The sequence below is a fragment of the Neltuma alba genome, unplaced genomic scaffold (assembly GCF_004799145.2).
Source record: "Neltuma alba isolate B1F8T4 unplaced genomic scaffold, ASM479914v2 tig00011711_pilon, whole genome shotgun sequence".
Lineage (NCBI taxonomy): Eukaryota > Viridiplantae > Streptophyta > Magnoliopsida > Fabales > Fabaceae > Neltuma > Neltuma alba.
Window position 1 is genome coordinate 318 of NW_021636346.1, and position 66,256 is coordinate 66,573.

The 66,256-nt window shown below is 36.3% G+C and overlaps 3 protein-coding genes across 6 annotated transcripts; all 3 read right to left on the reverse strand.

Annotated features, from left to right (window-relative positions):
* Positions 1-3,932: 3,932 nt before the first annotated feature.
* LOC114717191 (probable phosphoinositide phosphatase SAC9) lies at positions 3,933-24,669 on the reverse strand. The gene is given in 19 exon segments (XM_028902288.1): positions 3,933-4,115; positions 4,118-4,346; positions 6,738-6,817; positions 6,820-6,924; positions 6,927-6,963; positions 7,074-7,385; positions 7,387-7,464; positions 7,466-7,534; positions 7,622-7,813; positions 9,787-10,611; positions 11,790-12,218; positions 12,621-12,860; positions 13,309-13,479; positions 13,629-13,736; positions 14,461-15,677; positions 21,148-21,280; positions 22,980-23,578; positions 23,920-24,153; positions 24,399-24,669. Coding segments are annotated over 18 exon segments (4,890 nt in total). The 5' UTR covers positions 23,939-24,153; positions 24,399-24,669; the 3' UTR covers positions 3,933-4,068.
* A 2,413-nt stretch (positions 24,670-27,082) lies between these two features.
* On the reverse strand, positions 27,083-39,939 carry LOC114717194 (DNA polymerase I A, chloroplastic/mitochondrial). Of its 4 annotated transcripts, none has more exons than XM_028902294.1 (13): positions 39,663-39,939; positions 38,677-38,959; positions 38,098-38,490; positions 37,554-37,745; positions 36,637-37,328; positions 35,403-35,844; positions 35,025-35,120; positions 33,245-33,337; positions 32,969-33,163; positions 29,142-29,234; positions 28,856-29,068; positions 28,298-28,387; positions 27,083-27,745 (listed from the first exon to the last, which is right to left on the reverse strand). In XM_028902294.1, the coding sequence occupies exons 1-13, from the start codon at positions 39,806-39,808 to the stop codon at positions 27,584-27,586; spliced, it is 3,090 nt and encodes a 1,029-aa protein (XP_028758127.1). In that variant the 5' UTR covers positions 39,809-39,939; the 3' UTR covers positions 27,083-27,583. The 4 variants fall into 4 exon arrangements, with proteins under 4 accessions (XP_028758127.1, XP_028758126.1, XP_028758125.1 ...); XM_028902293.1 differs by having other exon boundaries at positions 38,098-38,496; XM_028902292.1 differs by having other exon boundaries at positions 38,098-38,956.
* Positions 39,940-54,827: 14,888 nt separating this feature from the next.
* Positions 54,828-60,726, reverse strand: LOC114717193 (probable serine/threonine-protein kinase PBL23). Its single transcript, XM_028902290.1, has 5 exons — positions 60,603-60,726; positions 59,228-59,409; positions 58,946-59,135; positions 56,233-56,648; positions 54,828-55,145 (listed from the first exon to the last, which is right to left on the reverse strand). The coding sequence occupies exons 1-5, from the start codon at positions 60,724-60,726 to the stop codon at positions 54,828-54,830; spliced, it is 1,230 nt and encodes a 409-aa protein (XP_028758123.1).
* Positions 60,727-66,256: the final 5,530 nt, after the last annotated feature.

Consider the following 66,256-nt stretch of genomic DNA (forward strand, 5'->3'; position numbering starts at 1 on the left):
TCACGTTGATTTACAAGTCTCTCATCATCACGCCACCACCTTGTGTAGGTCTTCCCTCCATGAGGCTATTCGGTCAAATGAGATGGTCACATTGGAGTGCTTTCATAGGATTCTCTGGAAGACAGAATATCAGTACGAGCGATGTGGCCCGAGACCCTTGCGAGGACAGAAGGGCAATATCAGCCGTTCATGATAGTTCCCACAGGTTTTCAATCTCCGCATGGAGATATGAATTTACCCCTCTTTCTAGTTTATTGCGTGTGATTAATCCTCCTATGTATACTATTCCTCCTCCGATCCTAAATATAAGACCCTTATACAACACTAGTATAAATGTTATATTTAGGACCGAAGAATACTAATTAAGGATTCATTGGATGTCATGCCACGTCCAATGAAAGTTGTAATGTTACTACCTCCACTACTAAATATAAGAACTAATTAGAGATTTAATTTAACCATAAATATAAGATTTTAATTTACTTTATCTATTATATTTTATTTATTTATTTTCTAAAACAATCTTTATAGAAATTACACATGTTAAATGTTTTCATTCTAATACACATTGTTAATAAAGCATTTTGACTGTTTGAGTTCATCATTAGTGCTATTATTTGAAATCTATTCCCTACCTCTATTGATTTTTAGAAACTTTGTATTACTTCTTTCGATTCTTTTTATAAGAGCATAAAATTTGAATCGTCTTGATTCTCTTTATAAGATCCCATCTGAAATTTAATGCGTTTGTACCATTTTTGCCTCTAATTAATTTTGCATATTGTATTAATTAAAAAGTTGACAAGTTGTGATACTACATTCTCTTTCATATTTTCTCTCCCTTACTTGCCCCTTGTAAATAAGAGTATACTTAGAAAAAAATTTTATTCCTTATATATTTTATTACTTTTAACTAATTTTAAATAGTTTTTTTAAACTACGTAATTTAATTACGAGGCTCTTAAAAAAAAGACAAGGAGTATAGTTTTCTTTGCATGCCAATAGCAAGAAGTCTCTTGCCACCAAATGCAGCTTGGCAACACTAATAATTGCCTTGTTTTGATATGAACTATCGTAGGCCCTATTGATTTTATAATCTTTTTGACATTATGTAGAAACCAAGTTAGGCCATCATAAGTCCCGCTAGTAACAAAAGCATATGTTAGGAAAAACAATTCATTGTTTTTGTCTTACGAAAAGCTACCAATAATTATGTTTTTTTTTTTGTTTTTTTTTTTAATGAAAACAACATTTTTCCTATAAAACTACTCAGATGACATCTATCCATGTAGAGTCAGGCTCAGTAACATTGTAAAAGACCTTCAATAGAACATTTATAAGCAATGAATAGCCTCTCAAAATTGTTACTAGATGAATTTTCTCATCTCACTACCGTGTTGGGATCAGTTTGCATTAATTTCTCACATTTGAAAAATTACCATATAACAATCTTATGAACTACCATGTATTTCCCTCAAAGTTCTTGTTCTCCCAATGTATGTTTAAATGTAATTCAGGAACATAATATAATTTCTGATCAAGTTTCTCATTTTGCAGAAAACTCGAAGAAATGGGTCCTTAAGAGTTTTTTTCCCCCAATTGTATTAGAAATGGGTCCCTTGGGTTCTTTGATTGATTATTGATTCAGATTTATGAATGAATGATTTAAAATATATTCATATTTGTAATAACTAATGAATGTGGTTGGCTCACTGGTTGCCTCTACTTCTAATTATTTCCCATGAGCTTGAATTACATTGCTATATAAGGGTGAATGATCTTATGTCCAGGACAAATGGGCAGATAATTGGACTTTACCATAAGTCTATGATCTGCTTTCAAGTTTAAACAATCAAAAGGGAGGAAAAACATCCACGCATAATTTAGTGTTAAATATAAACCAAATAGAGGCCGGCAAGTCCTTCTGGTCAGTCAAAGAGTATTAAGCAAAACCCTGTTTTAATGACATATAGGAGTAGAAACAGGTAAGACTAAACACACTTCACTGGCCAGGCCTACTGACCTAAACCTGGCCTATGACCTACGAAAAGCTTTTTATTCGACCTAAGCTTAACCTGACCTAAAGCCTGTTAAGAGGCCTATATTTAAACAAATTTCAAAATTATCTAAAATACAAACATAAAACATGAAAGAATCAAATCAATTTGTTCTTGTTACAATTATAACAAATTATCAAACCCGCAAAACCTATTAGTGCTTGTTGATTGACCTTAGTTGTATTAAGAAACTGAATTAGATGATATCGTTTCACTCTCAAATAGAGTTGACATTAATTAGAAGTGTAGAACTCAATAAATAATCCAAATGACTTATCACAAATATATGTTAGAGAGATCAAGACCAACAAACTCATCAAAAGTAACCTTGTTATTTTTCATCTGACACAAGATTGCTTGAGAAATGAATACCCAAAATAAAGGAACAACACATCTTGAATGATTTAGAATATGCATATTATGAAAACATGTAGAAGGAAATGGTATTTAGCAAATAAACCACACACTATTCTGAAATGACTAAGAATCCTTCACATTCAACTTGGTTATTCAGTTACAAACCACACATATATATATTAAGCAAATAAATAAGACCCATACTTCACTTTCTACAAATTCCTACTACAATACAATATAATGCATTTCCTAAAAATGCAGGCACACAGTTCTAGCCGTATCACATTAGACTCAAATAGATCAGTTTGACGACGTGACTCGTGCACTCATGCAGGTCCAAATAGGCAGAAATGGAGAAAAAATCAACTCAATTGATGTGAATGCTATGATCCAACGTCATGCCAAAACTAAATGAATTAATAGCACACCCTCAGTATACACCTAAAAATCAATAAGCAATCAATAAGACTTAAAGGGGGAAAAAACTAAAACAAATATATTTGATGAAGTATCATGGCATCATCTATCTTGTTCATTCGTATGTAACGTATGAATTATTTATAAATCCCAAGACCCTCAGAACAATGTTATACTCCTTGGGATAGGCAGAGCACGACTATATGTGTGTGTGTGTGTATGAACATGAGCCACATACCTGATAATAGAGGTTGGAGATAGAGCGTCGTGGCGTCAGCAACTGAGCAAAGAACAGAAGAATCAAAGAGGTAGAGCACAGTCACGAAAAACAGACAGCAAAGAATGAAATGGAAGAAGCAATAGGCAGAGTATGAGTGATAAACGGACAAATCAAAAAATGGAAGAAGCCAACCCGAAGACTGTGCGTGCACGATTCTGCGAAGTGTATGTGCCGTGTGCGATGCGATTTTGCGAAGTGTGTGAGCAACGTGTGAAACTAAGAATGGAAGAAGCCAAGAGGAGGAGCAGCGGCGCCCAGGTTAAACTTCAATACTTTAGATAGGTTATGTCAAATCTATAATTGTAACACAAAAAAAAAAAAACAAAATATGCCCAGGCTGCCTCACAGGCTTACGCCTGTCAGCGAGCCTGGACCAGACTTGATAACATAAACAAGCTTGAACCTGCTCTTGTATTTAAATAGGCCAAAACATAGGCCTTGATAGGTTGCCTGGCCTATTTCTAGACACTCCAATTATAAATGTAAAGATCACAACCTAGCAGATGCTCTCAAAATTATAAACATCTCATGATCAGTGAAGGCAAAAAGAGTCTGAGGAAACATGCTACTGAAAGACTCTACTGAGACAAAGATGGGCTGTCAAGAATGTAGAGGAGGTAGGATGAACAGTTGGTTAGATCTAGTATGGATCGTACAGTGGCTCTCCTAGGTTTCCTCATCTGGGGAAGAGGATCAAGTTGGCCCTTGCGAACGGCTATTGGTCCCACTGACATAAAACAGACCGGGGCTAAGGTATCTGTACTTAGGACCTCTGTCCAAATTCTCACCTCACCTAACCACCAAAAATGCGAGAGATAACATTGACAACGCATAAAGCAATTAATTTTTCCAACACGACATTTCATAAGTAAATATAACTACATTCATTAATACAACAAATTGTGAATATGGCTGCACGAGCAATTAATTTCGAGCAAAAACTACGCTGCATAGGAATCAAACTGCCGAGAGGCTAGCCCATTTCCCGAGCTCATATGGATCCCATAGTAATATAATTTAATTCTATTGGCCAGAGATAGTCCTGCTGCCAATGGAGAACTAGTACCAAAATCATCTTGTTCGGAGGGGTCATCTGTAAAAGCGGCAACATCTCCAACAAGTTTGAATAAAATTCTGCGAGTTTGTATGTGACTAGGGAAATCGAAGTACATTGGTGTTCCAGCCCTGGCCTCTGGTAACCGGTACTCAGCGATGGTTACCATACCATGGTAATCCTGCAATCAATCTCACCATCAGATCTTCAAAAAGTGGCAAAACCCATACATTTGCTACTGAAATAGATAGTGGTACATAGTATCAAATAAAGGGAATAATTCAATTAGTGCAACCTCTCAGGCTCTCAAGTTTTTTTTAAATACTTTAAAAAAAAAAAAAAACTTGCACTGATGTATAAACGTCATACCCACTTCTTCACAACATAACCCTGAAACCCTTGCTAACAGGAAAAACAGCCAAATGGTCCAATGCACACCACGAAGTGAGAAAACATTACAGATACATAATACTAACTGTAGGTCATGCTCAAAACGCATCTAGTAGCATATCTTAGAAAAGGTCATAAAAACTAAGAATCCCGAGAAAATAAGCAATTTTGCATCCTTTATGATTAATAAATATAACTGTTGGGGCCCAGGGGAAGACAGAGAAAACATCATTCGTCACTTGACAGACAAAGATGCCTCTTGATAGCCAAGTAAAACTCTATTGAATCCCATTTGGCATGGATCAAAGACGCTATTGAGCTAATGCTAAGTTGTTACCTAGAAGTAACACACATATATGTTGAATGACCTAGGGCTGCTCCATTAGCACCCAAGTGTAATGCGTAATGAGTAAGGGTTCCTACATTTATTTGGACGAAAGTCGGTAAGGAAATTAGCCTAGGAGCAGGCTTGGTAGCTGAAAAATTGGGCCTTCAATGAGTATATCAATGGAGGCAGTGGAAGGATTTATGTGAGGAAAAATTAACATAATGTGCCTTCAAGAAATTAAGTGGGTTGGATTAAAGGCTATGGAGCTTGACTATGCAAGTTAAACTTTGGTACATAGGGGAAATCAAAACAAAGAATGAAGTTGGTATTATTGTTGAGAAGAATTGGAAGAAGAATATGGTGAAAACAAAAAGAATTGAGGATAAGATCTCATTCTTAAGAATGATTGTTGTGAGTGATACTATTAATATCACAAGTACCTATGCGCCTCAAGCAGGGACAGAAGCAAGGACAAGATTTGGAAGAACTGGTTCAAGGAATTCCACATGGAATAAAAATTTTCATTGGCCGGGAACTTCATGGTCATATTGCCAAAGATGCAGGGCCATATGCAAGAACTCACATAATTTTAAGATTGTTGACCCTTGTTTTAAAAAGCAGGAGGAGCATTTACTCACACACAATAGTAGATCCTCAAGGTCGTAAATTGACTTCTTTTCAGCAAGAGAATGAAACTTAGGTTCCATGAATTAAATTTAGGTTTCAAAAGATTTTGTTGAAAATAAGTTGCAAATATAGATTCAGACAATGCAAATATGGGAGTGTTAATTGCAAATCAAGCATTTAAGTCTCCAAGATTACTCTCAGTAATTTGCAACTAACATGTCCATATTTCCAACTGAATAAATATTTGTAGTTTACCTATCAACAACTATTTTGAGACCTAACTGTCATTAAATTGATCTTTTGGGACGTAAGTATCATTCTCCTCGTAAGAATTTCCTATAGAAGACTCTATAAAGTTTGATAAGGCATTCCTTGAAGAATTGGACTCTATAGCGTAGGGTCTTGGGCCTTGATCTGCTTGTTAAGAGTAAAAAAAACTTTCAAGAGAGAACTACTAGAGGAAGGTGATTGAGAGGGTCACGACTCAGAAGTGCTGACAGCATGGGGGATGAGATGGCTTAGAGGGTTAGGCAGGTTTTTATAGCAATTTTAGGCGAATAAAAATGTCTTGGACCTAAAAATAGGAAATCTTGGTGGTGTAACAGAATCCAGCTCAGCATGATAAAACAAAACATGTTGAAATAGATAGGCACTTCGTCAAGGAAGAGATTGAAAGCGAAGTAGCATGCCTGACCTATTTTGATGAATGCATAAACAAGCTGGACATGATCAATATCTATGATCCAACTCGAAGGCAAGTGTGGAAATTCATCATTCATTTTATAGCTGTTATTTTAGCATTTATTAGTTATTATTAGACATTATTAGGTTTTATGATCTTTATTCTCTTGTCCCTCACTGGGTGTATATATTCCGATGTGACCTGTCATTCTGAATAAGAAACAGTTTTTTTCTTTTTTTGACATTCTCCACAACAACATGGCAAGTACATGCAATCTTTCACATAGCTTCAGTCAACATACCCAAGTACAGCATGCTCCAGAGTAGATACAGAAGAGCAAGAGCAGTAGTCACAAATAAATCATTTTTTAATACAAAATAAATCATTATATACCACGTGAAGAAGGTTCTAAGAATTATGATCAGGGGAAGAAATAAAATGAACAAAATCAGAAGTTTTGAAAAACACAGCACTTGATAGGACTTCTGTGGATATACAGAGACCAGCGGAACACATAAAGCAGTATAAGTTAATCTACTAAGTACCTGGAGAACAGATACTTGTATATGCAACACAGCTGGGGAGATGTATCTATCATCCACAAGGGCCAGAAATTTTGGCCATGAAAATTTGAAGTGGGTGAATGAGTAACCCGTGGCTTTATTACATTATAAGCATCAAGGCGAAATCCAGCAAGCAAGGGCGAAACAGGGGACAGATACAGCTCTAAACTAGATCATTGTGCAATAACCTCTCAGCCTCAACTGGAACCTAAACAAAAGTTTCATCACTGAAATATTTGAGATGAATGAAATATTGGAACAAACTCTAAAAACAAACTGGTTTCCACAACGGGTTAAGGACAAATTAATATGGCATACCTTGAATCTATTTAATTGTGGAGATCTCTCTAACCATGTCCTCAGGTTCAACTGATCAGTGCTTTGCTGTGACTGAATATCAAATTCCTTCCTAACAGGGCTTCCAACTACTAAAATCGTCTTGGCATGAAGGCAAGGTTCACTTCCATCAAATCCTCCAAAAGAGGCTCGTCGAGTTACTTTGGCAAAGGGGTTCTCCTCTAGAGCCAACAGATTAATTTCATTTTCAAGATTACATGAACTTGAGCCGGGTTGCTGAAGGCTGAATGTTATCCAAATTATTCGACAACGAACTGACTTTTTGAAAGCAAAAAGTTATATGTCTAGGCACTTTATGTTCTCTTCCTGACTTTTCTATCCCACTAAATGCTGCGGAATTCTTGATCAGAGAGGTGGACATCCCATTTCCCCATAAACGATCTTTCCTCCTTGTGTATTTTATTACTTGCCCAGATTTGCACCTGCACCAACATAATGCTTCCAGATTTTACTTATTAATTCAATAAACAATTAAAAAAAATACTAGAACACATGGATAATGGACTTACAATTGGAGGATCAACCAAGGAGTAGCCACATGGACTGACAATTAATATAACCCCATTAACATCAGAAAGGTCACCAAGAACAATCGCAAATTCAACAGACGAGGCACTAGGTGGTGCTTTCCAATATTGAGAACCAAAATCAAATGGCGCAAGCAATGACAATGAAGGTGCAGAATCTATTGCTGTTTCAACCTGCTATTGTAGAGTTAGTAAATAATATAAAGAAACTAAAGAAATCATATAATGTAAAGACTGCAAAAAGGAGAGAAGGGGTTCCTCTTTGCCCCACTAATGAAACTAAGAGCTCACGCTATTCAAGCCATTACGGAGATGGAAAAAACTTGTGGGAGAACTAATATACCTATCTCACACACGAGTAGATATAAACTGTGTCAATGTAGTAGCTCATTTCATGAGTAAGCCATAGGAAGAATATATGGAAGCAGTTTTCAATTCTCAAGATCTTTTGATGGCACCTAAAAAGAGCTTGTTCTTTTGAAAAAAGTGGATCCAGAGATATTGAAGTATATGCTAATGCAGATTAGGCTTGCTTTGTAATAGACTAAAGGCCCATTCCAAGATACTGTACCTTTGTGTGGGGTACTTTAGTCACACAGAGGAGCAGGAAACAATTTGCAATGGTTTATAGTAGTGTAGAAGCTGAATATAGAGCTTTAACACTAGGCATATGTGAAAGAATGTGGATTAAGAGGCTATTGACAGATCTGAAAATTAATGTTGGGTCAGAAATGAAGATTGCTATAACAAAATGGCTACTGATGGGATTGCCAAAATCCCATACATTACGATCATGCAAAGCACATGGAGATAGATTGGATAGAGCCTGGTAGATCTGGCATATGAGCATGCAAGCAGACAAGTGGTAGGTTTGCTTACTAAAGCTATCACAAGGTTATGGAGACTTGTTAGTATGGGATATTAAATATCACACTGACTAGTACAAGACACTAAATAGGCTATTTGAGTAAGTTGGTTTTCCCACCTATATAATTACCTATCAATTGCTATTAGTGCTAGATTATTTGTTGTTTCTGGTTGAGCAGAGGGCCACCTATAGAGGGTTCTGATTAGGCACGAGCCAAGTGTCATAAAGTGCAACTGCTAGGACGTCAACTTTCCATAGGTTGCTAATAAATAAAGACTTGGTAGTATGGGATGCTAAGTCCCCACAATGAGTAATATGGGATGCTCAAGGAATTTAGCGTTCCGTAAAAGGCTATCCACAAAAGATTCTAACAAGAAGGAGACCAGGTGAAGTGTTATGAACTATAGCTGCTAGCATGTTAGCTTTTGTGGGTGGCCAACTGATGGGGGCTTGGTAGCATGGGGTATTAACTCTCACATTGGGTAGTACGAGAAGCGTAAGTGGGTTGGTTCTTCCACCTTAGGTACATATCACACGGTTTAGATTTGAAGAGTTCAGTAGCAAGCTGGAAATCAAAATGCTGGACATCAATTCATCAGCTTGAGTGGAAGCATGGGGGATGTTACTGTATAATGCTGATTAGAATTTGTTATCTTTTATCTTTATTAGGTGTTGTTTAAGCCAATTTTTTAGGAGTTTATCCCTTAGCATTTATATTTTATTTCCTCTGATTTTCCTCATAAACTTCAGCAATTTGAATAGCAGGCCTGTCGCTATCTACCCTACATATTTTTTCAGTCATCTTGCTGGAATATGTGAAATTATTCCCCATGGTTGCTCAACCTGTAACAAGTTAAACTCCTTCAATCCTTAAGTATTCATCAGCTACTAATTAGAATATCATCTATCAATTGGAACCAAGACCAAAAAATTCTGAAAACTAGTGAGTTTAAGGTACCGCGTGGCACCTTAAACCTTAAGTTCTCAAATTAATCTTCCTTCCCCTATGACAAAGTGACAATTCTCAGTTGCCTTGCAATACTGAATAAATCTTTTACATGATTAGTGTTTGATTGGTCTAATCACTGCTGAGACTAGTAATATGTCTTGCATCTCCACATATTTTAGTTAAAAACAGAAGCATGTAGTAAAACAATGTGTATGAAGACACTGAAAAAGCAAAAGTGCAGAGGACAAAATCAGAATTAGCATCCAATTAAGAAAAACAACAGAAGAAAAGAAAGAAAAGAAAATGGAAGAAAGAACAAAAACGAGATACCGGGTGTAAAAAGCTAGCAAATGGAAATTCAGCAAGGGATTCATGTCCATCGAGCAACTGCTTTATGGCCTCACCACAAAACTGGTTGTCCATGGACTGATTTTTTCCCAAAAGACAATCTGAAGGTGATGATCCAATAATTTGCTTCAAAGCATTGTAAGCTGCCTTTTCCACACGAGCACCTCTTCGCAAGCTAATCAAAACCCTAACATAGTCCAACATCAGTGCATCAAGCACAATACCCTGGCAGCATCGTTTACAAATTGTACCATCAAGTGTTAATACACGATTGAGAGGGACGTCAACTTGGCAGCCATAGTTTGATCCGCCCTGGCTGGATGCGTTATTAAAATTTATGATCTCTGGTGAATTATGCCCAGCAAGCAGGAGTGCCCCTCTCCCAGCGCAGCAAACTCTGCAAACCATTCTTTCACATTGAGAACACAGGAACGTCGGTTCTGAATGTCCACCAGATGACATAACATCGGTTTTTTTACATTCAGTGCGCACCTCACACTTGCCACCTAAACAGGATTCCCCAATTCTGGTAATATTCCAAAAATCTATAGCATGATCATCAATACTTTCCAGACCAATAGAAGCAATTAGCTTATCTTCGAGTGAAGCTTCTCCAAGTAGCGCAAGAGTGTTTGCAGCTCTAGATAATCTTCCCATGTATGCTTCATCAAGTAGTGTATTTGGATTTATTGTTGCAGGATCCAACCCAACAGACAGTAGGGCTCTATCCCTTTCAGCAGCAGAAATGTTCAGCTGCATGCGTTCAATTTCAAGTTTCATGGCTTCTATGAAGTTTAGTTTTCTCCCCTACAAAAATTAAACAGGCAATGAATTGCATCTCCTTTAAATGCTGTCTGCTAAATTATTGATTCAAGGTGAATATTTGTCACACTTGTCAGATAGATGTTCTCTATTTTTATTAAAAATGAGAATCATAAGTAAAGAGACAAAGTACGGAATGATGAAAGAGAAACAAAAGAGAGGAAGATGAACCTCATCCAAGCAATTAAGCTCATTATTCCTCAGCACATTAATAGCGATGGACAGATCTCAAAAGACAACACTAACCTATTCCTTATTTATGGTAAGACGTACTCCCCCTAGTCTTAAATGTAGAAATTAGATAGCTAATCCATGTAGATTAAGAAAACAAGTTAAATTAGTTATTTGTAAAAAATGTGCGTTAATTTCTATGAGATACCCTTCCTTTTAATCATTTATACTAGAAACTTTCATCCACCAAAGTGTTCAATCAAGAGGGCAATTTGGACAAAAAATAATAAATATGGGAGACTTCGGGCAAAAACAAACTCCTTAATTAACTCTTACATATAAAATTGGAAGGAGTAGCATGGCACCAACGAAATTACGAGCATGGGTTCCAACACCCAATACACCAATTGACTACATAAATGCACATCATCATAAAGTTTTGGCCTCCTAGCCTTCTAAATCAAATCAATTTTGAAGTTCCCCAAAGTCCAAACTCAAAGGGGACACCCAACATTAAAAAAAAAAAAACGAGGGAAAAAAAAAAAACTAAACTAACAACTTATTCCACACAGGCATGCTGCTGTAAAATTGTGCGTGTGGTTTCCATTAAATATATTGTGAAAGGAAGTTAATAACCTATATAACAAATTATAAATATTTTCTTTTAGCTTCCCTATAGAGAAAGTGTCCGCTTTAATTAGTGCGCAGAGAAATTGGGGTTCCAAAGGATGTACTTATAACTGAAGTAAAAAAAGCTAAAGAATGATGTAACGGTCCAATTTAAGTAGCATGGGGAAAAAAACTGACAGAAATATATATATATTGATGACTCACACACATGAAACAAGCAGCCAAACTAGTTAAGAAAGCCGAAACCAGTAATAGAGAAAACAAGCAGAAAAAGAAGAGCAAAATTTAGATTGTTATTCTGTATGGGTAAAACAATAAAATTAACAATTGTTCCAATCAATGTTAAGGGTATAACAACATACCAAACTCGGTCCTGTAAGAGATTTCAGGCAACTTAGATATTGCTCAGCACCGGGATCTGAACTTGCATCTTTAACTGCAGAGATGTTGTTATCACTTTTCACACTCTGATATTCAACAACTGCTTGATCCAAGAAATCAAGTGCATCGCTTTCATTATGGACAACATTTTCAGTACCAGGTTGAGCTAGTGGGTGTGCAAGTGGGTCCTCCCCAGTCAGAAGGTCAATGAAAGGATCTGCAGAAGTGCTTCTTTGCACAGGTTGTGACAACTTTTTCGGGGATGAAGAATTATATGGATTCCTATCTGAGCCTGATAAAAAGGGATTGCTCTCCTTTTGAAACTTCTTGACATGCTCAACTAATCTTCTACCAGGGCCTTCATCAGTAAGCATGCCCCTCCAAGGAAGTGTAACTCCAAGGATCTCAATCTATAGCCAGAGTAAATCAGTAAAAAGATGAATAAAAGTGTAAAAAACAAAATTTATAATCCTCCCTGAATAATAAGACTACAGAAATAATATATTACTAAGACAATTGAGATAGGCTTAAGGTACAAATTTGTCTCAAAACTGCTACGATTTTAATCTTCCACAGCATATTTGCACCCAATAAACTTTCAGGCAGACAATGCTTCTTAGTGTAAACTTCAAATTTGCACCTAAACCCATTGAGATATGCCCAAAGATGTGCAGATGCAATTAGAGCATTCCACCATGGATTTGATAATCAATATACTTGGATGAATTTTGTATGAACAACATTCAAGGTCGCATTTTTTTATATCCATCCAGAAATTTATATCGTGTGAGAAATAGTTCTGATGTCTCTACCTCACCAAGAGTCAAGTTACTCCTTCCTGAAACAGCAGGATAAAAGGTAAGCGCCACTACACGAGTTAGGAAGTCTAGCTCTCCTTCAACTTCCTCAAAATCATACAGTGACAAGGACAACATTTCTTGAGCACTTAAGCGAGAACCTGCCCCAGTTATAGCCATATCTTCTGCACTAATTGCCCCAGGTAGGGGTATTACTATATTTGTCCCATTTGCACACTGTGGAATAGAAGCACCCTGCCCATAGATGCCAGATGAGACCAGAAATCAGAATTCAAGTTAGTTCAATAACAGACACAAGAAATTACCTGCAACCATATACATAACAAGCTAGTAGTCCAATAAGAAACAGGCCACGAGTTGCAAAACTTAGTATAGCTAAAACATCTCAATCTCAAACTTTTGCACAGTCAATTGAAGTTTTTCTCTTGATGACATTATAAAATTTGAAGCTACTCTAGGTTCCCACTAATGTTCAAACAGATCTTGAATTATAAGCTTTCTATTTTATATTTAAGAAGATAAAAATTTACATAAATTATGTAGAGTCTACAATCATATAGATCACTAAAATGAATGTGAATGCCCTCATCTGCTTCAATAAGCTAGCCATCTCATCCTGCAGTAATATCAAACTCATCAATGAATTCCAAAAGTGATGATGTAAAGAAGGAAAAACAGAGACCTCGAGGACTAGGTTAAGCCCATCCAAATAACGCCCTGTCCTTACATCAAGAGTTGATGGAAATGTTGAATCATCTGCACCATGGGATATTGTAAGAAGAAGCTGACAAACATGGCAAGGCTCACCAAGATAGATAAAAACTTCAACAACATCAGCAGGCTGTGTGCAAATCTGAGAAACATAAAAGGAGAGATTCTAAGTGAATGAAATTGAGAAAGCTTATATGAAAATTATGGAAGAATTGAAATATAAGAGAACAGCTACAGCCACAATTTATGCATCAAGTTCCCTTCAGAAGAAAAAGAAATAATTAAGCATACCCAGACCAGATCTTTGCTCTTGAAGCTCAAAAGACTAGCTTCACCTCCAGAACTGGGAAATAAGTTTGCAACAGGCTTGAGAAGGAAACCAGATGGTCGAGAGGGTACCTGTGACGATTAGATATCTTCGTTATTTGATGACTATTCTTTATTGAAAGCATAGGAGTTAAAAATGTCAACAACAGAAAGTTTTATTGTGCAAACAGTATTGTAATTTCCACAGTCAGTGGTAGTGGAATATGAATATGAGGGTAATAGATAAGAGATCCCTAAAGGCCACCCGGGGGGGGGGGGGGTTCAGTTTGGATTAAGATCAAGGAAATTTGGATAATTCCAAACGCCATTCTCCTATGCATCATTGCATCATCATTCACAAAAATAAAGAGATTTTACACATATGGTTGCTACACTGTAAATTTAAAGATCACTATCCTACAAGCACAACTTTGCAAGAATTTATCTCTAAATTGTCGTCTCAAATTGTTAAATACAGCAATAGATCTCGTCTGTACCTGTTTTGCCGTGTTTACATAACTATATAACAGAATCAATTACGAAGTAATTCAAATCAATATCTTAAAATCTACCAACTTTGGGCATCGTTATTCCACCCTTCATATTATTATGCACTTCATGTTTCCTAAGAATAATAGTTTGTCACCCTTGTTTCCTAAGACTAATACTTTTTTTTGTAGCCAAGTTGCTTCTATAGGACTTGCGGTGCTTGGTTCTCCATCACCAAATTACTTTTATTTTTCCCTTCAGATGAAGGCTATTTCAAACTGCAAGCATATTTCAGAACCTACTGGAGCTTTCATTGCAAGTAACATACATGCAAAGGTTGAAGTGAAATTGATGGAAGATGCTTGAAAAGCCTCGTTCCAAGAAACATTTCTAATTGCTTTTGACGAGAACTATCCACAACAGCATTCTTATATCTTCTCTGCAAAGTGATTTTCATATTCTGTGCTGCAGAAAACTGTTTAAACTTTCCTGTATCTTCATTAAATATGCTAAGAATTTGGCTGTGCATTGCTTTAGACCCAGTATAAATAGTTGCGTGAATATCCCCAGCAAGCAGGAAAAGATCAGCTAATTGAGACACTGGAGACAGAATTGTTGATCTCTTGAAATCCTCAAACGTCATGTCAAATCTCTTCCAAGGCTTATCAGGGCATGGATGCATCCATGTCGTGGTTCTAGTATTATGGTCAATATAATATGTCTTTCCAGTAACAGCATCAGAACGCTTTTCCCAGCCAGGAGGCAGAGGAGAAGTATATCCACCATAATTATTCATTGACTGATAACCAAATGCCAGATCACTATCTAGTAAGATTCCAAGTCGTCTACATTGCTCCATAAAGACTTGGAGACAACCAAAAAAACTAGCAGCATTGGTCCTATCCAAGGAATCAGCACAGTTAAAACGAATTACCCCATTTTGATGTGTTCTCAAACAGAATGCCCCATCAAAATTGTCATTGCAGATGACTTCACCTCTGCAATCGTCAATTCGTTGTCGAGAAGGCAAATAATCCCCTTCAGAAATTCCAATAGATACAGTAGGTGCTTTCAAAAGTTTCCATAACCCTTCAATTGTCAGCTGTTCACCTTTTAATTTTATACTAGCATGCCAGTCATAATTTATCAAATGAACCCGTGTATAAGGAAGTTTTCCAGTTGATCTAACATAGTTTACAGACTCCTCGAAATGCTGAACCAAAATGGATTCTGACTTTCCTTCCCCATAGCGAAGCAAGTTAATGCATACAATGGGAACCAAAGCCTTTCGCCTGGGATTCTCACTAGCAGCTATATGTAGGTTCCGAGTATCATATCTCTTGCTCAATCTTTGATAGTACTGCACCGTTCCTCGGTAAGGATCACAATTTGAAACATAAATTTCAGCTTCTGCAGCGGTCAGTTTTAGCTCTGCACCCCACCAGATAGGAATTGTTCCTCTTCGCCAGACATATGTGTTAAAAGGTACACTCTGACCTGCCCGTTTAGGAACCCATACAAGCTGCTCACATTCCACCTCATTTCCTGTACACAAGAAAATTAAACGTATAGCACTTCCAGGCAGCGCATGAAATTATTGGAGTAACGTCAGATGAAGCATAACAAAAAATGAAAGCAGTAGTATTTTAAGTTCCATACTTCCACTACAGAATAAATTTAGGTGAAGACTGAAGTAAGTGATCAATGGATGTTTCCATATTTTATAATTGTCAGACAAGAAATCAGCACAGAAACAAGCTAAAGATTCAAAATTATATACATATCAATGTAGTTAATACTATAATATTTAATATTTAGTGTATATCTACTCCCACGATCCTAAGCAGATTAGGAGATCAGATTTAAATTTAAATTACTCCTAGATTAATTGCGTGATCCTCTGTAATCTCCGTCTATCTCAGTCTATCTCTTTTCCTTATATATATCCGATGTACAGTGCACTCTGAATAACAGATCAATATTACTCTGTATACCACGTCTTCATGGTATTAGAGCCGGCCGACGTCCATCCATCGTCGAGTCCGGCAGGTTCCTCTCATTCCTCCTCTACATCGGAGGACGTACAAGCTGGGTCGAACCCCAGGCAACGTCCGACCACGATGGACCCCCCTGGTGGATCGCCTACGCACAACTCTATCTCGACCAGTAATTCCTCAGCGTCTACGGTCAGTTTCGATGCCTCCTCCATTACCCTTGTGTCGGAAAAACTCACCGGCAGCAATTATAGAGAGTGGGCTCAAGCAATGCGGTTGGCTATTGGAGGCCGCGGAAGGCTCGGGTTGATCACAGGAGAGTCGACCGCACCCAGTGATCCCAAGTCCTCGGAGATGCAGCGATGGCTCACGGATAATTCACTCGTTTGCTCCTGGTTGATTAATGCAATGTCACCTACACTTAAACGGAGTTTTATGTACTTGCCGACTGCCAAAGAGATATGGGATGCTGTTCGTGAATCCTACTCTGATGGTGAGGACCTCGCGCAGCTCTATGATCTCAAGACTAGAATCTGGAACATCAAACAAGGGTCTCGCAGCGTCACCGATTACTGGTTGGAGCTTGTCGGATTATGGCAAGAATTGGATATGATCACCGAGGAAGAATGGACGTCATCCGCTGACGCTGCACGACACAAAAACACTGTTGAGAAAGAACGTGTGTTTCAGTTTCTCGCCGGCTTGAATCCTGACTTTGATGACCTTCGCAGCCGTATTCTCAGCCGTGCATCACTACCTAGCACTCGTGAGGCGTTCTCTGAAGTCCTCCGTGAAGCATCACGTCGTAATGTTATGCTAACCCCAACATCTATCTCTGACTCCTCTGCTCTTATCAGTAAAGGGGCGCCCTCGTCATCCTCCACGAAAGGTATAGTCACTTGTGATCACTGTAAAAAAACGGGTCACACTCGTGAACGTTGTTGGGACATCCATGGCAAACCAGCTGATTGGAAACCTCGAAAGGGTAAGCCTCGGGGCTATCAGGTATCACCAGAAACCTCCCAATCTTCTGATTCTCTTCCAGCCTTGTCAAATGAGCAAATGCATCAACTACTTATTGCTCTTAAAGGTCTCCCAGCACGGCAACCTTCCCCTGCTGCTTCGGCCTCCGTAGCTCATACAGGTACTCCTCCTTTCGCTTTTCACACCTCCTTCACATCCAACAAATGGATAGTTGACACTGGTGCTACTGACCATATGACCTCGGATGCTCGCATGTTTGTTACCTATTTTCCCTGTGCTGGTAATGATAATATCACCACTGCTAACGGTACTGGTTCTCCCATTGCTGGAAAAGGCTCGGTTACTATTTCAGATTCCCTACATCTCAATTCTGTCTTACATGTCCCTCATCTGGCTTGTAACCTTCTTTCTGTTAGCAAGATAACTAAACATGCCAATTGTGGTGCTTATTTTTTTCCCACTTACTGTATTTTTCAGGATCTCTCATCGGGGAAGATGATTGGCATAGCTAGGGAGCATGATGGACTCTATTATCTAGACGTCTCTACTGTGACTGCCTTGTGTTCACGAATCAATGGTCTTGTCTCTACTTCTGACAATAATGATATTTTATTATGGCATAAACGGATGGGTCATCCTAGTTTCTCTTATTTACAACGTTTGTTTCCTCATTTTTCCATTAATAAAAATTTCCATTTACATTGTGATTCTTGTACATTTGCAAAACACCACCGTACACCCTTCCCACCATCCCAATACAAACCCACTCGTCCATTTTCTATAATTCACAGTGATGTTTGGGGTCCGTCTCGCATTTCAAACCGTACCCACTCAAAATGGTTTGTAACCTTTATTGACGATCATACACGAATGACTTGGGTCTACTTACTAAAAGAAAAATCTGCTGTTCCTACTGTCTTTATGGAATTTTTTCAACTTGTCCAAAATCAGTTTAATACCACGATTCAGGTTTTATACACAGATAATGGCACTGAGTTTTTTAATCATCAGCTTGACTCTTTTCTAAAAAGCAATGGCATTGTCCACAATAGCTCTTGTCCTCATAGTCCACAACAAAACGGTGTTGCCGAAAGAAAAAATCGACATCTGCTTGAGGTTGCCCGCGCACTCCTGTTCACAAGTAATGTACCTAAATTTTTTTGGGGGGATGCTGTTCTAACGGCCACTCATTTAATCAATCGAATGCCAAGTCGTGTTCTCTCTTTTGTCTCTCCCTTAGATAAACTACGCGAAACTCACCCCGTCACTCATCTTGATCACCACCTTCCGCTTCGTGTTTTTGGTTGTTCTGTCTTTGTTCATCTTCATCACCCTTCTTCTAAACTTGACCCACGTGCTGTTAAGTGTCTTTTCTTGGGATACTCATCAAGTCAGAAAGGCTATAAGTGCTATGATCCTACTTCTAAACGTCTCTTTATTAGTCGTGATGTCTCCTTTTATGAGCATGAACCGTACTTTCCCACTTCTTCAATTCAGGGGGAGAGTTGGAATGAATTTCAGTGTGTAGAAAGCATACCTGAGCCCATACCCCCAATGCAACCTACAGAGTCTGTGACGTCCGTGACACCTATTCCTATCCCTCCAAACATTGCACAAGTGCCAAAGACAGGGGGAGATAAGACCAGTGAAAAATATAGCAAGGTGTACACACGGAGAGATAAAGAAACTATAGAGTCCAACATGCCCAGAGCTCTGCCAGAATCTGACCAAATGAAAGATCCTGGAACCACTGAGGAGGACCTACCTATTGCTCTGAGGAAGAAGGCTCGTTCGTGTACTAAGCATCCTATCCAAAAGTATGTATCTTATACCACTCTATCTCTTGATTATCGTGCTTTTACCACTAATCTTGATGAAATCAGAATACCCAACAATGTACATGAGGCACTTGATCATCCTGAGTGGAAGAAGGCAGTACTAGAAGAGATAACGGCATTAGAAAAGAATGAAACATGGGAAGTGGTTAATCTACCAGAAGGGAAGAAAGCAGTGGGTTGTAAGTGGGTCTTTACCCCGAAATACAATGCAGATGGAACACTCAATAAGTTTAAGGCACGACTGGTAGCTAGGGGCTTCACTCAGATCTATGGGCTAGACTACACTGAGACTTTTGCTCCAGTGGCAAAATTAAATACAATCCGAGTTCTGTTATCTATTGCAGCCAACTTGGATTGGCCATTACAACAACTAGATATTAAGAATGCGTTTCTTAATGGAGAATTGAAAGAAGAAGTCTATATGACACTTCCTCCAGGATTTGACAAGGGGAAGCAAAATCAAGTCTGCAAGCTAAAAAAATCTCTGTATGGCTTAAAACAGTCCCCCAGGGCTTGGTTCGACAGATTCTCTAAAGTACTGAAGGTTGAGGGCTATAGACAAAGTCTGTCAGATCACACAATGTTTGTCAAGAAGAATGGAGCACTGAAGGCAATTCTTATTGTCTATGTAGATGACATTATTCTCACAGGTGATGATGTAACCGAGATAAACAGAATAAAGACAGCTTTAGACCGAGAATTTGAGGTCAAAGATCTAGGAAAACTGAGGTATTTCCTTGGAATGGAAGTTGCACGTTCAAAGAAGGGAATTTATGTCTCACAACGAAAGTATATTCTCGATTTACTACGGGAAACAGGTATGCTGGGATGCAGGCCAATAAAAATGCCAATGAGTGTCAAGAAGGGAAGCATCAACAGGTGTAATAAGAAAGCAACTACCAAAGAAGAGGCTGAGAAAGAAAAGAAGCAACGAAAAGATGAGGAACCTGTGGATATTGGGAGGTACCAGAGACTAGTAGGGAAGTTAATCTACTTGTCTCATACCAGACCTGATATTGCCTTTGCAGTAAGTGTAGCAAGTCAACATATGCACTCACCCAGAAAGAAACACATGGATGCAGCCTATAGAATTTTGAAATACTTGAAAGGAACACCAGGTAGAGGACTCTTCTTTAAGAAATGTGAATCCAGAACAGTGGAAATTTACACAGATGCAGATTGGGCAGGTGCTCCTGAGGACAGTAGATCCACATCTGGCTATTGTACCTTTGTGTGGGGCAATCTAGTAACATGGCAGAGTAAAAAGCAGAATGTTGTGTCTAAAAGTAGTGCAGAATCAGAATTAAGGGCACTAGCTCAAGGTATCATGGAGGGTCTCTGGTTGGAAAGAGTAGCAGAGGAGGCTCAAGTTCAGATCAACAAGCCAATGAAACTATTTTGTGACAACAAAGCAGCCATAAACATGGCTCTAAATCCAGTACAACATAGCAGAACTAAGCATGTTGAGGTTGACCGACACTTCATCAGAGAAAAAGTGGAAGATGGAATTGTATGTTTGTCCTATGTGACCTCAAAGCAACAACTTGCAGACATTCTCACAAAGGGGCTTCCTGAAGAATTGTTCGAGAACTTTATAGGCAAGTTGGACATGATTAGCATCTATGATCCAACTTGAGGGGGAGTGTAGTTAATACTATAATATTTAATATTTAATATTTAGTGTATATCTACTCCCACGATCCTAGGCAGATTAGGAGATCAGATTTAAATTTAAATTACTCCTAGATTAATTGTGTGATCCTCTGTAATCTCCGTCTATCTCAGTCTATCTCTTTTCCTTATATATATCCGATGTACAGTGCACTCTGAATAACAGATCAATATTACTCTGTATACCGCGTCTTCAATATCAATGAGTTGCAAATCCAAAACAGCGAAGCCCTTAAATAATTAGTTATGAAAGGTAAACCTGGTTTAGTATTATTCTTCCATATAAACTCTATTGAAGCAAATCCTTGCCAACAAAAAATAAAATATAAGGAGATCAAGAGAATTAAAACCCAAGACAGAAATGATTGAAAAAGCCTAATATTCAAAGCTCAAGTAGACACAGCCTACACAGGCAAAAGTTATGTTAAAATAATATATCCTTAGAGATAGCCTGACTACAATGCAGTATTTGTTTAACTCAATCAAATGGAGAACTCAAGTCCAAGAGGAATATACATGTTTCTTCACCTGTACTAAAACATGAATTCAGCCCTCTTGCCAAGTAACGAGTACCAGGATGCAGTCTGCTTCGACGAGCTATCAATGCAACAATACCTTCGAGTTGACCAGAGCTTCCAAAACTCCGGCATTCCGCAAACCCCTACACATGAAGACCAAGTGAGAAGATAGTACCTCGATTACCTTTTTTTTTTTTTAACAGTATCTCAACTGCTTTATATGTGTTAACTGCAGGCGTATTATTACTATCACCAAAATAACCAACGGCCTGCATTAGCTTTAAATAGATTTACAACAGAGCTTGCAGGGCTTTTTATTTGTGTTAGATAAGGGAAGAAATAACAAACAATAAATATATAGTCATATCACACACAAAATATCTTTGCACTCCTGCTTCATTTGTCGTGTTGGAAACGGGAATGTGGAAGTGGAAATGGAAATGGAATTCTCAAAATTGCTCAGTTGGTGCATTGGAATCTGATCCTGTACGGAACCCAATTCCATCAAAATCAAAATAGATTATAACTCATTTCCATCCTAGGACCTACGGAAGCCAAAGCATATCCATATTTTACCCCCCAATAATCCTATCCACCATCCACTGCAACCCTGTCCACCGCATCCCCACCACTAGCCTCCCTATCGCTGCAACTACTCCCACCTCCAATTAAGTTGTCACCTCCATCACGCTGCCCTTTCAATAGTGAAGATGGTGAGAGCCTTTCTTTAGTGAGAGTCCTTCAACACTGGCAGTCTCTGTCATATGTGTCGCTCTTCATCACAGTCCCTTCCCCACTGTATGTGTCAAAGGTGAAAAGAAGAGCTTCAGCTATCACAGGGAATGGTAGATCTAGAGCTTCTTTTCCAAGGGTATAGTATTTTAATATTAAAAATACACACATCAAATACAAATTATGTGAGGATTCTATGCATATACCAAAAACATTTTTGAGATCCGCTTCCATTCTTTTTCCTATTCTATTTCCACTTCCTTTTCCTATTCCACTTCCTTCAAAAATTCTTCCAGCAAACCAAAGAGGGTATTAATATATGGAAAAATACATGAAACAGACTTTTAACTCCTCCTACTGAGAGGCACAGATCAGACTCTTGACCTTTTAGTTGTATAGGCTTTGATACCACTTGGACGAAAGACTTCCTATTTCTAGTATATTAAGTACATTCTTAGATAGGAACAAGATACCTACTGTGATAGAAGAAACAAGGGGGAAAATCATGCAAAAGGCAACCAAACAAACAGAGACAGCAATCCTAATATCTAGGAACAAACTAGTTAATTTGAAAAGCAGATAAAAAATGGAATTCAAATATATTAACCGATGAATAGTTTATTTGAAAGATCTCAACAGTTTCAACAAACTGAAATGAGCTAAACCTTCTAGTTGGTACAAAGCTAAATTCACGCATTGCTACTGTGAAACCTTATACCTAAAACATATATTCTTTGCATCCATTAGTTCCTTCAGATTAGTAATCATCAATAACAAACTTTCTGTTAGCATATTTGTTAAACAATTGTCGTTACTTGTAACAGAGATCTTATAAAATAGCAGCACTAGTTTCTCCCTCAAATGCTTATCCCCCTTCAGTTACTACTGTCTTTGTTTAACAGCAACTTCTCAGTTATACACATCATTCAAATACGCCTCATCAGCATGAATATGAACTATAACCCTGGACGTGCACATTACTGCTGCATTAGCACAAAGACTGTATGACAGCTACAAGTAGAGGAAGTAAACAGAAAGGCGAGAAAGGAAGTATAATATATCACTGTAGGCAGCTGAGCACCCATGAAAATACCAAGCATGAATCAAAACCTGCAGGAGAGTGACACAATGCTGTGGCAGTCCAATGTTCCTAAAAGGTGTTGAAAACCACCCATTCCAAACAAATTCATCATCAGGCTTGTACAGCGGAAAGCGACTTGGAAAAGGCCGAGTTATATCTCTTGAGTCACAAAAGTAATGCTTCCCATCAATCTCAAGCTCAGTTAATTCTTGGATGTTTTTCACCTCTCCTTTACCTTGGGGTTGAGAATTTTGAAGTGATATTTTGATCCATTGGCTTTCAGAAACAGTATACACGCAACCTCCACCAGGCAAATTTGGGATGCTCGCAGTTAATCTTGTAGCAACCAGAAGCAATCCAAAGTTTCCCAAGGCAGCATAACCTAGGATCGCCCTGGCATAGATTCTACTTCTACATAACCAACGTGATCCATTCGTGATAAAATCCAAAGCTGCATTCTCAGATTTGAAGACATCAAGCCCCGACTTCCCATTGTAGCACAGGGCACCAGTTGTTGGATCCACATATATAACTTGTGTGTCAGGTCTAGTGGACAGGCTGACAATGATATACACTTCATCAGTATCCAATGTAACAACTATAACTGATGTGTCCCTTAAACCACCAGCTGTAACAATTACAAGGAGGAAAAAGCGTGCATAAGATTTTAGACGAAATGAGAAATGCATTTAAAACAGAATAAAAGGGTCCAACTGCATAGTTAGATATGCACTGTGCCTCTTCTTAGAAAAGCTCATCTTATGATCCCAATTAGCTAAAAGGAAATAGCTAAGCTAAAAAGAGATCTAGGGAATTGACTGGCTAATGATTTTCACATTCGGTACAATGCGATCGGCAAGAAAGAAGGATGTTGGCTAGAGATCGTTAGAACGATATTACATTAGCCGTTGATAGAAAATGCAGAAGCGAGTAGAGACGTAATAAAATGCAAAAGATGAAGAAGCTCACCTACAGCCAATGATTCCATCGCCTCGAAATCAACACCACCGCTCAGCTTCAATGCAGATGTCACGTAAGAGAAACTGCAATTATGGCTATACCGCCTGCCGTAAATTGTATCGATCAAGAGTACAGCACTAAACCAGAGAGACCGTATTGATCCATTGACGATACCCTCTTCTGTTAAACAATGTCGTAAGTCGTAGCCCGAAAAAATTAAAGACCATCCGCAGATGAAGTTCACTACAAAAGGAAATTTTGCGCAGGTTGGAGCAATAAATAAAGAGCAACGTCCACTGAAGACGATATTTTTTAAAATAATAAAAATTTATTGAAGAACTTAACCGAAATGACTATCGATAAAATCAGCGTTATGATTAGTGATAATTCAATTAGCATCTCAAAACTAGCACAAGAAGAAGAATGAAGCATAGACCGCAAGGGAGGGAGAGGCCTGAAGGACCAGATAATAAAAGTGAGCAACCTACCTTTTTAATTGCCAATGAAGAACGGTGGTGATACATGTGAGGGAGACGAAAGCAAGAAACTTCCAGGCTTCCAGCAGCGGCCACTTGACGATGGCGAGCTTAGCTAAGGCTTTGAACTCTATAGCACTCGAAGAAGCTCAAACCATCAAACAGAGATAAGAGAAGAGCAGATCAGATCAAATAGAATTGCTCCGCTTGATTCTGCACTAGAGTCTGATCTCCTCCCCATGACGTGAATAATTCGTGTCTTTTTTTTTTTTTTTTTAACCTTCTCCTTCGTGTTTGGTTTGAACGGAAGGGAAGAAGCAAACGGGAAATGAGGAGGGGAGGGACGGAGATTTTTTTTTTGGGGGGCTTGGCGAGAAATTTTTTATGCTTTGGCACACGCAAAAAAAAAAAGTTATACAAAAGAAAGTCATTTTATTATTTTTGCTTTTTTTTAATTCAAATAAAATATTTCAAAAAAACTATACTTGTACATTTGTCATATATTTGAAATATTATTATTTAATTACAAACTCACATGAAAAAAAAAATAGGACACGGTTATGTGTTATTGGAAAATTTGAGATCATGAATATAAGAAATTTGATCTGAATATTTTTCAAAATAATGTTTACCATATTTAGTACTCCTCCGGTCCTTATTATAAGACCCAATTTGACTTTTTATTGGTCCTAATTATAAGACCCAATCCATTTTGTCTCTTATATTTATGCATTTTTTCCAAGATAATCCTTCTAATAATGATAGTTTTAGCCAATATACTTAATTAGCAAGGATATTTTAGGAATGACAACACTTATTTATTATAAATAACCAACTTAACTTACTTCCTTAATCTCCTCAAATAAGTCAATTGGGTCTTATAATTAGGACCGGAGGAGTATATTAATTTAAAAAATAAAAACACAGCTGGACTTCCTAAAGAAGCCAGAAGATTAAAAAAAAAAAAGAGATGATCCGGATTATGGAAGGGGGTGAGACGAGTCCGGGCGCTTTCATAGAGGTAGAGGAAGCTATAGTGGACGCTTGAAGGGAGTGAAAGGGAGCAGGATATCTAAAAATCCTACGAGGAAGAAGGAGGTGAGCAAGGCAAGGATAGGAGTAGATCACAGAGGACATGAAGAGTTTGGATGGTACAAGAGGGACTGGTAATGTCGCTGAAAAAATGGTTTGCAAGGTTCAACACTCGATGATCAGGATGCATTGGCAACCACGAAAGGCGTCATAACTTGGACTCAATATTATTTGGGAGAGACGGAATTCTATTATGCAGCGCTGCTATCCATACTATACATGCAGCTGCTCTTGCCATTTTTAGACACTACTGATTTTGGGATCAGGTTCTCATTTCACCGAATCCTCATAAGAATCACCAACAACAACATATTCATACAAGTGTATTGCATGGTTTTCCCAGATAAGGCTACTTGATGTTCATTTCAGGAATCAGACCTGGGTGTTGGCTTGGCGATCTACGTATTCGAAAGCCGGATCTTGCAAGTACATTCATGTCAAATACACACGCCTGATCCATTTTGACGGGGAGTATCCTTCTTTTTACTTTAAGGTCCCGTTTGGTTTGGTAAGAAACATTGAAAATTAGATATTAGAATTGAAAAAATCTATTAAAAGAATATTTAGCAGAAGAGATTACTTATTACATGAGATTAGCAAACTCTATATGTGGAATTGGAGAATATCACTCTCTCTATGATATTCCCCATCCCATCCCTATGGTTCCATTTGATACGAAATTGAAAATGAGAGATTGGGATTGGGATTGGGATTAAAAAAATAATTGAAATAGTATTTAGCATGAGTAATTGTTTATTATATGGGATTAGCCAAACCCATTTATGTGGGATTAGCCACTCCTCCTGTGATATTCTCCAATTCCATGTACATGGGTTTGACTAATCCCATATAACAAACAATTTCTTATATTAAACACTCTTTTCATAAATTTTTTCAATTGCAATCTTAATATCAATCTTTCATTTTTAATGCTTCCTACCAAACGCAGCCTAATCCCATATAATAAATAATTGCTTATGTTAAATACTATTTTAATAATTTTTTTAAATTATAATCTCAATCTCTATCATTTATTTTCCATGTTTTATCAAACAAAGCCCAAGAGACTTCCCATGCGTCAGTATTTTCGAAAGGTTCTCATATGGACTCATCAATCTGGATTATTTTTGCGCAAAAAAATAAATCCGGATTATGAAATCAAGGTGGAGATCAACTGGTGCTAGTTATGCAGAATCAGCGAGACTTGAGATCATTTTGCACTCTCGCTGGGCCAATAACACTGTTTCATGAGGACGCCTTACATCTCTCCATTCTCTTTTCTGCTCTTTTGGCTGCCAAGAATGTCGTTATTTATGATGGGTTAACATCGGACTTGGTTACCTCTATTTCCTCTACATTGTGAACTTCGATTCTGTTATTAAAATTAAAAACCATAACAACTTGTTTTGTTCTATAATTGATCTTGTTACACGTCATATTTTTTCTCAAAAATTGCTTTTATTATTTTCTATTATTCAAAAAAGATTTTTCGGGCAAACTTGGAAATAGATCATTTTGTACATGGAGAGAAAATAGAGCCTCAAGATTTTTTTGGGGGAAACTTTAAAAGTTGTCTCGTGTGCTTATATAATTACCCTTTTACATTTAATATAATTGATCATTTTATAACAACAACAAAAAAAAAACTAAGACTAAACATGGCCATCAGCAGGATTGATATGGTCACCGTATTTGATTTATATACATGTATAATACAATCTACATCGAACCGATAATCATATAAGTACATGAAGCAAATCACATGGAACCTAAAAACCAAACCAATGAAAGTAGCCAAGGCGGAGACAGCAGTTGGTTTGAGCCATTTGCTTCTTGCTATGGGCGTTCATGCACTGCTTTAAGATTCCCAGCCTTCAAATTGGAACCGCCACCCACAACATCCAAAACCTTAGTCTCACGACCAAAAAGAGATTGAAGCGAAAGCATCTTTGATTGCATTCACAAAGCCAATTATGAAGCCAAGGTTACGTAAAATGAGAGGAAACATTCCCCAGATCCAGTAAGGGCAGCGGCACGATGGGCCAAAGTAAGCCCCTCCAAAACCAATGCATGGCCTTCCTACCGTAAAAGCTCAGACCAAGTATCTATTTTGCTGAGTACCAGTTTTGCGCACACTTAGCATCAACAGCGAGATCGACTTGAAGAATATTCTTGCCATCGAACGGTTTGGACATGCACTCAACAACTATAGCCTTTGCAATCTCAGCAGATTCTGTTGGCCCTTCAAGTATGACTTCATCATGAACCTGCACCGTGCACCCACATAAAATACACACACACACACACATAAATAGCAGATAACAGGAAATATACGAACTCAGCAATTTGCAACATGAAATAGCCTCAACATGAGATAACAGCAATTGAAAACGGTCATAGAATTCGCAGCAACGAGTGACGGGATAATCATGTCAAAATCCCATGGACTCCATCTACCATCCTTGATAAGAAGTTGAATGCTCATCAAACTAGAGTACTAACAGTCTAATAATGATAAAGTCCGGGTTAATGTGGACAAAGAAAAATGTTTAGAAGAAAACCCTTTCAGAAAACTGGTTTTAAAAAAAAAAAAAAAACGGAGTTCATGAAGTTTCCATAAAACAAAAAATTATAGCCAAGCACAACAAAATAAGTGTGACATAAAGCTTTGAAATTTGAGCAAGTTTCTTAGCTTTGTCATCACATAACGAACCTTCTATCCCATATAAGTCTGTGTGCCGTAGGAAAATACTAGTTCGACAGAAACAAAACAATATTACATAGATCTTAAAAGGAAATATTCACGACATGAAGTTGACCTGTAGAAGTAACTTCCATCCAAGCTCTTTCAACCGTGTGTTTCTGGATATTTGTAACATGGCGCACATGGCAACATCAGCTGCACTGCCCTGTGGCAATTTCAAAAATCAGAAAACCATGAAGAAAAGGTCCCCAAGGATGGGGTCACGAACTTATCTTAGGGTACGGACCACTAATGGGGCATGAAACAACAAGAAGTTTGAGAATCAGATGTTACTACAACTAAGATCAGCTTGGACAACCATTTTTGGAGGTCATTATTGGTGCAGCTCACTGAGAGACACAGTCCCTCTTATAACTGTTTTTCACCTGTATTCCCTCTCCACATCTCCTTTATTTTTCTTTATTGTTTTTATTCTGATCATGATTTGCTACAATCAAGTGAAATAGCGGCAGGTGTGCTGCCTCAGCCCCTCACTAATTTTTGAGAGGTTGCCTTGCTCATGGCAGACAAATAAATTCAAAACATTGCATATCCACAATGAGGCAAACATTATACTTCAGATACAGTGACAAAAGAGGGCGAATGCATTATTATATTAGATAGAATGAAGGACCTGCACAGGTGTATTTATAGCAGCCCGCTCAATATGACTTTTTTGAGATGATGTAGCTTTAGCCATCAAAGGGAACCGCCGGGCTCGCCCTAGCAGTGTGTATACACAATGATGCTCACAGGCTTCTTTTTTACGCTGCTCTTGCCATGCCAAAACTTCTTTTCTATCATTGTACCAGAGCTTAACTGTCTCCCTAGCTTCTTTTACAGAAACCTGAGAATACACATCCATTAAATTGTCTGGACAATCAAATAGTATTTTTCACCTGCAGCAGAATTTGAGATACCTTCCAATCCCTGGCTAGCCCCACAGGAGTTTTTCCATAGGCAATTGAAAAGTTAAGCATTTTGGCTTTCCTTCTTTCAGAACCAAATGCATCCTGAAATGACAAGAATATCAAAATCAATATGAATTATCCAATAGAAATCATACTGCATGTTGAACTTAACAAATATGATGGGAACACTGCACACCTATCTTGATTTTAAATTATCGGTTCAGTTCATGTATTCTCCAATTTTATTACTATAAGAAAAACCACCTGGATAAATTTATTGTACAGAAAGGCATAACACGAAATTAAACCACTATACACAAGCCTGCCGTCTCTAGTTGAGTAATAGAGGGTAAATCGACTTAATTTTGACAAGATCATCAACAGATTCTATCCAAAAATATTATAAATAAAACAGAGTAAAAACAGGTTTTTTTTTTTTGGGATAAATAGGCAAAATGATATTAAAACATTAGAAGTTTATTACAATACAGAAATAGTGAGGGAGCAAGGACTAAAATTAGAAAACCTATTAAAAAGAGAAGGTTGAGCTAAATGAATGGAAACATCACAAAAAAAGGACAGCATAGAGAAAATATCCTTCCAGACAATATGCTTTGAGTGCAAGGTGCAATCTAGTTGGACAATTTGCTTTTAGGCGCAAATAATTTCAAGATTGTCTCTCCTTGGCGATGCCAAGCTTTCATTATGCCAATGCGCAGCTGCATGGAAACAAGAGATCAAAAAGATGTGGGGGTACTTCCTACATCATATGAATTGCTGCATGGGACGAGCATGGAAGCATATTACAGCATGACACAACAGATGTCCACTTTTCTGGTCCTTTGATAATATGACACCCCGGCCATTCAATGATAGCCAATCGGCATAGAGTTTAGTCCTATTGGAAGTCATTTTCTTGATTTGTCCTTCTTGTCTAGAAATACAACATTCTGTAGTAGGCATTGAAACATGGAAAGCACACATTGAGCTAGGTTTGCGCATGAAGCCCTTGAAGATTAGGGCATTTAACGCATTGCTCTTCAACATTTATGCACCTTCAAGGTTTTGATGTTAACATATCCAAACTAGGCATGAGTGAAATATATACCTTAGTTTAAAGGAGAGTGTGGAATTCATGATTTTTCCCTAATTATTTTCATTTTAAGCATCTCCCCTAAAGATCATCCATCAGTGCATAACCTTCCCCTATCCTCTAGTCTCTTGTCAAGCATCAAGAGGTCAATTTTCTCTTTCTTGCTCCTGGGCCTATAAATAGTTATGGCCAATGGTTGCAAGCACCAACCCAATATCACAGTGCACTGACAAAACTTAGGCAACAAATTGATCTCTATGAAATTCATCAGTGATCTCATCACCAAGAGAGACTATATTACAAGCAATTTGTTGATTGAAAGTTGATTCAAGCGGAGCAAACACTAACCCAATATCATAGTTCACTAATGAAACTTTGGCAACAAATCAATCTCTATGAAGTCTGCAAGTGGTCTTGTCACCAAGACAAGATATATTACAAGCAACTTCTTGATAGAGAAAGGTGTTATGAGTTTTTGCTTGGTTTAAATGACCCATTTGAGGACATGCAAGGTCATATCGTGAGTATGAAGCTGTTATGGAAATTGAGAAAGAAGAGGGAAGAGAGAGAAAGAGGAAAAGAGGACAAAGAGATCGAGAGAGACAGAGGATTCAAAGTGTATTTATTCAATAGCAAAACAACACAGGTACAAATGATCTAGGGAACTCTTATTTATAGGTTAGTCCCCTTAGATTATAACAGCTAGTTCTGTACGGAAACAAACAATCTGAAAAATAACTGTAATTACCATAACTAACTATCTAACTACTTATATTTTGACCATAACAGAAGCCCCTTCACTAACTAGAAGAAGAATCCAATATGATCATACGTGAGGAAAAGTAGGAAGATGCTTACTTAAAGTGCAGCTGCAGCTCTCCATGATGCATCTGCGCTATCTATCAGTGGGAACTAGGGCAAAGTGAGGGAAAGATGTCTAAAAAAAGTGGTGTGACCATTGCAACAAAAATGGACACACCAGGAACACCTGCTGGAAATTACATGGCAAGCCCCCAAACTCAAAGCAAAGGACAAAAGGCAAAAAGAAAGGCTTGATGGTTAATGCTATAGAATCTGAGACTGATTCCTTAAGTGCTGACCATTTATTACATCGGCACACGCAAGTATAGCCCTTACTGATGTACTTTGAAGTACGGTTAAACCCAAAGATACTTGGGTGGTGGATTCTGTTAAAGAACAATTTTCTGAGCATGAAACTGTTGAAATAGCAAATGGGCAGTATGCAAGAGTCATGGGCTCCCGCATTGTGATTATGTCCGCAAAAATTTGCTTTAAAGGATGTTTTATATGTCCTAGAAATTTAATGCAATCTATTATCTGTAAATCGAGTGGCATCTCAATTAAATTGTCTTGTTATTTTAGACAAATGTGGTTGTGAATTTCAAGACTTAACCGTGGCCTAAGCAAGTTCCCAATTCTTATCCTTATCATATTATAATCACACTCATCCTTTTGCTCTTATTCATAGTGATGTATGGGGTCCTCCAAAATTTGAAACTAACTCTAAGGCCAGATGGTCTGTCACCTTCATTGATGATCATTTTGAGTTTTCCTACTGTGAGAGAAACATGAAGTGTACGCCATTTTCAAAAGATTCTACACCTTTGTTCAAGACCAGCTCCAAACTTCAATAGAAATTCTTCAAAGTGAATTACTTAAACTCACCTTTTAAAATGTTCCCATAAGAACAGAGAATACACCATCAAACTTCTTGTGTTAGGTCACCTCAGCAAAACGGTGTCACCAAAGGAAGAATGGTCACCTTCTTCAAGTAGCTAGAGCTATCATGATCGGTAGTCATGTGCCCAACAAATTTTGGGAATGCTACACTCACCTCTACCCATGTAAAAAATCACATGCCCTCCCCAACTTTGAAGTTCCTTGCCCCATTTCAAAAATTCTGTGAAGCATATCCTAATTTCCCCTCACAAACCTCTATTCCAGAGGGATTTTGCGTGTGCAGCTTTGGGTGAAAATGGGAGTCTAGGGCCATTAAAACCATTTTTCTGGGTTATTCCTCAAACCAGAAGGGGTACAAGTGTCTTTGTCCAGCCACAAAGAAAGTATATGTCACTAAGAATGTTAAATTAGTGGAAGATCAACCTTATTATCCCTAACCACCCATTCTAGACAGCAGGCAAATGGACCCTAAATGTCACTAGATGCCACTGTTACTACTACCTCTCTTCCATCCAACTCCAATTCCTGAACATGAGTCTGAAAATCAGCTTGAATCTCATGCCACAGCCACTGAAAAAAGCCCAGCAGTCTCTAAAATTCTGGAAACCGCTCATTTAGATCTGAATTTCAAGACATGAACCCATGCTTTATAATATAATTATTTCCTAAATTTTTCTTCACTGCATGGATGTATTCTCTTATCTCTATCTTCAAGAGTTTGATTTTTAGGTTAACAAAGGGTTACGTATCATGTCATCACTTAATTCTCTGAAAATAATTATTTGCAAGAAAAATGTATCCCTTAATTCAAGAGCTTCACAGTTCTAATAATTGAGGAAACCATGGTCATCCTGAAGAAAGAGCAGACGAGCTGTCCTCCTTTACTAACTTCCAAAACAAAGGTGGTTTTTAAACCTGACCGGTCAAATCAGTTACCAGAGACAGCAAATAATGGCATTACTTGCATATCTCTGAGCAAAGGGTCTTACCATCTATTCACACTGCCCGTTTCCTGTATTAATCAGCTGATAAGTACTAGTACCTTTAGCAGAGGAACTGGGGGTTTATCTTCACCAGGCAGAGGATGCCACTCCAGAACCACTTCCTTTTTTTCAATTGCTTCTCGAATATGTGGATACATATTCATTGCAGTCCTTGAATGGAAATCTCCACCAGCTTTAAAGGCATCCAGCATACTCTTACAGCTGGCAAGGTGCGCAAGAATTCTTAGCTCCAGCTGTAACACAATAAACATCTCAATCAACAGAACAACTTTATTGCAATCAACGCAAATAAATCAATAGCATAAACTGCTAACCTGTCCATAATCAGCAACTATAAGAGAATTACCAGGTGCAGCTATAAAAGCTTGACGAATCTTGTACCGATCCTTTTCCAACGCAGGTTGATTCTATTTTATTAAAAGCACACATATATTAGATGAGCTCTAAAGATTTTGAATAACAATTATAAATCTAGTCAATGTGATACCTACACGTGAAAGTCCGACTGAAAACCCCAAAACAAATGAAACCACCTAACAGTATCCATCAACTCTATCGAATTAATAGCTAATGAAACAAAAGACCAAGTAGACATCCGACGTCCAGAAAAGAGAGAAGATGCTTCCAATGGAAACTTCAAATACTTAACAAGCAAAACAGAATTTCAGCCCTGCCCCTGTATGCCCAACAGGATCCCATGTCATCCATAATAAAGCTGCTGTTAATACAAAGAACAAAAAAAAATTGAAAAAAAGAGAGAAGAAAGGTTCATTCACTTTAGTTAAGGAAAATCATAACCATATAAATTTCCTCACCAAAATGTAATGATGAATTAAAGTTTGGATACGTTTTTATTTGAATAAAGATAAAGATAAGCAAAGAAGATAAAGCATTCTATGATGCATCATAACAAAATGAGAGACAAAGTTAAAAGGACATAATCTTAAAAATAACAACAACAACAACAACAATAATAAGTTAGTGCCATAAAATATTGTTGCAGCCATTCATAAGAAAGATAGAAAATGGGTTGCTATGCAACTACTATTACAGATAGAGTTGTGTAGTAAGTAAAACCCACATACTAGCATCAAGTAGTACAGTATATTGTGAAATAATACTGCAATGCAAGGAATAAAAAACTGGACCAGATACTAAACCAGTTAACACAGTGGTTTGAGGGTTAAACAGTCATATCGGGATCAACTCAGAGTCAAACCAGTTATATTAAAATGTTAGAATTTATTTAAAATGAGTTAAAATATTCATATTTTAATTATAATAAATAATTTTTAATTTTTAAATAATTACTTATGTTATAAAGTATTTATACATATGAATTTTTTTTTCTTTCTTTTATTTTCCTCTTTCTACCGCCAGTGACTCAATAAATTATCTCCTCTTTGTATTTTTTTTTTTTTTTAACTCCCTTTGTTCCTTCTTTCCTCATTTTTGTTCTCTCTCCCACGTGATCATTAGCACTCTACCTTTTGACCTTTCCTCCTCTCCCTAATACACATGCATCACATGGCATACACAACTTCTTTCCTCTTTCATCTTCCCCCCTTGAACATGTAGAGTGCAGACTCTCTTTCCTCCTTCAGTATGCATCAATCCATCACAGCTTCTTTCCTCCTTGAACACACATCAGTCACTCATTACACTTCTTCCTCCTTGACTTCGACGAGCAGAGGCAGAGCACGAGTAGTTTCCACTTTCCATGGCTCCTCCGGGAAACAGTGAGCAAGAAAGAAGCTTTTTTTTTTAAAAAAAAAAAAAGAAACCGGCCAACTTGCACGAACCAGTGGGTTACTCGGTTTTTCCTCGTTCATCCCGGTTTATTCCGAGCTGATCGGAGGCCGGTTTCTGGTCTAAGCCGAACTGTCCAGTCCCTTTTTTTGTGCACTGCTACAATGTGTGATCCAACTTCTAATTTAGGAACAACATGCCCATATACCAAAAACGGAGGCCAATGGTAGAGTTTATATTGTACAGTACTCGAGCTTTTTCAAGTAAACCAAAATTTAACATTCAAAAGTAACCTAATCATAATCATAAAGATGACTTTAATCATGTCTTTTAATTTAAAAGAACCTGTAAATTAGGCCTTCTAGCTGACAAGCGTCCTGTCTCCGTGTTGATATTTAAGGAACAATGAATGCGCCCATTCCTTCCCGAAACATTACTACCCTGCCACAGACCAAAACCAAGAAAACTAGAAAAATATTAACAATCCTAGAATAAAATAAAGAAAATTGCATTAGTGGACGAGTAAATAGATAGCAAGCTACCCTCCCCCACCTGTCACTCATGCTCAAATAATGTTGAAACTTAAAAAGTTTCCAACCAAAACTTCATTAAAAATATGCCTCAGCCAAAGTAGTCAAAGATTATCAGGGGAACGCAACAATGAATGATTAGCATAAACAAAAGGGAGGAAAATCTAACAGAAATACAAATAGAATAAATTACCTGCAAGGGAAGGATAAAGTTAGATATCAAAGAGTCGATTGAACAGACTTCGCATAAAGCAGCAATTGCATGGCAAGCTTCTCTACCTTCATCCTCAGTTGCAAAGGCAGAAAAAGCAGTTCCATAAGCTGTAGTGTCCTTTTCCACATAGGTAACTTCATCCTTAGAAGAATTTTCATATTCATCATCACAACCCAGGTTACAGGCCTCATCTAGAAAGTCATATTCAGCTGAAGCATTTCCAGCAAGAGCCTTTAAAGCATCACCACTGACAGATGGCCAACCAGATTCTGTGTACATCTCAGTTTCCAGTTGACAACCAATGCTATGCAGCTTAATGTCGCGAAATTTTGAGGGAGCCTTCTGGCCTTCTTTGATGACTTTATCAACATTGGGAACTTTGAAAGTCCGCTCTATTGGAAGTGCCACACTAGGGTCTTTACTGGAATAAGCATTCAGAAAATGAAAATGAAAGCCTCATATTTATCACTGTAGCTGAACTACATTTTTGTGAATAGTGGAAAATAGTAAGTTTAATTAGAAATGAGAAAGAAAAGCACTTCTTTTTTCCCATGATCTCATGTACAACAATATGTACATATATTAAAGGGTCTAAGTTCATAAACATATGACCCATGTTGTTTGTTTGTGATTGGCCCAAAACCCGAACCAACAGCAGCTTGTGTTTGGATTCTGGAATACATCAAGCCTCAGACTAACCCAGTTGAGTTGCACTATGATTAACATTGAAAATATCAATACCTACTTTAAAACTGAGTTTCTACTATGTACTAATCTTACGGCCCTGCAAACTAATGCAATGAGTACCATTTCGGATGAACAAGTCCAGACTCTAAATCATAATTCACAGAGATTTGGTGTCCGGTTAATCTATTAAGTCAAATTAATTCCAGTGAAGAAATATATTCTACACTTGAAAGCATTTAGAATCCAAATTAAAATTTTCAAGAAAACGATTACTGTAGCAAACAATTGTAATAATAATAAAAAAGCCTATTTGCAATAACAGAGGCTTTCAAACTAGAGACGAACTTAGCTTAGATATTTGTATGCATCTAATAAATAGTGGACCTCGTATTTTATGACAATAGCATCATAATAGAGACATGTCTTCTGTATATTGAATATAGGTTATATGTAAACAAATTTAAGTCTTCATTTTACAAAATAAGGAAGAATCAAAAGAAGCAGAGAAGAATAAATAGATGCGCACCTGTTCACCATGCCACCAAATAGCAGCTGGCGCAACTGAGCATCACTTCCCACATTCATATACTTTGCATCAGGACAATACCTAGACGCCCATTTCCGGAACCTGTTAACAGCTACCTCTTGCTCTGCCTTGGCCACTTTCTCTATCTCAGCAAGATATGCACGGTCAACTAGCATCCCTTCAGATTCCATTTGGACTAGAAGTTCACCAAATGGCCGCCAATATTCTTCATAGAAATCATACATGGTTTTTGCAGACACCAGTCCCATCATCTGTATTCCATCAACTTTCCACAGCATTTTTGAGAGATGGCTCTTAAGGCTTTCATAAAGCTTCAAAGTGCTCCTAGCATCTAAGGCAGAATAACATATCCAAGGTATTCGTTCATCTCTTTGTAGCTCTTCAACAGGAGGAATAGTAATCATTTTACCCTCAGATCCATCTTTTTTCACCTTTTTCCGCCCAAATATAGTTTTCATCGACACTTTACCAATCAAATCCTTTTCATGGTTCAAATGAGCCCCACACATAACCCTTTTATCACTTGTAAGTGCTTCAAGAGAATAACCACCATCCAAGCGTCTTGATGAATTCCATAATCGTGCCATGTGCATTGTATCAGCATGAAAACCAGAAACTTTAAGCCCATAGTTCTCTATAACATGATTATCAAAGCTATAGTTATGCCAGACCTGGAGAAGATACGGGTGGCTTTGTTATTTCAAATTAATTTTCCAACTCACATGAAAGACTGCGAGTAATGCGCTACCATTAGCTCAAGAGTTATTTTTTCAGGTGTATCTCTTTTAATATCCTCCCCCCAATCTAGAATATTTACCATTAATTTCATATAAGCAGCTAAACATTAAAATTTAACAAGAACAAACAAAAATAGGATGCTAAGCAGGAAAATTCACCTTTTTGATGGATTGGTCTTTGAAAAACGGTTCAAATTCAAATAACATCTCTTTGCCTCCACCATCAAGAACATCCACCCAAATACAGGATTTCCCATTTCCAAAATCAGCTTCTGGACCAGAATAAACACTGAAACATACTATCTCCCCATGATCAACAGGTGTTTCCTCTTTGACATCAATCTTGGCCACCTTTAAAGATGTTTTCACCAGCACATATTATATGTCCACAATTTGCAAAACAAAAATAGTCAAAAGATGTATGAAAAATCACTTTTGACGCCATGGAATCACGCTTAGAAATGGCAATAGGCACAAAGGCCTCTTATTGCCTCATCTCAGAACATTTGACCATAATGTTAATAAAAGCATAGAAGAAGAAAAGAATTTTAAGAAAGAAAGATTTTATATTATACACAAGCTGAAATGGTCAAACGGGTCAAATTCAAGCCCAAAGTAAAAGAAAATAAATAACAAAGCTATAGAAAATGTTGTACCAATGAAAACCACAACATAAATTAGCATGCTTAGAAAGACTTTATACCTCAGTATCACATGCATGAACAAGATGCCTGTACTTTTTTGTAAGCATTCCAACAACTCCCTTAGCTAGAGAAATATTATCAACGACCAATATATCATTATAAATGCCACAGAGCCTGGCGCGAAGCTTTGAATCACCAGTAACATATTTTGTTTTGGACATTAATGCAATGTCAGCATGCTTGGTAGATGCCTCCAAATTGTGATTCTCATTTATATCAGAAGTTTCATCTTTATTGATTACCAAATGGCATTCAATTGACTCGCCTGCCCTTTTAGAGTCCATCAGTACCTTTGTATTTTTCGATTTAGAATGGCTGGCCACAGGGGATGAGATAGGTACCTCATGGTCCTTCAGTAAAAGAGGACGGGGCCCTCCGTCCTTAGAAAGAACCTGCTCCTGGCCATTGGAAATACATATTTTAGATGCATAAGTGCTGCCATTATTGCACCCAAACTTATTTTGCATTTTAGTTACAGTCAAATTATCTCTAGCTCGCACCCAGCCTCTTCTATCACCAAACAGTTCACCTTTAGCAGCAATATTGGATGTTGCACAGTCATGAGCAAAAATACTTACAGTCTGAACTTTTGCTTCAGAATAATGTGAAGAATTGAGCTCTTCTTCATCTGTCACTTCCTTCAACATGCCAGTCGATGCAGTCGAAAACTTCATGAATGAACCATGAATTGGAGTCTTATACAGATGACGGTTATATTCCATATCATTGTGTTTATTCATCCCAATAACTATTCTTGATAGAAATTGTAAGGAACCTTCTCTAAATTGAAGAGAATTACAAGACACAGTGCTATTCAGCCAGCCATTGTTGACTACCTGAACGGAGAGGATTTTTCTTCTGCTGTTCATATCATGCAAAGAAAATAAAAGTCGCAACCACTTAGACACAATAATGAATTTAAATATCAATTTAACCCACAGAAGAAGAAGCAAGACGTTTATAATCACCTTAGGCCAAACAAGATTTTAAGCTAGCCAGAAAAAGTCCTCGAGATGACACCATTGACTTATTACATATGCTACTACACTAACTTCTCAAAATTCAAAGCCCCCTCCCCACCCCCACAAACAACAACAAATGCGTTACAAAAATTTTGAATGCACAAAGAGGTCATTGAATAATATAAACAAATAGGCCAAACGAACTGACCATTTGGTTAGTATGGGCTTTCGCCAAAACATTCGTCTAAAACTTTGGATTATCTAACGAATTTCGAAAATGTGCACCGAAAAACAAAACGTCAACGTTCAGCTCCGACAATGTGCTACCAACTACCTTTTTTGGGAAACATCTAGGAAAAGTGCATTACCAACAAAACAATGACAACTGCACTTATAAATAGATAGAGTGAATTCACCAAAAAAAAAAAATTGACCATTACATTTACCATGACAAGGCCATGTTTCCCTGAAAACACTTATGCCCTCCCTAAAACGTAAGGATATTGAATTAAATTTCAAAAATCTGCAGTGAAAAACAGTAACCCATGCGCCAAGAGGTAAAAACTTGCAGAGAACGTAAAAAAAGAACAGCAGAAGTGAACCTGCCATAGTGAGCTTCGGAGGGAGCCATGAGAGGCCAAGAAGAAGAAGCGACGCGAAAGGAACGACAAGAGCGCGAAGTCCAGAAAGAGGAGGGGCAAAAGGGCCGCAAAGTGGTGGTGGTGGGCTTCTGGGTCGAAAACCCCATGGCAATCAACTCCACCACTCTCCCCAGCTTTCTTCCACAGTCGCTTATGCAAGAAGCCGTTATGAAGGTGGGCGTTTTTGTGGCACAGTAAGCAGACAGAGGCTATAGAGGGCCTTGTTTAAGCTCCGTGACCCCGGGGGGGGGGGGGTGGTTTTCTGGAGGGGAAACGAGAGAGTAACGAAGACGAGTGGCGGGGGACCGGGATTAGGCTAAAATCCAAGTTCAGACTCTACCCTGCAAGTGCAAAGTCCCATGCAGCGCGTCCTCCAGATAAAAACGACGTCGTTATGGCTTCTCACTTCCAATACCGCCAGGTTGAGGTCATTCTAACTCGGTCTAACTTTTTTTTGTCAAAAACTCAGTCGAGTATTTGGATGGAAACTAAATCATGGTTTCAGAAATAATTTTACAGTTTACGAGATAAATATGTGAAGGAGTTTATCTTGATTTGCGGAAAAGTGCTTCTCATATCCAAACACCCCCTTAGTCATCATTTAGAATAATTTACACATAGTTTTTTAACGATGATTTACAAAATATAAAGTAAGTATGTGAAGAGTTTGTTCTTGACTAATGTAAAATATGTATATAAGTGTTTATGAACACTATTCCAAACCGGCTCTCAAACCTTAAAAAAATAAAAAGACTTTTTTTGACAAAAAAAAAGTACAAAGAGACTGAACTGGCTAAGAAAAATACTCTTTGTTTTTTTGCCAACAAGAAAAAGACTTTCTCGGACATATGACCTAAATATCCAAAAAATTCCAAGCTATTCTAATCCGCAAAACCATGGTTTCACTGAAGTTCACAATTCAACTTACGGCACAACATAGCTATCAAAACAGGTCAATCCCACTGGACCAACCCTTTTAAGTAAAAGGCCGAGTTTGTATTTTAAGTGATTCAAAAAAAATTAGGCTTAAAAGGGTTAGTCTTATAGGGCTCAGAAATAGAAGGGACAACCTTTTTAAGCCCGCCTATTTTTATTATTATCAATATATTTATAAAATTATGGATTAGTCTTTTATGAACAAGTTTGAATTAAAAAAATATTTAGAAGAACCAATACTCAAGCCATATAATTGAAGAGAATTAGATGTCATGGACTGGTGGAAGAACAATTAAAATCAATTTTCAATTCTTTCAAGAATGACAATTGATATTTTTAGCATTATAATCACTACAATAACTAGTAAATCTTCATTTACTATCAATTTACATGTCTTAACAAGACGTAAAAATTTACTTATTTGAATAAATGTTTAGACTCTCATTTATATTCATAACTGTTGCATAGTTTTATTTTAAATAAGAGAAATGAAGACAAAAACCTTAATATTGTTATCACTGAATAACAGCTCACTTGTAGTGAAGAACATAATCAAATATTGCTGATCTTAATGATACTAATGAAAACGAAGATAAAGATAATAATTATATTGATGTTGTTAATCTTTAATTGCTAGGTTTTTATCTTTTTGCTTTTCCTGTTTCATTAGATTTTGATTTTTTTTATTTTGGATAATAGTTTATTGGCATTTACTAAGTTTTGTAGATTTATTTTTAATTTTAAAATAATTAAAAAAATTTAAATTTTAAAAATTAACATAAAAGGGCTAGCCCTTTTAAGCTCTGAGCCTGCATGTCCAAGGACTGGGCTTTAATAATTCAATAATTTTAAGGTATATGTGTTTTAAAGGACTAAGCTGGTCCTTGTTGACAACTTTACGGCACAACAATTTTTCGGTTGGTTGAGGCCACAATTGCTCCCATCAAAGATGAGCCATCTTCTTCCTTGCAAATAGGTGCTTCTAAACTAACCTATTCAACTAACAAAAAAACTACTGAACTGATCTATCGTCTAGTATAGTTTAGGACAAAAACTGACTAAGGATCAAACCGGTAAAAACCGAGTAACCTAATAGTCGAGATGAGTTACTTGGCTTAATATTTTTAATCTTTCACTTTCAAAAAATGACGTCTTTATATTTAGAAAAAAATTGACTAAATATAATTGAATTGAAGGGAAGGACAATGTCTTTGCACTCTGTCATGTTCAGCCATTCACCTTGTTCTCTTTCCCTCCCCCAAATCTGAAATCCTAGGAGGCAGCCTCTCATCTACAGACTTTAATCATCATTCATCAATCTTCACTGCATCGTCGCTGGAGTTTTCTTTTCTGCCAAGGTCGAAAGTCACCAAAATCCTTCATTCGCTGTTTTATTCTTCAATCTGACTCACGAGTTGTCATTTCCTTCACGATCGCAGACTCAGCCGCAAGTTCTACCTTCTTCTTTTACCTGTTTTCTGCTTCTGTGCTCTTGTTAGTTGTCATTTTTTATATAAACGTATACTCAGAAGTATACATTTTAATTAATTCAATTATCAATATCGAACAACACTGCAAATGAAAATTTTGAGTAAATCGTAGTCTAAATAGTTAAATTTGAACGAAAACATAACTTGAATGCCAATTGAAAAAAAAAATAATGGAAAGTTTGCAATACAAGGAAAACTTTAAATAACATAAGTTAATGAAAGGCTATAATACTCTCATGTGGAATTCTGTAGTTCGATGGGCGCGCGACCCGGTTCTATCATTTTTATATGCACATATATTTAGAAAACTAATTTTCTAGTCCTTATAATTTTAGTCAACTTTTAATTAGGTTCTTACAGTTTTTTTTAATTGAGTCCTTGTAATTTCTTCTCTTATTAGGTGTTAATCCTTTCCGTTAAATTCAGAGCTAAAGGTGTGAGTGAGTGCTGACTAGACCATGATCTAGTATACCTTAAACTGTTCACATGGACTGAAAATTGAAAAAAGAGAAGATTCTGAAGTTGCCAAAGAGGCAAAGAGCAACCTCCAGGAGGGAGAAGAGGGAAAAACAAGCATTTTCAGGAAGCAAAAGCTTGAGTAGAAGGAGTCAAGCTTCTTCTTGAAATATTGAAATCGAGCCTCCTTCAGTAGACAGAGTGGAGAAGTTGGGGAGATAGGGATCGAGTTTGACAATGATAATAAAGAGTAGGAAATCTCACAATAAATTTGTGTAAAGGCAAAAAAAAACTTTCAGATATGGAATTAAGCAAGATGGAGAGCATCTCTAAAAGCAAGAAACAAAAAAAAAATCACCATTGTAATTACTCAAAAAAACCAAATTCAAATTGCGAACGACCATGCAAACAAAACCACCCACCTATTATACCTGTCCTCCTCTTACATCTTCATGTTTTGTGAATGACAAACCAAATGCCATCTCTAATCCTCACACATATATGATTGTGACACTTCCGATCTATTCATCATACTACAACTTCAATTTCCTAGATTTTTTCTTAAAAAACAAACAAATGTTTGCTCTTCCAAGAAACTCTTAGAAATATGTTATTACATGTGTTAGAGCTCGTTTCCTCGTGTTCCACTATAGCACATTGTCATCTTACAAATTAAACCAGAGAAGAGAACTCCGCCGATGCAAAGTTTGTAGCATTCAGCCACTGGATGCTTGGAACAAACACATCAACCCTAATGGAATTCCCATATCTCCCCTACATCTGTCCATTGTACACTACCAGAAAAAAGGCTTTTAACGACGGTTAAAAGTGGCTTTTAACGGCGGTTTTGAAAGCGAAGTTGTTAAAGGCGACGTTGAAAGGTAAGGAAAACACGGCGGTTTTTAACCACCGTGAAAAGTGGACTTTCCACGGTGGTTTTATATTTAACCTCCGTGGAAAGTCCATTCTCCACGGCGGTTAAATACAAAACCGCCGTGGAAATTTTACTTTCCACAGCGGTTTATAAATAAAACGCCGTGGAAAAGGATTTTAACGGCGGTTATATGTATAACCGCCATTAAAAATGCTTTTTTTTTAAATTCTACTTTATTTTCGTGTTTACCACCGTGCAGTTTACAGTTCCAAACAAATGTAGGCAGTGTAGATCACGCAGAACAAGATCAATTAGCTAGTTAATATACAGCAATGAAATTTTTTTTTACACAATTCGAAAATAGGGAAACCGGCCAATATAATAGAACTAAGTGGTTACCAAGGAACACGTATTGGCTAGGTCCAACAATTCTGAAATAGAAGTAACTACTTTTCTGTACAATGGAAATCATGAACAATATAAGAGGGAACCGAGAGAAAGCATCTAACAATGAATTTTTTTGAGAAATAACCTATCTATTTGAAAGCTAAATTTCAATTTTTTCTACCAATGTTGTTGACAAAGTGTCCCTCATCAAGTTGATGTCATCCATGAGATATGGCGCAGTATTTTAAAATATCTGTTAATAAAAAATAACATAGTAAACTTAGTCAAAAATGTGAAATAAATTGAAGAACGTCATGCAACATACCTCGTCTAATTTCTCAGTCGTTCCTGTCTCAATTATGTCATTCATGTAGCGGATGACATAATATCCACACTCAACATGTCCTTGTTGACAACGGTACTAAAAAAATAAGATATAAAATTGAATATTAGACATTATTGATTATAAACATTAACTTTAATTCATCCAAAAATGTTTAAAAGTTAGTTCAAAACAACATATACCTGTGGAAGAATCCATGTTGGTGCTTGTCTATTTTGTTTAATCGCCACGACATTAAAAGTATGAAAAGCCCTATCAACATTATAAGAGAAAATGATATTAGAGCATGCTTGTATAAACTTCACAAGTAATAAATATATAAATAAAAACTAACGTGTCGATGACATCTTTGGTTTCTTCGGATGGACTTCCACAGAGTGAATCGAACCAGTAAACTTTGTTGTCAAAAGGGGCACAAACAATTAGAGTCCAATGATAACTGCAAAAGGCAAACTATGTTAATTATAACCCGACACATACAACTTGTATATCTCAAATACAATAATACACTTACCCTTCCACGTAAGGTGCAAAATATATTAGCTTTTTGGTCTGACTCATTGCGGTCATAATGTAGATTGACCTTGCTTCCACAGTATTAAATTCTTTCTGTATCCTTTGAGGACACATAAAGCCATATGTTCTTTCAAATCCTCCGTTTCGACAGATTTGATTAAAATGCCTGTTGTTCAAGTAAAAAACATTAGGACATGCATGAAGTATAATATGTAATAAGAAAATGATATTGTAACTTACAAAATAGCAAGCTGCATGAAGGCTATATCAAGCTCCTCAAAGTTGAGGAACTGAACGAGGTCCCTCTTGTCAATGGTGAAGTCGTATGTTATATCTGAACTCACAACCCCCAACGGCATCTTGAAAGTCACAGGCTTATCCATGTTTGGCACCATGGAATGAAGAACCTCCAAACTGGAATACATAAGCGCAACATCACTAGGAAGAGGCAAGAGTACAGGATCAGATGATGCGCTCGTTGTGGCCTTCTTTGTGCCGCCTTCTTCACCATTGGCTTTGTAATAAGTCTCTTTGGCCACAAAATGAAATGTCCTTTAGCTTGGGCCAAGAGTCGAACCTCATCAGTAGGATTAGGCACTGGTGTACCCCCTGACCACGAACAATCCTCTCCACTGTCACCCTTGCTTGATTGCTCGGAATTTTGTTGCCGTGAATCGTTGTGCCCATGAATGCTCGACCACTAGCAACATGAACAGGTGAATTTTCATAATCCACATAGAGAGAACACGGCATCCCATTGTCTTCGACAGGGTCAGGGCTAGGGTCAGGGTCAGACACTGTCAGTGGCTGTGTCTGATTATTACTGCCCTTTCCGCTTTTTATCACAGGTGAACCCTGAAACATAATATGAAATTAGTTAAGAAACATTAAATAAGTTTAAATGGATCAAATGAATCTTTAGAAGATTTAAAAAGATGTGTGATTATTACCTGGGAAGGTTCAGATACTCGGGGCATCTGGAATCTGCTCGTACCCATCATCATCAGAGTCTGTTGAAACTTGGCATCGAATTCGTCACGTATCTTTTGCATCTCTGCCATGTGTTGTTGACTTAGTTCAGCTCGAACTCTCTCTGTTTCTTCTTGTAGTCGTTGGTCGAGCTCCTCTTTAGATACCATGTTAGCGGAGGATGATCTGGTGCTTCTTCGTGAAGCAGAGCCAAAAAATTCTTTAATACCAATCCCTTTAGGGGCCCCTCGGACTCTTCCGGGATGGTCAGCCTTTCCAATAGCAGTGGCCAAGATATCCATCCGTCCTTGAGGGATGAATGTACCTTGAGATAATTGCTCCTCAAGTGTATCCTATATCATTAAAACAACAAATTCAATTTAAGATAATTGAAAACAACAATTAATGAAGCATAATTCTTAAATATTACTTACAATCCTCTCAGCAACAGCAGCAGACTGTGGAGTAATGTATTGACCCTTTTTAATCCTCGCCGCCTTCCATTTTTCTTGGCGAGAAGGACGCTCAATAGATGGCATGTAGCCAGTAGGATCTGAAGCAGCAGCCATCTGTGCATTCTTCAGTCGTTCCTCCATCATACTTCTTTCCAACCCACCATACCCTGCACGAGACATGGTATGTGGGTATACATTCTGCTCAGATATTTGTTTGTTCTTCTGACTCAATGCCTATGACAATGAAACCAAATCGACAAAATTAGTTTAGTTAAATAAAATATGACCTGATTAAAAAATAAGTTTGAAGAAACCAAACCTGAAATGCAGGGTCTTCACGTTGCTTCACAAAATTCTCCCATGCCTCTTCACTAATAAATGAATATCGTTCCTTAGGATGCTCACCCTTTCTTTTTCCATTAATATAATGTGTTGTAAGCATGGACTTAAAATCCCTCCACCGTTCAGCAATTTGCTTCAACAGACGGTCTCTCATTTGTTTAGTGGCAGGAATATCAAATGTCAGCTGCATGCAATACAATAATAGCATAGAGTTATAAAGTAAATAAACAACTATAATTGAAACAAGTAGAGAAAACAATGCACAATATACCAATATATCCTCCCAAAGGTTTTTCTTCAAATCTTTGTCCACCTTCTTCCAGTTAGGGAATGTCAATGCTAATTTTACTGCGTGCGAGATAACCCACATAACTAGTAAATTGAGCCCCATCCTTTCCTATAGGCTTCAGATCATCATCAAACTCCACTGTAATCCTCATAGGCTGTGTGCTCTCATCACGTAAAGCTAAATGCCTCATATGGGTTGGCCCTCTACCCTTTCTCCGGCTAGTAAAAGAGTTGTCATCACCAGAACCCTGTTGACCGGATCCGTCCATTTCCTGTTTAAAGAACAAGGAATTAATAAATGTAAGAATAAAAAATATCAAGTTAATATAAAACATTATATTATTAAGTATATTTAGCAAAAAAAATATCAAAAAATTCATTTGAGGCTTACAACGATTATCCTCCCAAATTCCTTCACAATGATCATCTCTAACAGCATAGTCATCATCTACCAAATCTAATTCAACTGCTTTAGGTCGAGTAGCTGTGAAAGGCGGGGTTTCATCAAGATTAAGCTCTAAGTCACCATCATCTCCACCAACTCCTTGCCTTTTACCTTGAAGCACGATAGACAATTTCTTTTTTGCTAGATCGGGAACGAAGAACACTTGTTTTGCTTGACTTGCCAAAATAAATGGCTCGTCTCCGTATCCAAACCTCTCAAGATCGACCGAAACAAATCCAAATTCTTCATCCACTTGCACAGCATTACTATTAACCCACTTACATTTGAAGACGGGAACTTTAAACTTGGTATAACTAACCTCCCATATCTCTTCTATTATTCCATAATAGGACATTGCCGCCAACATTGGGTTTCTGTCTTTAGAACTAGCAAAATGCATGGCTTCCGCTACTACCATCACCCCACTATTCTGCATAGTACTCTTATCGTCTTGGGTTTTTGTGTAAAAAGAATAACCATTTATATCATATCCACCCCAACACAAAACCTCAAAAGAAGGCCCTGCAGCTAGCCTCTGTATTGTCTCAGAAGGATTGCCATCTTTTAACACTTCTCGCTTGAACCACTCTGCAAATGACTTATTATGTTCATTAGCTAGTTGCATGTCACTCTTTCTTGGATTCAAGTTCCTCAGCATATTCTTGTGAGCATTTAAGTACGGCAAAACTTCATCCGTGTTGTTTAAAATGTATAGATGTGCCTGCATTACAACTTCTCTTGACATAGACCTCACTATGACACCCCGTGTTCCCTTGCTTCTTCTCCCTTGATCATGTCGAGATTGAGGAAGACCAACTGCCTTTACCCTGTCAAGATATGCGTTACAAAACTCAACTGCCTCCTCAGCTACATATCTCTCAACAATTGATGCCTCAGGCCGATAAGGATTCTTAGAGTACCCTTTTAGGATTTTCATGTATCTCTCAAAAGGGTACATCCATCTTAAACACACAGGGCCACAAAGTCTTATCTCTCGCACAAGATGAGCTATCAAGTGGACCATAATATCAAAAAATGATGGAGGAAAATGCATTTCCAATTGAGAGAGGATCACATAACCTTCATTTTCTAATTCATCCAACTCAGCAGGATCAATGACTTTGCTGCAAATGGCACTAAAAAACATACAAAGTCTTGTAATAGTATTTCTCACATCGGTTTTCATAATGCCTCGAATAGCAAGTGGAAGTAATTGTTGCATCAACACATGACAATCATGAGACTTCATTCCCGTTATCTTCAAATCTTGCATTGAAACAAGTTTGCTTAAATTAGAAGAATAACCTTGTGGCACCTTAATAGTATTGACAAAACCACAGAAACTTCTTTTCTCTTCTTTTGATAATGTGTGCGCAGCTGGATGTAAATAAGCCCTCTTACCATCTCTTTCTTGTGGGTGAAGGACATTTCTTATTCCAATTTCGACTAAGTCTCGTCTTGTATTGATTCCATCTTTAGTCTTTCCACTTATATGCAAAAGTGTACCAACAAGACTCTCACATACATTCTTCTCCACATGCATCACGTCTAGACTATGCCTCACATCAAGACTTCGCCAATATGGAAGATCAAAAAAGACAGATCTTTTTTTCCATATATTTCTCTCACTGGCAGTCTTCTTCTTCTTCTTACCGAAGACCACATTAATTCCCTCCACCCGCTGATAAACTTCTTCTCCAGTTAATGGTCTTGGAGCCATTTCATATTCTTGTGAGCCATTAAATGCCTTTTTCAATCTACGGTAAGGGTGATACCGACTAAGAAACCTTCTGTGACCAAGGTATACTGTCTTCCTGCCATGTTTAAGTTGCATATAGTGGGTGCCTTCTTCACATATCGGGCATGCTTTATGCCCCTTAACACTGTATCCAGACAAATTTCCATATGCTGGAAAGTCATTTATCGTGGTGAAGATCATGGCACGTAAATTGAAGGTCTCTTGTTTATATGCATCAAACACATCAACACCTTCCTCCCATAATTTCTTCAGATCCTCAATCAAAGGTGCCAAATACACATCAATATCGTTTCCCGGTTGTTTTGGCCCCGAGATCATCAAAGATAGCATGATATACTTTCTTTTCATACATAACCAAGGAGGCAAGTTGTAAATTACGAGGAGCACTGGCCAAGCACTGTGTGTGCTACTAAGATTACCATATGGGTTAATTCCATCCGTACAAAGCCCTAGCCGAAGGTTTCTTGGCTCGCCACCAAATTGAGGAAATTTTTGATCTATTGTTTTCCATTGAGGAGAATCTGCTGGGTGACGAAGCTTTCCATCACATATTTTCTCATCAAAATGCCATCTCAAGTTCTTTGCATCTGTGGCATTAGCAAATAGACGCTTAAATCGTGGTATTATTGGAAGATACCACAGAACCTTTAAAGGAGAACCTTTGGTCATCTCATTATAATCACCATCATCTTTCTTCATTTTGTATCTTGAAGTCCCACATTTAGGGCACTTATTCAACTCTTCATAATCATTTCTGAATAATATGCAGTCATTAGGACACGCATGTATCTTCTCATATTCCAAACCCATCGGACACAAAATCTTTTTTGCCTCATACATTCGTTTCGGAAGTGAATTCCCTTTGGGAAGAATATCACTCAGCAATTCAAGCAATTCCGTAAAACTAGCATCGGTCCAACCATTTCTTGCCTTCAAATTCATCAGTTTCAATACGGTTGTCAATCTTGTGTAATCATCTTTGCACCCCGGGTATAAAGGTGTCTCTGCATCACTACACAAAGTTTCAAAGGTGGAAGAAAACTGTGTAGAGGATTCAGACCTTATATCACGAAACATATCCGAAATTCTATCACCAAAGTCTTCATTCACAACCTTCTCATTTGCAGACAGTGTAGTCTTTCTAATTTCTCCATGCCATATTCAATTTGTATACCTCAAATTTATCCCATCACAGATAAGATGCTCTTTTATCTCAGAAATATTCCGTCGACTATTGTTTAAACATTTGACACAAGGACAATAGTACAATCCATCTCCTTTACTAGGGGCATTTCTCTGAGCAAATTCAAGAAACTTTTCAACCCCATCCTCATATTCCTTGCTAATTCTCTTAGCTTTCATCCAACTACGATCCATTGTTCTACAGATTATTTAAACAATACTTTACTATCAATCAAAATTCATAACGAAGGAAAAAAACACAAAATAACTAACAGATTATTTATCACTAAATTCTTATATTTATTACAAAAAAATTATCAAAAATTCGAAATAAATATCAAAAAATTATAAAAAAATTTAAAAACTTCACAACTAATCAACTCCAAACATTTAAACATATTTCTAATACAGTATATAAAAAGGAATTAAGGTTTTCTCACATCTAATGCCTACCAATTAACACCAATCAACGGTTCAACCACATAAAAAATGCAAAATGAACAATACAAGCCAACCACAATGTAAAACTAACAACCCCATTTCATATATAACAGATTTTCATGGCTAAAACATTCAACAAACTAAGAAAAATTGAAAAGAATGAAAGAAGAGGATACTCACAGAGCATAGAAGCTTCAAACGCGAAGTGAGGCGGCGGCGGACGGCGGCAACGCACCGGTTTTCGGTTAGATAGTGGGGGGTAGGACCGGTTTTCGGTGGTGGACCACGGCTGAGCAAGAACGGACGGAAATGGGAGGCGGTCGACCATGGCGGACTGCGGTGCACGACGGCAAGGCTCCAAGAGCTCAATGGAGGAGTTTAAACGGTGGGATAGTGGCGGGAATGGCCGGTAATGGCAGTTTTACGGTGGTGGGGCAGAGGGGGACCACGACGCACTGAAGAAATGAGAAAGAAAGTGAAGAGAGTCGAGCGGCCGCGGGGGTTTGAAGACACACTTTCCACGGCGGTTTTCTTAAAAACCGCCGTGGAAAGTCATACCCTCTTCAACTTATTTACAAAAATGCCACCGCATTTTTTTCCATTTCGTTTTTCTGCTGAACCGCCGTTAGTTTGCGACGTTAAAAGTCTTTTTTCTAATAGTGGTAGGAGGATTTGCTTCTTGTGTTTAAAGTAGAAGCCTGCTTCCTTTTGCTTCTCGACAATGCTTTCGTTCTTCTCCCCCATTTCACGAGGTTGCTATTCGGTGCATTCAAAACGTTTTGAATCTTTTAGTCTACGTGGCAAATTTAGTGTATGCTGAATCACAGTCTAGTCAGCCCTCATTAACTCTGAATTTAACGATAGGCATTAACACTTATAACAGAGGAAGCTTCAAAGATTTATTAAAAAAGAAAGGGGAAAGTAATCTGCCACTCCTTATAATTTCATTCAGTTTTTAATCAGGTCCCTCTAAATTTTTTTTTATTTATTAGATCCTTAAACTTATTTTTGTTACAAGAATTAATCCCTCCGTCTAAAAGCCGTTAAAACACACAAGGCGCCTTGTAACGGCCGTTGAAGTGTGAGGCCATGACGGCGACCATATCTGATGAATGTTCGTAGCAATCTTCTGATGGTCCCCATTCCTTTAGCTTCCAGCACTTGGGGTTTTTGATGTGACTGTCATTTCTGCTTTAAGTGACTTTAGTATGAAGCAAAATTTCTCCTTTCTACCATTGTTGTTAGGGTTTTTGGCTCTCTGAATATATCATTATCCTTATCATCGTCAAAGTCATTGGAGCTATCATTAGGATCATTCTCCGGCTTGACAAGAGAGAGGCCTATCTCCATCTAATCCATCCCACCCAAGAGGAGTTGAACCAAACAACAAACAAGTTACGCGCCTATGGATGTCAATGCAGTATCACTTTCGAAGCTTCTCCCATCTTATGACTGCAGTGAACGACGATTTTGGGTGATAATGCTCAAAATATGCTCAAAGCCATCTCAACACTCGAAAAAGAATTTTGCAGTTTAAGTTTTTGTGCTTTGGAGATAATGATTGCCGTGCTCTGAAAATTCTTCTCAAAAACCAAAGAATAGGGTGGCTTTGGAAGTGTTGATGGGGATCGAATAAGTATATATAATATTCATATATCTTGCATCTTTCATTCTGATTTCTATAACTAAGCCATATTCAATGGTTAAACATTCATATATATATATATATATAAATATATAGATATATATGTATGTATGAATTGTACAGGATTTTAGATAGCAATAAAGCAACGGAAGATGACGACCGAAGTGACAGTGATGGAATTTACAGTGGAAGTGGAAGTACTTGGAAGGGTGAGGCAAAAGAATCCATTAGGCCTGAGAGGATTATATATGCAGGAGGAGAGAAAAAACTTCATTGTTTACAATTTCATACGGAATCATACCTTGACCCCGCGCTTACAGAGGGGAAAGACCCATTGGCCGCAAGAGTTCTTTTGGGTCAAAGGATAATACTTGTCCAATCCTTCTTTAACACCTGGATGTTATTCAGGCAACTCACCATGTCTTAACGTTGTTTGTGGCCGTCTTTTAACAGCTCTTGATGGAAGGATTAACACTTTTTTTTTTTGGATACGCAAATTTTTGGAAAGGGTTTGGGCTCACCTACAATCCAAGGACAAGGCGAAATCTCCCTGGAAGGATTAACACTTATAACAGAGATAACTTTAAGGATCTAATAAAAAATAAAAAATTTAGAGGGACCTGATTAAAAACTGAATGAAAATATAAGGACCTGCAGATTACTTTTCCCAAAAAGAAACTACAGGAACTTAATTAAAAATTGAGTAGAACTATAAGGACTGGGAGATTAGTTTTCCCTAGAAATATACATATATACTTTTTTTTATTCAATTTACTTAGTCATGCTTCTGTGCTCTTTTTCCAACTCTTATTATTTGTGAATGTTGTTCTATTTTGTTATTATCAATTAAATAGTAATATTTTAATATAGCGGGTCCAATTTCAGTCTCACAATTGACCATTGACCGAATATGTTAATTGGTTCAGTATTTAATCTGGTTTTTGATTCCTTGATATTTAATCTTACATATAAATATATATATATTTCTTTATATAAAAGTAAAAATATGAATTGAAATTTGTATTTTATATATTTATCACATTCTTTTTAATAAGATTAAAGTATACATGCGGTTCTATAACTTTACACAAAGTTTTAATTTAGTCTTTTAATTTTGAAAAGTATACATTTAGTCCTTTAACACTAAAATTATTAGGCTTAAAAACTGATTATAAAGAATAGAATTCAAGTAAAATACATTTAGTGGAAAAATGATATTAATAAAATTGAAAATGTTTGAATGGTTTTTTTTCAAAATTACTTTTTATATATATAAATTATTAAAACACTAAATTTTCCATATCTAATCCCTCAACTTTATGAAGGATTTCAATTTGGTCCCTTATATTTAAAAAATAGATTTTTAGTTTTTTGACCCTAAAATTATTAACAAAAAATGATTGAGGCTTGAAATGTTGATAAAATATTCTCAAATGCTAATATATTAATTTAATTTCCAAAAAAATCATGATTGTTATAAAAAATATCATTTAAGACCAATAATTTTAGGATTAAATGACTAAAAATATACTTTTTAAAATTAAGAGATCTAACTGAAACTTTGTACAAAGTTAAAAAACTAAAAATACACTTTAACCTTTTAATATTTGATACTCCTTTGATTCTTAATATATGACCTAATTGTTGAGTTAATTTTAATTATAAATATAAGACCTATTTCTCATATTTGTCAATTTTTCCTAAATTATCCCTTGAATACTCTCTCAACCATAATCAAGTAAGTGAGGGAGGAATAATATTAAAGAAAGATGATTATAGTATTTTAAGAAAAATCTTTCATATTTTTTATAATTAACTAACTTACTTAACTTTTTTAATATAATTAAATTAGTTAAATAAGTCTTATATTGAAAACCGAAAGAGTGCCTAAATGGAATTATGAAAAGTGAGCACACCATCTTGGGCTTTTGCAAATCCAAGGTTCTTTTAGGATAACCTTCTTTTGCTCATTGTTTTATTTTCAACTATCATTCAGGCCCAAAAAAAATTATTTTCAACTATCATAAGAGAATTACGTAAGCGTTGCGTTTATTTTCTGAATTTGTTCAAATTATGGATTTTTTTTATTTTCAAAATACACACAAACCTCCCTTAATAATTGAAGGATAAGTTATATAATTTCAACACAATTCAAAAGAACCGTATGAAATTTATTTTTATTTCCAGAAGATTTTTTGAGTTTTAAAACTGAAAAAGAAATCTATAAAATTTAATTTATTTTTAATAATATCATATAAGTTTTGGGGGGAAAGTCCCAGAAATGTTAGTAAAATGAGGCAAAGTTTATGTTACATTTTGGCGAGATTTCTTCACAAAGTTCTTTTGAAGATATAGGATATACTGATTACTTAAATCAGCATTTCCAAAATTTCATCCTCATTATGCTAGCGGCTGGGAAAAGGTTTCGTCAGTTGCAAGAACGGTGAGCTGCAATATGAAGAAAATTAACAGATTGGTTGAAAAAAATCTTCACTTGCAACTATTATATATATACTACCTCTGCTTCTAATTAGGACAGAAGGCAGTTACATGTATTAATTTAGTAATTAGGACCGAAGGTAGTATATGTGTATTAATTTAGTAACCTTGTTTCTTCCGATCAAGAATGCTATCAGATTCATAGCCTTCAGTACTACAGTCCCCGTCGTCATCCTCAGTAGAAGAGTAAAAAATATGTTCATCACTTTCTTCATCATCACCTTTCACATTCTTCTCAGCGAGGAACTCCATTGCAGAGACTACGTCGCTAATCAAAGGCCGAGTAGAAGCTTCCTCCTGGAGACACATCGCTGCAACTGCTAGCGCCTGGTACAACCCCTTCATGGGGTAATCATCTTTTAGTAAGGGATCGGCAATTAATGTGAACTTTCTTTTGTCTTTCAATAGCGGTTGCGCCTGAAAAAGAAGATTGCAACACCAACCACAGACCCTCAATTTTTTTTGGTTGATTCTTAAAGTTTGTTGCATGTTGAACAGTAAACATAATATAGCAAAGAAATTTCAATAAGATAATAAAAATACAACAGACTATGTATTTATTTGTTTTTAATATCTTCTGGAAAGCAGATTGTTTTCTTCTTTTGATGCCCGTTGACCGTTAAACATGATCAGCCTCGAAAATTTAATTTGTGCACATTTAAAGGGTCTTCATGTGCCAAATGTCGACATGTTATTACACAATTTTTTTTTTTAATGTAAACTGTATTCATCAAAGTCCAGTACAAAAAACAACAAACAGAGCTAGGTCTCAATATCAAACTCCTCCTCTCCTTGCATGTTATTACACACTTTCGACGCAGAGATATGGCAGGATAAAAAAAAAAAAAGATTAACTTTTTTAGCCTGAGATCACTAAACTAGAATAACTAGATTAAAGAACAAAGAAAGAGGATATTGAAAAAACACACAGCACAATGAGATGATAAAGGCTTTTTTCCGTAAAGTTTTTGCTGCACTTAAAATAATTCTAGATATCTTTATCAAATTCAAATAGATATATACTCCCTCCACTCCTAAATATAAAATCTTTTTTGTAGTGTAAATTGCACTACAAAAAGAGTCTTATATTTAGGACCAGATGAGTATTTTTTTAAATTGTACTGCATCTGGTGCTAAATATATATAAGAATTAGTTGAAAATTTAATTTGGTTATAAACATAAGATCACAATTTTCTTTGTTTCTTATATTTATTTATTTTTTCATAGGGTAGTCCCCAAAATAAATGGATATACTAAAACATTTTCACTCTATTGCACATGATTAATGATGGTATTTTTGAAAGGACACCACCTATTTCTTATAAATAATTAACTTAACTAATTTTCTTAATACTTGCAACCTAATCATCTAGCTCTTATATTAAGGATTAAAGCTAGTAACATATGAAATGCTGATAAAGTAATGCTAATTAATTATAACTTTATGATCACTGAATAACAAATATACTCTATTATGGGCTAGATAATGTGATGATGTTTAACATTCAATAAGGTTTGAAGAAATACCCAAAGGACTAAATTTTGCTCTTCAGTTGGCCTTGAATGATCAATCACTCTTCTTCCGGATATCATTTCTAAGAAGACAACCCCAAAACTATATACGTCTGATTTTGTACTCAACTGCCCAGTAAGCGCGTACTCAGGAGCACAGTAGCCATAAGTTCCCATCACTCTTGTGGACACATGGGAGTGTTCGCCAGTTGGACCAAGTTTTGCTAGCCCAAAATCAGAAAGTTTTGGATTAAAATCTTCATCCAATAGTATATTTGATGGCTTGAAATCTCTGTATATCACTGGTGGGTCTGCTACCTCGTGTAAATATTCAAGTCCTTCAGCCGCACCCTGAGCAATTTTCATTCTGGTAGTCCAGTCCAACGGCTTTTTATCTTCAGTTAATTCTGGCAATTTTTTCGTGGGTCAAATAATTTTCTTGATGCAAATTACTAAACAAGATTTCATAAAATATATTTTCTCGATCATTTATTTCATGAAGTTGATGAATGAGCAATGGATTTTTTTGTTACTTATAACTTGAGAATAGTGTAATTTGTGACAAATTATATATATATATGTGTGTGTGTGTGTGTGTGTGTGTATTGATTATGTCCAATTTATGAGTTTTAGGCTTAAGACCTTTTTTTAAAAAACCTTCAAGACCCAGTGAGTTTAGATGCGCACTAATAACTATATAATTTGCTAGTTTACTCACTTCCTAAATTATATATCATTTATCATTGTTGGTTTTTTTGTTACCTTATCATTTTTTTCCTTTTGGCTAAGGGTGAAAATAGGCTAGGTCCTTGATAGGGGCCTATGGCCCAGCTTATAAGCCTATAGACTTGGCCTATTTCGTGTTTTTTTAATTAAATTTGTGTTATTATATATTATATAATATAAATCAATTTTATAAATTATTTATAAAATCATAAACTTTAGTTTGATCTTGAGTTTCACATCATAACATTTCTATATAAGATCAGTCCCTTTTCATTCATCACTCATTCACCTTTACCACTTTCTTTTTTGATCGTTCAATATAGTAATGGTAGCTCAATTCCTCTCTCCTAATTTTTGTTGTTTGCTAAAGCATAACAATTATTGTAAGTCTATTTCGGTGATACCTAAATGAAATATTATAATTTTAGTAGGAAAAGTTTGCCCAATTTATGTAGGAAAACCAAATGAAGTATGCTAGTTGTGCTTGGTTAATTTTATAAAATATATCTATTTAGTTAATAGATGATTGGTTTTTCTTATTTCTATTTGATCCGACAACTGTTGTCACTATGCATTTTTTTTTGGTTTTTCTTGCTAGACTCTTATATTACAAGTGAGAATGGATTATAAACTTTTAAGACATAATTAAATAGATTGGGTTATATATGAATTTGGAGACATAAATTTTTAAATCTATTTTAAAGCCTACATTTTAAGTAGATTTTTAAACAGGTTTCAAGCCTTGTCAGGCCTTTTGAAGGCCCAAGCTCAAGCATTAAAAAAAAAAAAACCTATATACAAGCTAGGCTTCAAATATTTATTGCAAGCTTAGGCCTACTTAACTAAAACCTAATCTAGTCTAACTTATTTTCATCCCTACTTTCAGTTTATCAACATGGCTCAAAGCTTAAAGATCCGAGTATTAACTCCAAGAATTGAATTTCTAATAAACAAAATATAAGAAAATTAAAGTGTGACTAATAGGGGAACAAATTAATTTGGAAATTTGTCAGATCCACAGAAAGAAGTCGATGGCGAACAAGATTGCATGCAAGTTAACATAGATCAAGCTCGGAATATACCTTCTAATGATGGTTTTAAGGCAAGGGTAAACGTGTGCTCAAACACCCACGTGAAAATCTATTAAAGCTTTAACCCAAAGCCGGTCTAGCCTGTTAAAAATTACATATCTATATCTACAGCGGGAGGCCACACACATGCATGATTATTTTTTCATTGAAGATTTAGAGCCAATGTGCCTAAAATAATATATATATGTATGTATATCATAATTGAGTTAGTAAAATGGACTTGAGGCTTATTTTGATAAGTTAATTGGATTAGCTTATCAAAATCAGCTAAAGTTAATTGGATTAGCTTATCAAAATCAGCTAAAAATTGATTATTTTCCACACATCCTCATATTTATCTCAACATTTTCTCTGCAACTCTTCCTTACTCCCCAGCTCAAATCATTTCTTCTAATTTGAAACAAACTCCCCCTTAAAGCTTCAAGGCAACTTTTCCAGAATAGCTTACGTGACTTCGGGCCGGGTCAGGAAACCATTATATGACCAAACAAGAATTATCATATCTCTGTAAAATATTTCTCACGAATGTATATGAGTGACGGGGCAAACAGATTGAGTGGTTTTTTAAATGAAAAATTAAAATATCCTCTCACTGTTCTTATCTGACAAGTATTAATTTCTTTGCCACTTTAGACAATGCAATTAATGTGGCAATAAATTTACCCCCATTGCTAACACACCGTTTATTATTATTATTTATTATTATTATTATTATTATTATTATTATTATTATTATTATTTTGCCAGGAGGACTTATTCCTCAAACTTCATATAATATTACATTAAAACATGTATAGTTGAAGCTAACAAAATTGTTGCATTTCTTTTATGCATTGCTAAACTGTCTTAACTATGCAAAGAGAATGTGAAAAGTTCATTTTACTTACCAAGGAGGTGATCTTCTAAAGAACCATTGACCATGTATTCGTAGACTAAAATTCTTTGATCACCATCAGCACAATAACCTACCAAATGGACGAGGTTGGGGTGGTCCAAGAGACTTAAAAGCAAAACCTCGACGAGAAATTCTCTGTTTCCTTGAAATCCATTCCTATCAAGTTGCTTCACCGCAACAACCTACGAGTCAAAAACACTATTTACAACTTCAAACGGATCTCATCCTTAATATATGATCAGCCAAAGCCTTAGAGAGTATAGCATAGTTATACTTGATTCGTGCTTTCCAGATATCCCTTGTATACCCTGCCAAAGCCTCCTTCGCCAACTAGGTTATCTTGATGAAAATTCTGAGTTGCAACGCATAGCTCTCGATAGCTGAAGATTTTAGCAGTAATATTTCCTTTTCCAATCTTCTTAATTTCTTCCGTTATGTATCTTTGCCTGCTGGCATCTGTGGAAGTTTAAAAAATAGTGAGTTTTGGTAAATGTTCCCAAAGACCCTAACCCACTAACTTATGGCACCAAAAAAAAAAAAAACGAAGGAAAGAAAAGGATAAAGATTAACAACAAAAGAAAACATTAATTGAAGTATAAGTAAGGAGGTTTATCAATTAAAATGGCATCTTTTTTTAGTTTTGACTAGTGAAGGGAGCCACCTCGAATTCTATGTATCATCATATACCAAAAACGACCTCGTTACTATTCTTTCATGGAATGGGAGAAAGGAAGACATATCTAGTTTATTCTTTTTGCTGATGTACTGAATAATATAAAACAAATGAACATATTCAAGGATTAATATGATGCAAATCGTCTGCAGAATGTTCAAATTAAATATGAATATGAATATAAGGTGGCGACACATTAGTGATTATCAATGCTCATGCTTTATTTGTTCACACATCTTAGAAATCCCTTAGTTCTGACAAAGAACATCATGGATATCGAACCTTATTAATCGGAACCCTATATTATGTAACCGCAGAACTAATAGCATAGATAAGCAACATGCTTTAACGTCAGCATTTTGCCGCATCTGTACCGTTGAAATGCACATCATTAGAGAACTTAAATTAATACTGCATGGAGCAGCCTTCACAAACAAGAAGTGACTTGTACGAGAAGCTTAATGAAATCTTACCAACACAACGCATATATAATTTCATTTCCAGGCCTTCATATTGGGAGAAGTAGAATAATATTCCAGACTACATTGCTAATTTCCGATGAAAATAACAGAGTTCAAGAGAGTGGACATTTGGATTGTAGTTGATTGATTATAATGATGGGTATGATTATCTAATTTCTCCCTCATTATGTTGGCTGTATATCAATAAAATTGTATCAAACAATATATCAATAAATTAAACATATAATATTAATAACAAATATGCATTCATGATGGAACACAATTTGATTAAGGGACTTGCGTCATCTTCACATCAATCATTTCTTTCTTTCTCTTTCTTATCTTTTCTTCGCCCGTCAGCTTAGCCGTTGAATCCTTAGCTTGTACAAAATGTGCTAAAGAATTTTTTGTGCACGGAAGGGAAACCACCGATCTAGCTCATGTTTTTGGTAATTAAAAAAAAAAAAAAGAAACAGAACCGCTACACCATTTGCATAAATGAAGAGGAAACTAACCACTTTTAAAAGAAATGTTGGCAAATGAGGCTATAGATTTTGAAGCATGGTACTCCTTGCTGCTCTTCTGCAATGTCTTCCGGTTGGTCCTTTCTTTCGTTGCACAACACGGAAAGCAACTCATTTTCCAACCCTAGATTTTTTATTCCACCAAGGCCGCATCCAAATTCTTACACTTCTGTATCATCATTTGGAATCATGCAGGTTTTGCGTATTCTAGTAGCCCTCGCTAATCCAGAATCATCATTATATCACGACGAATCTTCTTGATTCAAACCTTGACCCCAGAAGAATCAGATAGAAGACCCTTCTGGTTTCACAGAGACATTTCGAAATGACTATTTTTGTCACTTTTTTGTTCCTTGCTTCAAGGCCATTGAGTTCGGAAATGAAACCATGACTGGGTCAAATCATATACTTGTTACGGAAATTGTTGATTTAAACTCTAGGATGAAGGTGAAAAAAAATACTTGCTGCTTCCTGTACTTAGAATAAGAGTTATTGTTAGTTATTTGTAATAAATATGTATTGTCTTTTTAAAATATTCTTACTGATCATATGTATTAGCTAGAACTATTATTTTATGAAATTTTTAACATATATAACTACTATAAGATTATCTTGAAAAAAATGAATAAATATGAGAGATAAGATGGATAGAGGATTTTTTTTACCCAAAGTGCATCCACCACCATAATCTTTTTGGAGGTGTAAAAGTACCCATAATTTGCAAAATTAGAGAAAAAATGACACCGACATTAAATAAGACTATCCATTGTTACTTTTTACAGTGAGATCCATGCTAATGTTATAAAAAATACCAAAATACCTCTAATTTCAAAAAAAAAAAAAAAGGGACATGCAAAAATACCTATAAATTTTTAGCTAAAACACGCCAAATACTATATATTTTTTCACATGTACAAATGTGTCAAATTTAAGTTGTCTTGTTAATTAGGATTATATATGTTTTTTCACAGGCGCCAAAGCTAATAAATAAAACGGAAACGAATCTATAAACAAGTCAAATATGTCAAATCTATTTCCTACACAACTTATATAATTCTAATTGTTATGGTTATATTCAAGATCTATTCTAATTTATTTCCAGTTCTTGTTCTTTCATTCTTTTCTCCATCATTTTTTATTTTTATAACACATTATCAGTTTTTACCAAATTTCTGAGACAATGACACTAAAAGTTTGTTATGTATAATTACTTGAAGGTTCTTATCTAAACGTATGATATTTTATACTTCATGCTTGATTGTTTAAATATTCAAGATCTATTCTTTTATATATATTTAATAAAAAAAACTAATTTGGAAGTACTTATAGTTTTATATAGTTTTAAATCAAATCCCTATTTTTTGTCATTTTTATTGAATCTTTCAAGTTTTCACTGTTAAATCCGTTACTCGCTGAAACATAGAAATGTTAAATTAAAATTAACACCGTTGAAAATTCTGTTAAAAGTTTGAATGACCATCTTCTTCTTCGACCTCCTTCCACCTTAACCCCTAAGCTTTCTCTCTCCTTTTCTCATTCCTCAACATCATCTACTTCCCCACCATTAAACGTCGCCTCACCTTGCCGGCCAACTATATCTCCACCATAAGAAATACATATAACTTATCGATCATGGATCACCAGTAGTAAAAGTCCCTTGGAATCCTCCAAACTATCGTTCACTTCATTATCGATCATGGTTGCCTCCGTTGTGGAAGCAGAGTTGCTGCACCAGTCATGGAATCTTACATTGCCAGGCCCACATATGAAGGCGACCCGATTTAGGATGGTTCAAGTAATAATAGCAGTTGTGTAGTCAAAGAAGTCGAGCTCTGACGGTATACACGTGGGCGATGGAACCATGAGGCATATAATGGGGGGAAGGGAGAGATAACGCATTTTACTAAAATACTGTAAACAGGAAAAATATTTACCCAAATACTACATTGTGAGAATTATTTACTGAGATGCTGCATTTTAATAAACTCGATCACGCTCTAATGAAGTTTCACTCCGACGCTTATATTTTTTTAAAACAAAAGGGAGAACTCGTTCAGGCTGCGAACGAGTTCACCTTTTTCCTTTTTCATTTGGAGAGGAAATTACAACTGAAGACCCTATTTTATCAAGCTGCCGCCCCTTCCTTCTGAAGTTTGGAGAAAATTATAATTAATACCCCACCTCTTATCCCTCTAAATCTATTCCTTCCCTCTTCTTTTGTTCTAGACCTCCTTTCAAATAGGAAAGATATGAGTAAATTTTGTAAAAAATTACTTTTTATCTTAATACTTAAATTTAAGAAAAATAAATAAATTAGATTCATACAAAATGTTTATAGATCTTCACTAATATATCCAAATTACACATATTTAATTATAAAATATACACTTATTAGATAAATATTTAGTATATATATCAATGTTTTAAAAGCCGGACTGGACGTCAAGTCGGAAATGCTAGCGGGTCATGGTTCAAACAGTCGGATCGGTCAGACCGTTCGGTTAGACCAGTAATATAATAATTATATTAAAAATAATATTATATACCTATAATAATATATATGCAAAAAATAAAATATCAAATTATTAAAAAATTTTAAGAAAATTGAATAGTGTAATTATACATATACATTTAGCTTTATATTAATCATTTCATATTCTGACAAACCATCATTTTATATAAAAATATATAGACAATTATCGAATGAAAATATATAAACAAATTTTATATGACAATGAAATTAACAATATACAAATAAGAAATGAAAAACGAAAAAACATTTGTGTATATATATAAATAATTTTCTAATTTAAAAATATTACAAGTCTTGTCTTGTCAACCTTCATGTATCAGTAGGTTAAAATAAATTTAAAATTTACCTTCTCCGTTTCAAATCAGAAACTTTGCTGTAGTACTTTTTCCTCTGCAGCTTTGCTTTTTCTCTCATTATCAAAGTGAAACTTGGCGACTTTTTTCTTTCAAATGCCATGAATGAGAGCTGCAGGCACTTGCGATTATGGAGGAAAAAAACTAAAAAGGTGAAAGAAAATGTTGCTGGTATGTTTTATTTTGCATTGATCTTTACTTTCGTCCTTCGTCTTCACTGTTCTCTCTCCCCCCCTTTTTTTTCATGGTTCTTCCTTCTCTGATTGTGGATTGGGAGGGGTGAGTGGAACATTTCAGATCCGTTTGGTTCTCTTAAAACTGTTCTGGATTCCGACTTGACTCCGGCTTCCGGCTTAAATGCCAGTTCAAAGCGGATCAAAACAGCTCAATCTTTCAGACGGTCCAAGCTTGTAAAACCAGCCAGTGACGAGAACGGATGACGGTTGGACCGGTCTGGCTTTCAAAACCTTGATATATATCACTACTTATTGGGATTTTAGTATTTTAAATAGATTTAATTGGGATTTTTTCCATTAAATTTGTTCCTCAATAATACCCTTATTTAAATATTGTTAAGTAATTATGATAAAGATGAAAATTAATAAGTGCATATTTTATAATTAAATATGTGTAATTTGGATATATTAGTGAAGATCTGTAAACATTTTGTATGAATCTAATTTATTTATTTTTCTTAAATTTAAGTATTAAGATAAAAAGTAATTTTTTACAAAATTTACTCATATCTTTCCTATTTGAAAGGAGGTCTGGAACAAAGGAAGAGGGAAGGGGATAAGAGATGGGTTATTAATTATAATTTTCTCCAAACTTCGGAAGGAAGGTGCGGCTGCTTGATAAAATAGGGTATTCATTTGTAATTTTCTCTCCAGATGAAAAAGGACAAAAGTGAACTCGTCCACAGCCTGAAGAGTTCTCCCTTTTGTTTTAAAAAAATGAAAGTGCCAGAGTGAAACTTCAGCAGAGCGTGATCGAGTTTATTAAAATGCAGCATCTCAGTAAATAATTCTCACAATGTAGTATTTGGGTAAATATTTTTCCTATTTACAGTACTCCTCCGGTCCTTATTATAAGACCCAATTTGACTTTTTATTTGGTCCTAATTATAAGACTCAATCCATTTTGTCTCTTATATTTATGTATTTTTTTCCAAGATAATCCTTCTAATAATGATAGTTTTAGCCAATATACTTAATTAGCAAGGATATTTTAGGAATGACAACACTTATTTATTATAAATAACCAACTTAACTTACTTCCTTAATCTCCTCAAATAAGTCAATTGGGTCTTATAATTAGGACCGGAGGAGTACTTTAGTAAAAATGCCGAGAGATAAACCTTGCGGGTTATGGTCAGAGGAAGTCAAAGAAAATGATGATTCAGCCTTTTGTTTATTTTAATTTAACAGTTTTAGCTATTAGGGAATCATGGTTCTTAGTCTTACAGTGTAAACCTAAAGAAGGTAATAAAAAGGGGAAAAAAAAAAGGCTTCAAGGAGTTGATTTAAAGCTGAGTAAAACTTTAAGGAGTTCCAAATTAATTTTCTCTATTTGATAACAATTTATGACTAGAAATGTATTGAATACGTACTCCTCCGGTCCTTAATATAGAACCCAATTCTTGAGTTGGTTTTGGTCCTAAATATAAGAACCCTTTCTCATATTTATCAATTTTTTTCTAAATTACCCCTATGAATACTCCCTCAACCATAATCAAGTAAAAGAGGAAGAGGGAGTATTAAGAAAGATGATTATGGTGTTTTAGAAAAAATGTGTCACCTTTCTTATAATTAACTAACTTATCTAACTTTCTTAATCTAATCAAATTAGTTAAATGAGTCTTACATTAGGGACCGGAAGAGCATAATTTTTTTGGGGAGCAAATCAAATGACTAAAAACTATATGTATTTAGTTTTTTATCTTATGGTTAGAAGTCATATAACTTTAATTTTTTATGTGATGATCATAAGTCATATAGCTTTAACTTCTGTCTTCATATTAAATGATTAGAAGTTTTATAACTCTGATTTTGAAATAAATTGTTGTGTAGTTTGTGTGTAAAGAAACATTTTCATATACATATAACTTTCATTTTCTATTTTGATTTTTATTTGACAAAAAGGATGACGGTTTTTGTCTTATAAAAAATTTGATAAGAAAGATTATAGGTTGTCTTACAAAGGGTGTGTTTAAGATAGCATTACTTATAAACACATAAATCGAGATAAGATTTTTGTTATATATTTATTATCATTGAAAAGCTACTTAATGACTATTTAAAAAAAAAGATTTTTTTAAAAAATTGAAATAAGATAGCTTAGAGAAGGGGGAAAATCAGATTCTGGCCTCTTTCCTAGATTATTCCACATGGTCGCCCCTGCTGTTAGCGAGGGAGAAACAATTGTGTTGCTCTTTATCACCCCTCCTCTTTTTTTTTTCCCCGAATGAATATCATCCCTTCTCTTTATTGTCCCTGTCTTCTGCTTTCGCTTTTGCAGATCCATTTCCGTATTGCTTTATTTTCTCCTTCACGGAAGTGCCCCCTCGTCCTTCTCTCGGCATCTCGCTAGCGGCAGCAGCTCTCGCCCCTTTCTCTCGGTTAAACGCTTTCGACGGCAACCCTTCCTCTCCCTTGGCTAATCGTGTTCAACGGTGCCCTCTCTCGGCCACTTTTTTCTCTCAGGCCCCATCTCCACGAACCCGTGAACGTCTACTCCTCCCCCCTGTCACGTGGCCGGTG

What these genes read in the sequence shown, in the direction of transcription:
- LOC114717194 (XM_028902291.1), bottom strand. Translation starts at nt 39,808, where the DNA reads ATGGGGTTTTCGACCCAGAAGCCCACCACCACCACTTTGCGGCCCTTT. An exon ending in AAGACCAATCCATCAAAAAG is followed by an intron (nt 37,329 to 37,553) that starts GTGAATTTTCCT and finishes TATCTTCTCCAG; the next exon opens with GTCTGGCATAACTATAGCTT. An exon ending in GATGGAAGTTACTTCTACAG is followed by an intron (nt 27,746 to 28,297) that starts GTCAACTTCATG and finishes TGCACGGTGCAG; the next exon opens with GTTCATGATGAAGTCATACT.
- LOC114717193 (XM_028902290.1), bottom strand. Translation starts at nt 60,726, where the DNA reads ATGAGTTGCTTTCCGTGTTGTGCAACGAAAGAAAGGACCAACCGGAAG. An exon ending in CAACATTTCTTTTAAAAGTG is followed by an intron (nt 59,410 to 60,602) that starts GTTAGTTTCCTC and finishes AAACTTCCACAG; the next exon opens with ATGCCAGCAGGCAAAGATAC. An exon ending in TTCTTCAAACCTTATTGAAT is followed by an intron (nt 55,146 to 56,232) that starts GTTAAACATCAT and finishes CTTCTTTTTCAG; the next exon opens with GCGCAACCGCTATTGAAAGA.